We start from the raw sequence: 62700 nt of genomic DNA on the forward strand, positions 1-62700 counted from the left end.
TTGATATGTCAAAACTATTTCAGCATTTTAGCATTTTGACAGGTTTTAGTTTCAACATTTCAACAATAGCCTGTAGAGTTTCAGCAGATAACTTTACTGGTAACAAGGGAAAGACTGCACACTATATTCCTGTACCAACTAAAGCTCCCTCTTTTGCTATTAATGGAAACCTTTGTTTCTCTTCAGGTCCTCCACCTGGTCAAACTCCAGTTCGTCAAGATAACCATTCTTCTCCGCCTGCTACTATCAAGTGCGTTAGGACTATACATGATCTGGTAATTCCCCATTTTTGTATAAATAGGTAATTCGTAATCCTGGTAATTAATTACCAGATTTTTTGAAAAATACGTAAATACGTAATTATTTATATTATACGTAATTAGCATAAATATTATTGGCTGATCATGGATCATGTGCTTTTTTTATACAAAGTCATATCAGCATTTTATTGTTTTTGCATTTTTATATAGTATATAAATGCCAGAACTATTTGTTTCAGTGTTTTTTTTGCATTTCTACAAGTAAAAAATGCCAGAACTATCAGTTTCAGCATTTTTTTTGCATTTTTTTTTGCATTTCTACTAATAAAAACGTCAAAACTATCAATTTTGGCATTTTTTTGCATTTTTACTAGTAAAAACGTCAGAACTATCAGTTTCGGCATTTTTTTTTGCATTTTTACTAGTAAAAACGCCGAAACTATCAGTTTCAATGTTTTTTGCATTTTTACTAGTGAAAATGCCGGAACTATCAGTTTTGGCATTTTTTTCATTTCTACAAGTGAAAACGCTGGAACTATCATTTTTGGCATTTTTTTCATTTCTACAAGTGAAAATGCCGGAATTATCAGTTTTGGCATTTTTTTTTATTTCTATAAGAAAAAATGTGGAAACTATCAGTTTCAGCGATTTTTTTGCATTTTTACAAGTAAAAATGCCAGAACTATCAGTTTCAGTGATTTTTCTTTTTATTATTACATGTAAAATGCCAAAACTATCAGTTTCAGCGATTTCTTTTCATTTTTACATGTAAAACTGCAGTAACTATCAGTTTCAGCTATTTTCTTTTCATTTTTACATGTAAAACTGCTGAACTATCAGTTTTGGCATGTTTTTCTCGCATTTTCACATATTATGTGATCAATTACCAATAGTATTTATGGTAATTATATTAAACGTAATTATTTACATTATACATAATTAATTACGATTAACGTAATTATTTACGTTATACATAATTAATTACGAATTACGTAATTATTTACGTATTTCGAATTACGAATTACGTTTTTAGTTGATGATTTACCAGGCCATGTATAGTTAAGATTACTGATGATGCTATGGAAACTAACGAACCTGCACCTACTGGTACTTCTACTTTTTCTGCTAGTACTCTGAAAAAAATCAGATCAGATCAGATAAATTTAATCTTCAGATCAAAAAAAATTTAATCTGAGCAAATCAGATTAACTTCAGATCAAATCAAATCAGATCAGATCAGATTCAAATTTGCTTATTTAAAATCTGAATCTGATCAGATTGAATCTGACAGATTTGATTTTACTAATAATTTCAGCTAAATTTATAATGCCGGCTGGAATTAATTCATAATTTTAAACTCCAGCCAAAACAGATATGTCAATTATTTCCTTTTATGGGGTAGGCTAGAATGGAATGAAGTCTAGTGGCGCCGCTAAAAAATTTTTGGATTCGGGATTACTGCAGTGGGCTGCCCCGGAAAATCTATGAGCTGTGAGGCGAGTTTACGGAATCTTTCGTAGAAAGTGGTGAGTGGCTAACACGAGCCACTACGCCACGAAGGATCACGTGGCTCTACGCCATCGGCACTATAGATTTTCTACTTTGGCTTGGGAAATCTTAAGATCTCTGAAAATTTTTTGAGGCGCCACATCACACCCCCGCTATAGCCTACCCCTATTATGACAATAGCTGTTCCACAAAAATCGATTTTTATAGAAAATTGGAATTTTGTGTAACCCAAATTTCTTTTTTAGGAAATCCCATAATTCCTGCTGGAGTTAAGTGCATAATTCTGGCTGAATTACATATTTACAAATTATAGCTTTAGAATTTATAACATATTTATTCAGATTTAAATCAAATTCAAATCAGATCAGATCAGATTCAGATCAGATCAGATTTGAATCTGATTAAATCTGATCTGATTCAGATTAAAATTTAAACTGATCTGATTCAGATCAAATCAGATCAGATCAGATTTAATTAATTTCAGATCAGATTGAATCTAAGTAAAATCTGATCTGATCTGATCTGTTAGGAGCACTACTTTCTGCTGACAATACTTCTACTACTCCTCCTGTAAATTCTTCTTTAGATACTTTAATACATGCACCTTTTGGCTCTATTAGTACTGCCATACCTTCTGATACAGCCTCAAATCAGGCTTCTTCTTCTAATGCTTCTACAGTCGCAATTAATTATTGATTAAAAAAAAATCATCAAAATTGGATTACTAAATCATGAGATAATAATTTTTGAAGGTCAAATCAAGTCTGAATCAAATCTGAATCAAATCAAATTTCAGAAGAGAAATTTGATTTGTACAGAACACTATTTTTCAGCTTTCTTCTTATATAGATTTTACGCATGTTGTGAGAGGTAGAAATATACTCCAAAATTTATCAATCCAGATATCCGGTCATCTATCCAAAAATTGACCAGATTTGGATTGATCCAGTTGTTACTGGATTAACCAGATAAATCAATGGATATTTGTTCAATTCTTATATCACTAGTTTGATCAGATTGACCAGATAGTTCAATAGATATCTATTCAATCTGTTCAATCTGTTTAATTTTTTTTTCTTAAAAACATAATTCATATTTATTGTTTATAATTTTTATAGTTTATTATATAGTAATGTAAAATTTATTTATTAATTTGAACTAAATAAAATTATTACATTGCTTAAACTTTAAAGTAAACCCATCCTACACACTTACCCATATTCCAATAAAAAAGAAACGTTAGTACGTTTCTTCAAAGTAAATTCTAAAAGAACTAACCCACACACTTACTCAATATCCCAAAGAATTCAGAAAGCCAAAATCTACAAAAGAATAAAAAAAGAAATGTTAATACGTTTCTTCAAAGTAAATTCCAAAAAAACGCACTTCTACATACTTACTCAATATCCAAAAGAATCCAGGAAGTCAAAATCTACAAAAAAAAATAAAAAAGAAACATTAGTACATTTTATCAAAGAAAATTCTAAAAGAATCTGGAAAGCCAAAATCTACAAAAAAAATAAAAAAAGAAACATTAGTACATTTCTTCAAAGTAAATTTCAAGACCATGTGTTTCCACACACTTATTCAATATCCAAAAAAACCTAGGAAGCCAAAATCTACAAAAAAGAATAAAAAAAGAAATGTTAGTACGTTTTTTCAAAGTAAATTCTAAGATCACACGCTTTCACATATTTACCCAATATTTAAAAGAACCTGGAAAGTAAAGCTCTAATCAGGTCGGTCCTAATCTGACAACCCAGACTGAAAATTCAGATTGATCCAATCTGGGTTGATACTTCAACCCGGACTAAAATATTTGGTCCAGTCCAGTCCGATTTCGGATTATAAATCTAACCTGAACTGAAAAAACGGGTTGGAACTGGACCGGACTGATAAATATTTTCACAATGGTTTATATTAAAACCGTTGCGATTATTTAATTATTAAATAAAAAAATGTTGCGTAATGTTTTTTTTAACATATTATTATAAAAAAAATGTTTGTGCAATGTTTTTTTAATTAATTTAAAGAAAAAATGTTGCGCAATATTTTTTCTTATCATATTTAATTAGAAAAAACATTTGCGCAATATTTTTCTAATTAGTTTAAAGAAAAAACGTTGCGAAATATTTTTTCTTATCATATTTAATTAGAAAAAACGTTTGCGCAATGTTTTTCTAATTAATTTAATGAAAAATGTTACGAAACGTTTTTTCTAAGTATATTTAATTAGAAAAAATGTTTGCACAATATTTTTCTAATTAATTTAATGAAAAAACGTTGTGAAATGTTTTTTCTAAGTATATTTAGTTAGAAAAAATGTTTTCACAACGTTTTTTTATTATAGGACCGGACCAGACCAGACCAAAATAACTGGTCTGGTCTGATCTGGTTCCAGATTCTCCTTTTAATATAAATTGGACTGGACTGAAATGAACTAATTTTTCAGTCCAGTCCCAGGTTACTCTTCAATCCGAACTAATCTGGACCATTTAAAGCTTTACTGGGAAGCCAAAATCTACAAAAAAGAATAAAAAAGAAATGTTAGTACGTTTTTTTAAAGTAAATTCTAAGAGAACATGCTCCTACATACTTATCCAATATTCCAAAGAATCCAGGAAGTTGAAATCTACAAAAAAGAATAAAAAAAGAAATGTTAGTACATTTCTTTAAAGTAAATTCGTAAAGAACGTATTGCCGCACACTTACCCAATATTCCAAAGAACTCGGGAAGCTGAAATCTACAAAAAAGAATAAAGAGAAATATTAGAAAAATAAATAAATAAAAAACAAATAAAAAGACCTCTTCTAATTTAACTTCAAGTCAAAATCCAGTTCCAGAAAGGTATTCTCTAGAAAAATGAAGTAAAGGAAACGTGTTAAGCTGTTTAAGTCGAATTCTAAAGAAAAGACTGCTCTATATATTTATATTTATATATATTTTTTTTATAAAAAAAAAAGCAAAAAAAATATTGGATTTGACTAGATTATCTGATCAATCCAGTCAATCCAATCATCTGTGTAACATTTGATCAATCTGGTATTATCCAACAAATCCATCTGGATTTTCCAAAATCTGTTTATTCTTAATTCAGATCATTTGATCTGGTCAAAAAATGGATGACAGATTGAACAGATTCCACCAGAACATACCTCTATTGCAGAGTAATAAACTGACATCACTATGTGAGAAGCAAGAAGAAGAAGAGGCCTAATAAGACCTAAAATTATATTGGAAATGTTCATTTTTATATATAAATTTTGAAGCAAAAGGGGATAATCTAATATCATTAACTGAAAGCACTGAAAGAGGAAAATGAATAAAATAATTAAATAAATGAAATTGTTGCATGGGAGAAACCAAGCCATTAACATTTAACTGTCCAAAATTAAGAAGAGGAGAAGAGTGGGGAAAAATTATGTTTTTTGTTATCTATCATTGTACTACTATAATAGAAAAACGTAAATAGAGGTTAAGGAAATAAATTATTTATTTAGTGCTAGCGTTATTACGAGCAGCAAGATAAAGGGATTGTTGTTCTATTTCAAGTTTGACCATTTTAGGGACTTCAGAAAGCGAGGCAGTAAGAGTAGAAAGATGGTCTTCAACAGAAGAAGCCTGAGAATTTGATTGTGAACCGAAATTAGGAAGAGGGAATGTGCATGAGTTAAAGTGAGCTTTGGGAAAGAAGGGGAATTAATAAAATCCATTAAATTATCACTAAGCCTTTGTGAATCATCTTTAGTAGAGAATTGTTTCATCCAGATTTGAAGGGAAGAGATGCATGAATGGGGGCTGAAGGCAAAGAACGAGAAGGATGACCGTCTTCTAGATCTTTAACTTTTGATTGTAGATTTTGAAAGCCTTTAGTTAATTAATAGGTTCTTGTTGGATAGCGGTGAGAGTTTCCATATTTTGGTGGTAATCAATAATGAAAGGAAGTTGATCAAAATCCATACCATCGGTATAGTGACCAAAAGTAAAAGGAGGAGGAGGTTGTCTAGCATTATGACATCTTCGAGAGCATGAGCAAGAATATTGAAAACATGCTCTAGATTGGAAATAATGATTATTGGCTGCATTAGCATAAGATCATCTATTAGACTCTTAGGGATAATCAAATCAATTGTGAAGTTTAACAGAGTGGGAAGCAGGTAAATACTTCTTGTATAAGTCTCTTAATTTGTCATTCTGGGTCTATGAACAAGAAGGACAGTTAGCAAAGCGGAAGGAATCACATGCGTTTGAATCATAACCAGGGTGACTACATCTATGCCATAAAGAGAAGACTTTATCAGGTTCGTGCCAAGTGAGTCCAGTGAATTTAATGGCGCAAGAAATGGCTATGGGCCCATGGCAGATTCCTTGACCTGAGCAGAAGAGAAATGTAAATAAGCGTAAGGCTTAAGATTGTAAAAATTTATGGAGAAAGATATATTTGCAGTTTTTGCAAAGGTTACTTTGGAAATTTCAATGAGATCTGCAGCAACAGTGCCTTGAAAAAGCCTGGCAAGAAGTGCAACATGAGTACATCTAACGGCGTGTTGGTCAGAAAAATAAGAAATGGGATAAACACGTAAATAATATCTAACACAAAGAACACTCCATGTGTTTTTAAAATGATCAACGCTAGTTTTAGATTCAAAAACTATATATGCAGTTCAGTAGAGTTTGAAAAGACGCGTTCTGCAATGAAAATGAGAAAATGTATTCCTTAATTGTGCATCTGAAACAAAAAGGAGGATGTCAGTAATTACGATAGTACGCAGTTGTTCATCTGCCTTTTTAGCAGAAGGATCATATGTAGGGATGGTTAGGTCGATCCTGATCTGATCCTGGTCCTGAAACCTATAAGTCCTATTGAACGGACCTGCAGACCAGTTCCTGTTAGGACCAGTCCTGGACCTGATCCCAGGACCTGGTCATGATTAAGTTATTTATAGATTTTATGAATTTTAGTAATAATTAAATATAAAAAAAGTGAGTTGCGATATCAGGATTCACTTTTTTATATTGATTTTATATAAAAAAAGTGAGTTGCGGTATCGTGATTCACTTTTTTATATTGATTTTATATAAAAAAAAGTGAGTTGCAATATCACGATTCACTTTTTTATATTGATTTTATATAAAAAAAGTAAGTTGCGATATCACGATTCACTTTTTTATATTGATTTTAATATAAAAATATGAATCGCAATATCGCAACTCATTTTTTATATGATTTTAATAATATAAAAATTGTATTGCAATATTGCAGTGCACTTTTTTATAATTTATAATTACTTAAAATCAAATTTACAGCAAATTATACATATATAATTTAAACATATAGATCTCTTATAACCTTATTGGCTAGAACTTTTTAGGACTATTCTGGTCCGCTTCTGGTCCAAAATTTGGACCTAAAGATCTGCAGACCAGGTCCTAGGATCAGGTCTTTAGGTCCAGGACCTAGGACTTTACCATCCCTAATCATGTGTGTAGAACTAAAAATTATGCAGGAATAAAAGAAGCGCAGCGATGGCTTTAGCTAGATAAATGTCTTTGTAGAACGAGCTTGTGACAGCTTTCACCATAGAAAGGATATTCAGAAAAGATATGATCAACCACGTTGCAAGCTTCGTGATTGGTTTTATAATGAGTCTAAAAGTCTTTGATGGTATTAGGCGCAGCCACAGCATAGAAGCGAGTAAAAGAAGATTGGATGGCAACTTGTAATGTATCAGAAGAAGCAGTGCGTTCAGGTTCAGAAGGAGTAATATCCACAAACTTATTTTTATCAGCAGAGTTAGAAGAGGACCCCAAACAATATATATATAGGTAGGTTTTGAGTTTGCTTAACCAATATATAAAAATTTTTTCTATGTGAGATTTATTATTGCTTATTTGATAATATAATTTTTAAATAGTCAGATATAATTATGCATAGCAGAGTATTAAATTATTAATAGTCAGATATATATTTGCATAGCAGAATGGATTTTTTTAATAGAAAAAATATATACATCACTTATGTGAAATCCATCACGAGTTACATGTTATCACCTGATCATCTTGTGATTTATCACATTTATATGATTATCATATCGATTTATTACTAATCAAATAAACTTTTTCTCACGAAACTTTTTTTTAACTTTTCTCTTTCTCCTAAATTATAAATTATAATGGAACCCTCTTTTGAAAGTTTTAATACGACTACATCTGAAACACATTTGTTTAATAATATATCAAATTATCTATCGATTACAATGAGTTTACTATTAGATAATACACAGCCACCCTCTAATCAAGTGTCTTCTTTACGTAAGTATCTTACTTTTATTACTAAAATCTACATAACAAAGATTAATTACATTTTTTATATTTTTATATACAGCTCTACTTGACATTGAAGACACTAATTTAATTCAGTATGGTGAAACTATTCCACACCTTCAGTCATGTCCTACCTTAGCTAAAGGAATGAATTTTCCAAATTTTGAAATAGCTATTCATTATTGTATTGAATTTGGACGGTTTAATGGATTTTCTGTTAAGAAAAAAAGGGTTGAAAAAAACAATGATGCCAGTATTAAATCAAGATGTATTGATTGTGAATATTCAGGTAGAATTAGAGATAACAACAAAATTATGATTAGAAATAAAGGATCAAAGAAAACAAAATGCTCTTGGCATATTAACCTTTCTCAGCCTTTAAATGTTAACTATGTAAAGATTACAAAGTTTGTCAATACACATAATCATGAATTATTGCCTGATAATACTTTATTTGCTCCTCAATTTCGTGGTCTTTCAGAAGATATTAAGTCTGATATTGAACACTATGTTAAATGTGGTGTTATAGATTTACCTACTATTAGATCATTATTAAAACTAAAATTTCCTAATCAATTTATGTTGTCACAAGATTTATTAGCCTATATCTAAAAAATCAAGAGAGAATTTAGTAATTCAGGAAGTGATGGGGCTACACTTTTAAATGAATTATTTATAATGCAAAAAGATGATCCTTCATTTATAGTAATACCTCAAGTTGATCCTTTCACATCTCGTTTAAATGGAATTTTCTGGATGACTTCTGATCAACAAATGCTTTATAGTCGATATAATGATGTTATTTTACATGATAATACAGCACTTACAAATCACTATAAGTGGCCATTATCTTTATTTGTTATTGTAGACTGTAATAATAAAACACGACTGATTGCACAAGCATTTGTATAAGATGAAACCCTAGAGACATATCTTTGGATTTTACAATGCCTAAAATGAACTTCTATTGAACCAGGTGTAATAATTACAGACGCAAATCTAGCGATGATTGGTAAGAATTACCAAATACCCATCATATACATTGTATATTTCATATTCATCAAAATTTACCTTGTAAATTAAAAGATATATTGGAAAAGGATTATTTAAAGTTTGTTAGTGAATTTTATAAAGCACAAAATTCTTTATCTGAAGAAATGTTTGAAGTTAATTGAACTAATTTAAAGAATACTTACTGTCAAGCTGAAAATTATCTTCAAAATACTCTTTATGAATGTAAAGAATCTTGGGCATCTTGTTACACCCTTAAATTTTTTACAGCAGGTATGCAATCCACCCAGCATATAGAAGGTCTCAATGGAATATTACACAGAGAAATAGAAGCTAGCATGTCTCTTACAAATACATTTCATAAAATAATTGAAAGGCTTGAGACCGAAAATATGAATAAAAGGTAGGTAAAAGTGTATAGTTAGTTTGGTATATATTGTTTAATTTTAGTATAATAATTCTAACATTGCTTATTTAGATTTTTGACATTTAAGCATTCAAAAACACATTATTTTCAACCTCTCATGGTTACAAGTGTATTTTGGGAAGTTAATATACTATTAAACGAATGGTTATCCTCTTCCTTATGTGCAGAACATCAAAAATAAATTTGTGAAGCTTCAACTTATCATGCAAAACTAATTGGGGACAATGATATTTTTGAATTATTACATTATCAAGATGAATTGGATTTAGAGAATCAAATTAATTCAGAATTAATTAACAATGGAGATGAATCAACAATTGCCATATTTATTGAAGATAAGTATAAAGATAAAAAAATCTTTCTTAAAAATCTTTTACAAGAATTTAATATTGATGATATACGTGAAATTTGGAAAGTTGAATCATTATTAGCTTGTTCACCAACTTCTTGTCAATATGTAGTGATCTTAAAAAATGGCTGGCATGCATGTACCTGTTTATTATTAGCTAATAGTGGAGTAATTTGCCACCATTATTTTAAAGTAATGATGGAATCTAATTTTGCAAAATTTCATATTAATATGATTCCAAAAAGATGGTATAAAGAACATTTACAATCAGATTTGATGAAAATTAATAATTCACCAGTTGTTACACTTGGTAATGAACGTAATAATGTGCATAATGTTAATAAATCAGATAGAGATCAGCTAATTGATATTGACTTTACACAAACAAATATTTTTAATCAACGCTATTAATCACCTACTATTCAAAGACAAGCTTTTAAAAAAAATGAGTATGCTATTTTAACAGGACTTTCAAGAAAGGCTTCTCAATTAGCAATAGAAGATAGGAATGATGAATTAAAAGATTTTTTAAATAAATTTATTGAAAAAAGAAAAAAAAATCATGAGATGCAAGAATCAAATAGGAGATTGAGAACAATTGATAATGTAGTAAATAAAAATGTAAGAAGTGCAGAAATTAATGGTAAAATTGTTTTTGAAGCTAATGGAAGAGTATATGCAACAGATGAGATTAATGAACTATTAGAACATATTGCAAAAGGTCGTCCTGCTAACAAAAGATTAAAATCTAGTATAGAAATTTCTGGGAAAAGCAGTGGTAATATTTTAGGTAAAGAAAACGCCAATAAAAAGGAATATATATGTAGTAAATGTAAAGAAATAGGACATAATGTAAGAACATGTAAAAAGTAAATAGAAGATTTATATATTCTTACGTGCTAAAATTTAAAGTTGTTTAATAGTTGCGTTAAATAATAATTGCGTTGAATGCGAGACTTAGAGTTAGTTTAAGGTTAAGTGATTAGGATCTATAGTAATTTAATATATAATTTGTGTTGAGCGTGAGACTTAGGGTTAGTTTAGGGTTAGGAAGTTAGGATCTATGTAGTAATTTAATATATATTTGCAACAACAAAGCAACAAAGCAATAAAAAACCTATTAAAATTTTAAAGTTGTTTGATAATTGACATTTGGTACGAGACTTAGGGTTAGTTTAGAGTTAGGCGGGTATGATTTTATATACATTACGGACATAAAAATTAAAATATATTTTATCACATGATTATCATGTGATATAAACGAAGGCCATGAAATAATAGGGGGGGATAAATAAATTTTTCCTTTTTAATATATATATAATATAATATATATTTATATTTTTCACATTAATAAAAATTAATAAAATATGTAAACAAAGTTATAAACATATTTGTGTAAAAAAAAGTTACTATTTTTAATACAAAGAATAAGTTAATTGTATACGTAATACAGGAATCATTTTGAGACGTGATTGTGTAATGTGTTTTTGATAAAACAAATATGCGTCCACGTAATAGTAAAATTATAAATCATATACGTATTCATGTAATAGTAAAAAATATATATTGAAAATGAGAGCAACAGGTGGATACCTGGATGGGAAGGGAAAAATAAGTGTTTTTCTGTTTTTTTATAATTTTACACTATAATTTTTGTAATAATCAATAAAAGTTATTTCATTTTTACTTAGAAAATTTTTTAAAAATATTTTTTTTGACAAATTTTACAGTAAATTTTAAAAATAAAAATTCTGTGTATTGTTGGCGTTACAAAAAACATAAATAAATCTATAAATATCTATTCAATCATAATAAAAATTTATATGCAAGTAGATTCGAACCTGCTGAAAAACATTACTTAAGATGATTTCAGATGTTTCCTTTGACTAAAGTGCCTAAATTACACTCTGAATTTACAGAACAGATATACGAAATATTAATAAGAAACATTTATAAGTTGTAATATTACAAAAAAATAATACAGTCAACTCTCTTTATAGTCACACATTTGGGACAGTCCATATTTGGTGATTATAAAGAGATGTGACTATATAAAAAATTTCTTATATTAGTATATCATAATTCCAGCCAAAAATTAACATAATTTTGGCCAAAATTATACTTAAAACTTTATTGTATCGTAACTCCTCCAATATTAATCGTAGAGAGATGATCTTACCGCCATTCGATTCGTCTTGATGAGACGGTTCTAATGGTATAAAGTACATCGAAATCCAATCACTAGATTAATTTCCGAAATTAAAAAAATATTAGTGGTTTTTGTGTAATAACTCTGCCAATATTGATCCTAGAGAGACGATCTTACTACCATTCGATTCGTCTTGATGCGACGAATCTAATGGTATAAAATACATCGAAATCCAATCACTAGATCAATTTCCGAAATTAAAAAATTTTAAATAGTTTTTAAGTAGTAACTCCGTCAATATTGATCATAGAGAGATGAGCTTACTACCATTCGATTCGTCTTGATGAGGCGATTCCAACGAGCTATTAATCGTCTTTTTACAATCACTAGGTACCGAGATATTTAGCAAAATGTTAAATAGTGCAGTAAACGTAAATCAAGGAATATAATAATGCCGATGCTTAACATTTTGTTTAATAACTCATCAGCCAGTGATCGTAAAAGGATAAAACAAAACAAAAAAAACTCTCTCCCGTTCTGCTCACTTGACAATATTTACGAAAAAATAAAAAATTTTTTCAGAGTTTTTTATTACTTTTTCTTTATAATTTCTTTATTTTAGATAACTACTACGACACTTTACAAATGGGTAAAGATAACAAAAGAAAAATAACCAGTCTAACAAAGATACTACATCTAAACGTCCTGCCTCTAGCTCTCCAACTGGCAACGTTTCTGGTCAAGGTTCCTCTATGTCTGGCCCTTCGAACACTCCACCTTCGACCACCTCTACTAATAAACGTACCAGAGTCAGTGCTGAAGACTCTGTCATGGATGTTGATAAACCTCTCACGCCTCCTGGCCCTGTTGAGACAACTTCCGCTGAGATACCTTCTCAACCCGATACCTCCTCTCTCAATGCTTCGCAACACGCCCCTGCTAACAACAATGATAAAGGCAAAAGCCCTGAAATTACTCCCGCAGTCTCCTTCTCTGAACGTGCTGCCTCTCCGGACGCGTCCCAAGCTGCAGTACAATCTCAACCTACACTTTTCTACGCCTCGGCCGCTCCTAATGACGTCGATGGCTTTTGGAATCACTTCGCTTCGAACCGCGACGCGTGCGATGCGGTTGATCGACAACTTTCCTTGTACTCCTCTTATGGTAGTCGTACCACGTGTAGTGGATCCAACGATTTGAAGAGGATCATCGTCCACTTCCGAAAAAAGGAAGATCTTGACAACGCCACAGCCTCCCCTATGGATTCTTTGTTTGGCTTGCATTTCCATGCATATGACCCCCAGGCTATTAAGGCTGATGAACACGCGCGTACCCTGGTGGTTATTGATATCCCCTTTTTCTAACTGACGCTCTTTTGCGTGGTACCTTTTCTCGTTACGGCAATATTACTCGTTGCCATACCCGTTTATCTAAACTTTATCGTACTGCATACATTACCTTTGAATCTACTGGTGCTTTACAGAACCTCGACTCTACCTGGAGCGTCCTTTGTGGAGGACATTGTTTGCGTATCTGCCCCGCTACTTTCTCACCTGAACAACGCGCTGAAAGATGCGCTTATGTTGCTTTACTTGCCGGTCTCCCGCGTGGCACTATAGCGGTCGATCTTGCTGAAATTGCCGATGAAATTTCCGCTAAATCTATCAATGTTCCCTTCTCTATGAATTCTTACAATCCCAAACCTTACGCCTATTGCCATTTTGCCTCTGAAACGGCTATGGAAAATGCTAAATCTATTTCATGTGCCCTCAAGAAAGTTGGCCTTACCTGGCATTCTCCGGATGAAGTCACCTCTCTTTGTCATCGATGTGGTCACCCTAATTGTAACCCTGATCGATGTGGTTCTTCATCTAGACCTAATCGCCCTTCTCACCCTTGGCAATCTAATGATAAATTACGTGCTTTATATAATAAGCATCTACCTCCTTCTCATCCTGCTAAACGACATAACCGTTTTGCCCGCCCTGATAACAATAATGATGGACAAAGCCGTACCAATGCTTCTCGCCATCGTTCTAAATCCAGACCTAATAACTGACAACAATCTCGTTCTCGTTCTCAACATCGACCATGGAATCGCGACAATGTTAATAACAACAATAATAATCAACGTCGTCGTATTCCTGATGCAAATGAACTTGATTACTATATTGATGGCATGGATGTTACATACCCTGCTCCTCCTACTGTGCTTACTGATTGGAAATCTATTGGTGCTGCTCTTGAAAAAGTAGTTGAAGAATTAGCTCTTCTTACCACACAATTTGCTTCTATGAACAGCCGCATCACTAATTTGGAATCTGCTATGGCTGCTCGTACTCCTATTCCTGGACCTTTTGTCGCTAAACCTCCTTCCTACATCCCTTCCTCTATGCAAGGATGAGATGATACAGTGAATCGAACTGATAATAATATCCTCGTTGATGTTAATTCTCCCCCTTTGCAATCAACAAGTGGTTTTTCCCCGATTCCTCATTTTGCTCCCATTCCACCTTCCAACGTCGCTCCTTCCTTCCCTATTGATATGGAACAGCGTCTCTCCTCTCTTTCCGATACTGTTGCCTCTTTGGCTGGCTCGATTAAAGAAGGAATCCAACAAAACAACCTCATCTTAGCTCGGCAACAAGGCCAAGCTAATCAATAACTGTTCTCTTTTTCCCCCCTTCTTTATTATTACCGATTTATCAGTGTGTAATAATGATAGACAACAATAAACATAGTTTTTCCCCTCACCCCTCTCCCCTTATCAAATTTGGTCAATTAAATGTTAATGGTTTATGTTCCCCAGTTCGACAACAACATTTGCTTAATTTTTTTCTTCACTCCTCCTTTGGTGCTTTATCTATTAATGATACGCGTCTTTCCCCTTCAAATGCTAAATTTATTTTTAAAAATGAACACTCCCTACATCACTTTAAGTCCTATTGGGCTTGTTCATCTTCTTCTTCTCGCCCTCATGATGGTGTTGGTATTTTGTTACGTAATCCCCTTCATAAACATGTTCAAACAATTGATCCTTGGAACGGTCGACTTCTTAAATTAGATTTGTTCTTTCATCAAACTAAAATTTCTATTATTTCTATATATTATCCCCCTTCTGGTTCTGTTCATCAATCTATTTGCAATGATCTTATTGCCAAACTTCTTTCTTGGCTCGATTATGCCCGAGCTAATAATTATTTTGTAGTTATTCTTGGCGACTTTAATGCTGATGTAATCGCTCATTCTAATTATTCACCTAATCATTTTAAGCTTCTTCGCTTGCTTTCTTCTCGGTTTTTTACCGATCATCAAGCTCATTCCTCTACAAATGGTCCTGATCCCACCTTCTTTCATGATAATGGATCTTTGAGACTGGATTATATCTGGTCTTCACCTGGTTTTCCTGCTCCTGGTCTTTTTTCACAAGTGGTTACTTGCCCGGGTCTTCTTGATCGTCCTTTTACTGATCACAAAGTTCTTACAACTGTTTTTGACTTCAGTTCTTGCCTGGCTATCTTGGCTAAATCTCGTCTTAAACAAAAAAAAGAATTGCGTACTATTTTCTCTTACGCTTCCACTTCAGTTGAACAATGGAATAATTTTACCACTGAAGTAGATGATTCTCTTGGAGTTTATTTAGATAGACAATATCACCCTAATTTTGATTTCTCCTCTCTTTCTCTCGATCGTATGTGGCATGCATTGAAAGCTGCCATAATTAGTGCTGCAATTAAAACTTTACCCTTTCAAAAAGTCTCCAATACACACCGACATTCGTACTCTCCTGAATTAACTAAACTTATTGCTATTAATAAGTTTTTAGATCGATTTTTATATCGCCTTACTACTCGTCGTTCTAATCGGCCTACTCAGATTGCGCAAATGACTGCCGCTTTGCCCTCCCATCTTGAAAATCTTGCATCCTTACTCCCTGATTACTCAGTTCCTACCTATTCTACAACCCCTGCATCTGTATTTAAATCGTTTTTACGATCACAGAAGAATTTAGTTTCTGCCTTTTTATTTACTAAATTCGCCCAACACCTTACGGACTCAGTGGAATATTATACTGCACTACGTGACGAACACTTTTCGAACTCGCTCGGCACCTTTATAGATTCTGCCTTATCAGTAGAAAAACGTTCAATTGTTCTTGACCGTGTTTTGGTCGTTTTGGACTCAACTCCTACTTTATTAACGGATCCTTCGGATATTAAACATGCAGCTGTTTCTCATTTTCAATCAATTGTTTCTCCTCCGTTGACCCGTTACTCTTCCATCATTTCATTTCCCGCTCGATGGCAACAAGCTTACACTTCTCTTGCTAATGTGTCCGCTTCACTATATGATCCTGTTTTGGCGCCTATTTCGCTACAAGAATGGTCTACTGTGATTTCCTCCATGCCAAATAACAAAGCTTCCGGCCCTTCAAAAATTTCTTATGAGATGATTAAACATCTGTCCGGTGAAGCCTTGGATTTCTCTCTTTTACTGGCCAATACCTGCCTTTCTCGCGGTGATATTCCTGCTGACTGGCGTGAAGCTGTGGTTTATCCTATTCCTAAACCTCATGAATTCGATGCTCAACTTAAGAACACTCGACCTATTACTCTTCTGGAAACAGTTCGTAAATGTGTAGTTAAGGTCATCACGAATCGTCTCTCCAACATTCTTGCTGATAATAAAGTTCTCCAAGGTGGTAACTTTGCTGGCTTACCTGGTGGTTCTACTGATGTCCCTATCAAAATGCTTGATGCGATTATCCATCAACATAAACATGACTCTACTGATGATCAGGAACTATGGATCGTTTCTCAAGATATTTCTAAAGCTTTTGATTCTATGGATCTAAATATACTTAAATTTGCTTTAGATAGGCTACATATCCCTGCACTTTTAGTGCGATTTATTTTAAATCTTTTTACACGACGAAATAATAAGATAATTACTTGTCATGGCGATACAGCTGCTTATAGAGTACGTGTTGGTATCGATCAAGGAGAAATCATTTCCCCTCTTCTTTGGGTTATTTATTTGGATCCCTTACTTACTGTTTTGAATCAAGAAGCACGAGATCCTTTTATTTTAAAATCTTCAGCTCTTTTAAATTATTCTCCACTTGAATTTGAACAACATTCTTTACCAATTTCACATTTAACGTTTATGGATGATTCTACCCTTATTGCTTCTTCAAAATCTGGAATAGAAGACCGTCTTTCTATTACTACTGAATTTTATACTTTGAATAATGTTCAAGCTAATTCAGCTAAATATGTTCTTCTTTCATCTTCTTCCCCTTCTTTAAAGATTATTTTTGATCTTACACCTTCTCTTTTAGTCTCTGATTTGTCTCTTTCCCTTTCCTCTTTATCTTTGCATGCTTCCTTTCGCTTTTTAGGCATTTGGTTTTCTTTATCCGCCTCTTCTGATTTTGTTCTCAAACAAGCGCGCTCCATGGTTAAAGATATGGCAGCTCTCCTGGGACCGAAGAAATTATTAGCACAACATGTGGCCTATCTCTATAATGCTGTCCTTCTTTCGCGATTGGAATTTCGTCTTCAAACTACCCTTTTCTCTGAAAGTACTATTCAATCAATTGTCAAGCCTCTGTTTTCAGTACTTCGAAGAAAAGCTGGTCTTGCTACGACTACTCCGTTGCCCTTGTTATTTCTTAAACTTCCCTTTTCGATTCAAAATGCTTTTTATCGCTTTCTTTCTTTCCATATTGCATCTTGGCAAAAAATTTTCACTCATCCTGATTTCAAAGATTTTGCCCTTTATGCTATCTCCTATCTTCAAGGATATTTGGGTGCTGAAAGTTGCCCGACTATTATTAACTTAGAACCATGGTCACAGATCGTTTCTTTGCGAACGCACACTTTGTTTAATTCGTTATTGTTTTCTTCGCGTTTGAACATCATGTGGTCTCTTTCCTTCTGGCCTCCGAGGCATGATCTACAACCTGCTCTGCCACTCCGATCTATTCTACCTCATTCCATTTTTCAATCGAGTTGGAAACTTTGGAAACACTTGAATATATTTGTGCTTGCTCAGTTGGTTTCTCCTTGTGGACGTTATCTTATGAATTGGCCTGACCTTCGTTATCTTGGCATCGTTGGTCGTAAAGGACGGATCCCTAATTGGTTTACTTTTATTAATAATAATTTTCTCTCTTCTTCTTCTTCTACTTTACTTTTATCTTCATATTTTATTAATTCTTCTTTTACTTTAGCATCTTCTTGTTTATTAGATCATACTGTTAAAGATTATTCTTTTTATCCTCAATAGGCTATTAATTTTGACTCTGCTACTCAAACTTTATCTGTTGGTCGTGTGTGTATCACCTACAAGAAACAAAACTCGGCTATTATGTCTCATTGGCTTCCTGTATCTACCTCAGCTGATGAACGCGCCTATAACTCTTGTCCTGGTTGTGCTCTTAATATTCCCGCCTTATCCATGAAATCTGCCATCAGACAACGCTGTAATAGCGAGAAATGTTTTTTTAATGTAACTTTATCGGATACTGTGGGCTATCCTACCAGAAATGCCAAAGTTTTCGCGGCTTACCTTCCCATTGCTCTATCTACTTCGTGGAGTTATGCGACTTCCTTGGCTCTTGTTCATTTTTCGAACGCGTCTCCCGCTCTTTCTCCTCTCTTTAAGGATAGAATCGATAGAATTGAAGACACTATCTTACCACTTTCTGTGCAATCTTTGTACACAGATGGTTCGTTCTATCCTGCCAATGATTCTTCGCCTTCTTCCATGACTTCTGCTTGGATTGCTCTTGATGATGTTGGACTTGTTCTGGAATCTTCTTCCATGCATCTCCCTTCTTGCTTTCCTTCCGCTTTGCGTTCTGAAATTTCTGCTGTTCTATTAGGATTGAACGCCCTTTTCCGTGATTCGTCAATCTCTATTCATACTGATTGTAGTCAGTTAATTTCACTATGGACACGGTTTGTTGATGCTCCTTTCTCACCGAAGTTGCTCCGAGAACCTAATCATCTTCTTTGGCTTTCTATTCGACAACTTATCATGGATCGTAATCTTAATGTCAAATTGATTAAAGTCCCTGCTCATGGCGATGATATCTACAATATACAAGCGGATTCTTTGGCAAAAGATGCTCATTCGTCTTTACAACCCACTACTCTACTTTCAACATTTTGCTATGCTCCATGCTTGTTGACTTTTAACTCCTTGCCTATTGACGTGAATATTCGACATTTTCTCTGCTCTATTGCAGATGCTCGTGCTCTTTTATTTTTCTGTTCACTAGCGCGTTTTACTGCTCTTGGTTCTCCTTCACTTTTTGATTGGGCTGGTATATATTTTTGCCTTTCACAAATTAAAGGTTTCGCTTCACATAGGAATGGTCGTCCTGAATTTTGGACCTTCCGTATCAAACTCCTTTTGGATATGTTGCCTACCTTAACTACTCTTCAACAACGCAAACCTTATTTATATTCTCCTGACTGGCTCTGTCCGCAGTGTAATTCTGCTCCTGAAGATTTGAATCATCTTTGGACTTGTCCTTATATTTTACCGGATTTAAATCCCTGTTTAACACACCGGTCTGAAGTCATTAAATTTAGAGATTCTTGTTTATCTTCTTTCCTATTTTTGAAATCTTTGGATATTTCCTTTCATACCGAATTCTTTGCTTTGGATTGTTGGAACTATGAAGCTCCCTCTTCATCCTGTCTTTGGCTTACTCGAGAATTGTTGCCTGCGCATTTAACGGCATTTTTGAATCAACACTTTCCTCTTTCTGTTATATACAAGATTATTTCTCCCCTTCTTAATGACTTCCAAGTCGAATTATATGGTGAAATTTGGCTGTGTCGGAATGTTCTTTTCCATGCTTGGGAAGAGTCGCAGGGTATCTCGGCTGCTTCCAAATTACGTGGCCCGTCTACAAATTCTTCTCCTAAAACTACTTCTCCACAACAACACAACTCTTCTTTGGCGTCAGTCTCTCAGGATTCCTGGATTTCTTGGATATCCTCTTCTATAATTCAGGGTGGATCTTGGATCTCGCACTTGGATTTTCTGCGCCGCTTAACAGTTCAACCTCTTAGGATTTCTTTCTGGTAACGAACTGGATTTTTGGATGTTGGATAGTTGACTCACACTGGCCTTCGGGTAAAGTTGGGGTATGCGATTCTGTAATAGTTCAGTTTTTCTTTGCTTTAATTTTATTTTAGTTTAGATTTCTTTACTTGTATGAATCGTGAAGCTACTCTTTTTATTTTTTATTAGTTTATTTTCTTATTTTTGTAATATTGTTCGATTATATTTTCGAAGTTCAAAGTATAAATAAAAGATAAAGTCATAAGACTGTTTGTACGGTAAAAGGATAAAACTAGGGTTGATCACCCTATCTCAGTGGTTAGTCACTGAGACCCTCATTAAGCCTGAGTATGGTGAGGTCGCAGGTTCAATTCCGCCGATCACGGAAATTAAACGAATTTTACTGCGGACGCTACAACCAATAGCGTGAAGGTACAGGGATTAGTGTAGTTGGACTGCATCATGGTGAATTAGTGTGTACAGTTAGGCTGCACATTTCAACTAAGGGTCATGTTGTCCTTCTAACGTTCCTTATGAGGCCATTGGCATGTGCGCAGTCCTGTCCTTAAGGTCACTACTATACCTTGGGGGGGACTTCCTGTCCGGGTGGTCACTCTACGATACCACTTGGGGTCAGTAATGGCTAGATGGTCATCCTAAATGGTAAAGCTGAGGGTGCAATGTCTTAGTGGTAGTTTGACCTTCTGTTAGGTCTTAGACCAACCAAGGTGTTCGTGTACAGAACAGGTAGCATGGTTATGGGGTTCGATTCCCTACTCTTTGGGTCCTGGTTGGTGATCCCTGGTGGTTGATACCCACCATAAGGGGTGATCCTGGACAGATGCCTGCTACTTCCTGTCCGAGTGGTCACTACAAAGTATACCACTTGGGGTAAACAACTGTACTATCGGTGCTGGGTAATCGCGGGCTGTAGTGGCCTTTGAGTGAGACTTAGTATCTAATATGGTGGTATGGAAGGGTACTGGATGGTTGATGTTACCTGTCAAAAGTCCTCCATGAAAGTAGCTCTCTAAAGGTCGTAAAATAAATTGAGTACCAGTATCATGCAATGGATTAAGGATGAGTAGGCGGCGTGTACCTAGCTTCAGATCAGCCTAAAATGGCCCGATGGGGGATGTCTTCTAAGTGGTGTTGTTCCTGAGGAATTAAGTACTCGGTATTATGATGCCCATGAAGATGATAGGACACAAACCCGAGATTAGTCTCATAAGAGGCAATGGGTGGTCTGGCCGTAAACACTAGCAAAGTAAAAGGATAAAACTAGATGATAGGACACAGACCCGAGATTAGTCTCATAAGAGGCAATGGGTGGTCTGGCCGTAAACACTAGCAAAGTAAAAGGATAAAACTAGGGTTGATCACCCTATCTCAGTGGTTAGTCACTGAGACCCTCATTAAGCCTGAGTATGGTGAGGTCGCAGGTTCAATTCCGCCGATCACGGAAATTAAACGAATTTTACTGCGGACGCTACAACCAATAGCGTGAAGGTACAGGGATTAGTGTAGTTGGACTGCATCATGGTGAATTAGTGTGTACAGTTAGGCTGCACATTTCAACTAAGGGTCATGTTGTCCTTCTAACGTTCCCTATAAGGCCATTGGCATGTGCGCAGTCCTGTCCTTAAGGTCACTACTATACCTTGGGATTCTTCCTGGGTGGGTCACTCTACGATACCACTTGGGGTCAGTAATGGCTAGATGGTCATCCTAAATGGTAAAGCTGAGGTGCAATGTCTTAGTGGTAGTTTGACCTTCTGCTTAGTCTTAGACCAGCCAAGGTGTTCGTGTACAGAACAGGTAGCGTGGTTATGGGGTTCGATTCCCTACTCTTTGGGTCCTGGTTGGTGATCCCTGGTGGTTGATACCCACCATAAGGGGTGATCCTGGACAGATGCCTGCTACTTCCTGTCCGAGTGGTCACTACAAAGTATACCACTTGGGGTAAATAACTGTACTATCGGTGCTGGGTAATCGCGGGCTGTAGTGGCCTTTGAGTGAGACTTAGTATCTAATATGGTGGTATGGAAGGGTACTGGATGGTTGATGTTACCTGTCGAAAGTCCTCCATGAAAGTAGGTGCTCTCTAAAGGTCGTAAAATAAATTGAGTACCAGTATCATGCAATGGATTAAGGATGAGTAGGCGGCGTGTACCTAGCTTCAGATCAGCCTAAAATGGCCCGATGGGGGATGTCTTCTAAGTGGTGTTGTTCCTGAGGAATTAAGTACTCGGTATTATGATGCCCATGAAGATGATAGGATACAGACCCGAGATTAGTCTCAAAGAGGCAATGGGTGGTCTGGCCGTAAACACTAGCAAAGTAAAAGGATAAAACTAGGGTTGATCACCCTATCTCAGTGGTTAGTCACTGAGACCCTCATTAAGCCTCCCCGAGTGTATAGGCCGAGGTCGCAGGTTCAATTCCGCCGATCACGAAAATTAAACGAATTTTACTGCAAACGCTACAACCAATAGCGTGAAGGTACAGGGGATTAGTGTAGTTGGACTGCATCATGGTGAATTAGTGTGTACAGTTAGGCTGCACATTTCAACTAAGGGTCATGGTGTCCTTCTAACGTTCCCTATGAGGCCATTGGCATGTGCGCAGTACACAATGTGAAAGTGGGGGTTTAAGGACCGAAGGTCCGGCCCCGCCGACTATTTCTGTGTGTGTGGGATCACAGAACGTTAAAAACAATATCGATTTTTCTTATTATATTAGAAGAGCTTCTATCAGCTCTAGAATCTTAATTTGATATTATATTTCTTAATTCTGTATGCCTCCAACCTCAGGAAGCATATTGATTTTTCTTATTATATTAGAAGAGCTTCTTTCTGCTCTAGAATCTTAATTTCTATATCATTTTTTCGGTTATATTTATTAAGTCTAACAAAATAATGTATATCAGGAATTGATTCTGCGCGATTTTCCTCATTAAATTGCATATTAATTACTTAAGTCTAACCAAAATAACTCTAACGGTCCTTATTACCCCATAAATAAGTCTAACGAAAAAATAAGTCTAACGAAAAAAAGTCTAACGGTCCTTATTACTTCATAAATAAGTCTAACGTTTTTTCTTAAGTCTAACGAGATTTTTGTCCCAACTTTTCCTCAATCAAGAACGGGTTTAATGCAGGCTAGCGCATCAATTAGCATATTTATTAATAAGTCTGACGAAAAAAATAAGTCTAACGAGATTTTTGTCCAAACATTTTCTTAATTAAGAACGGGTTTAATGCAGGCTAGCGCATCAATTAGCATATTTAATAAATAAGTCTAACGAAAATAAGTCTAACGAAAAATCATGTGACTTTTTAAATCTAACGAACTTTTCTATATACAAGAATGCCTCCTATACAAGCTAGCTCATTAAATAGCATAATTGCTAAATAAATCTAACGAGATTTTTGTCCCAACTTTTCCAAAGCTGAGAACAGGTTCAGTGGAGTCTAGATAACCGAATAGCAAATCAGCTTCTGAAAAATAAGTCTGTCCGCCTTGCCGGGAATTTATTAATCTAACGAAAAAATATATATCAGGAATTGGCTTCGTACAGGCTAACTCCTTATCTAATACATTATTTATTTGTCTAATGTTTCCGCCCTGCTGGGGGAATTTATAAGTCTAACGAAAAAATCACATATCAGTAAATAATTCTGGCAAGCTAGAGCACATAAAAATCATGATCTAAATAAATCTAACGAGAATACATTACATTCCTATTATACCCTTAGTATATTTCAGGTTTAAAGCTTTAGTCCGCAATCTGTCATAGTACTGGGTAACATAATAGCCTCTGATATGTAACGGGCATCGGCCACAAGAAGAAGCGGTAGGCTTCCCGCAGTCAGAGCATGGTATCCGTTTTTTTGATTTTCTATGAAATCGGCAACCTTCTGGGCGAATGCAAGGGTTATTACAAGCCTTTCCAGTATTGCAGAGAAATGGGCAGGAATATTCAGCGATCATCCTATTTTTTATCACTAAATTTCGAAAGATTAATTAATAATTAGTTAATGCTTCAGTTTCCCTTGATCGATCTGCGGGTGAGAAAACATAACTCAAATCTGCATAAGCAGGCCGTGAGCGCGAAGTAAATGATATACGAAGAAAGAAGGGTAGCTAAAACCATTTTGGCAAGCCTGCAAATACCGCCTTAGGTGACAACTATATGATCGGAAATTGAAAAGAATAGGAAATAATTAATTAAAGAAAAAATTTTATAAGCAAGTAATAGCGCGACGGTTAGAGTAACACCATGGTCAGAAAAGCAAGAAGTGATAAGAAAGGTACAACCTGTAAACGTTGTGGACGAGAATGCTCAACTCAAAAACTTCGTGAGCATCTTAAGCGAAAAAATCCATGCAAACCATTACAAAAGCAGAAGGAAGTAGCTTCTATTCAAACTCCAATTCAGGTGCCTATTCAAGAAGCTAACCAACAGGCTTCCGAAATCAAAGCACAAGTAAAAAGCTCTAGTGTAAATATGAGCAACAAGAAGAAGCCACATGTGGTAATCCCAACTTCAGTTCCTAAACTAGAACCCAAAAAGGAAACTCCAGTACTTGGTGTCGACTACATCACAGAAGAGGAGGCAAAGAATTGGATCAGTCCAAATGCACGAAAGTCCAAAGAGCGAATTAAGACATGGGGAGTGAGATTGCAAAAACGTTGGAATGAATTAGATCTAGGTGTTGAGCCATATGAGGCAAATGATCTAGATGGTTGTAAGACCCTTTTCCATGATCTTGAACTAAATGATCCAGAGGCAGTTCGTCTACCAACATTAAAAGAGTTAGAGAAATATGAAAAGATATCAGAGCCTAAAGCTGGCCCTGGACCTAAAACACAAGCTCATAGGAATGATAAATCTAAGAATTTGATTAATAAAGAATTTGAGCGCTTAGGAGAAATTACTGATGAACAAGAAAGAGACCTAGAATTTAGGGAGCAAGAAGAATTAGGCACGGCACTCAAAAGAAGAGCTATAGCCGTACATCGTGCAAAAGTTCCTAGATCTCATCCAGATAATGGAAGTGATATACGAAAAATGTTAGAAAGCTGAAGAAAACAATTTAAGGAATTACTTGAAAAAGAATTTGACAAGCGTGGGCAATTCAAGTTCGCTCTATGTTCTCTTACCAAATTTCTTATAGATGATAAACCTGGAAATGAAAAACAAGGAAAAAAGAATTCACGAACTGACTGGCTTAGAAATAAGCAAATTATAGTCTACAATAGAGCTGAAATAGATGACTACTTAAGCGATGCCTTCGAACAAATCCTATACCAAGTGGAGGAGAGAGGAGGTAAGTCTAATGCTTGAGAATATATTTGGGCGGTAAGACTGAATCTGGCGGGACGATTTGTAGTTCTTCTCTTACAAATGAGCGTCTAGGACCATTGTAAAGCTTATATAGAATAGGTTGATTTTCTTTTATTAAATAAGAATCAATTGTAAAAACTTCGGGAGACCAATTGCAATCAGTTGCTCTTTTTCTACCACCTTCTAATTCGCCGGGTTCCAATAAATGCCGAACTTCAGTATAGCTAGGTAAAAGTGGTTCATTATAACCAACTGGTCTCCTATGTTTGACAGAAGGTCTAGCTATTATTTTTTTACCTTTTAATGCCTTTTTTACAGCCTCGTTAGGAGACATACCTATTAACTGAGTAGGAGTATCATTGTAAATATCATCATTTATACGAAGTTCCTTAAACCATGCTCTGGATCTATCAGTCAAAGGCAAATGAAAATCTTCAGCATCTTGCCGAAAATAAGCATGTTTCTCAAATTCTTGATGGTCACGTTCAGCAATAGCTACACCACGTTTAGAGTTAGCATACTGAATTCTTACATTATAACTAAGTAATAAATCTTTACATTCACCCATATATTCGGTACCTCTATCTACAATAAAATCTTCAGGCGGGTTAAGAGGATCATTAGGATTATTGTAAATTTTTTGAATTTCTTTAGCCATTTGTGCAGATGATTTGTCAGTCAAAGCAAAACTACGTCAGTACCTAGTTGCAACATCTTTTATCACTCCTCTATATTTGTAAATACGATTACCAACTTTATCATGAGGCATAGGTGTAGTATCAGATTGATGAGCTTTATTTAAAGTTTGAATGCTATTGAAAGAGGCATACTGAATGAATTTAGGCCGTGGCTTGTGTATCTGATATAAAGCTTGGCGGTTTAGCCATTTTTTTATTACAGCTAAAGTGAAATCATACCCAGCTTTCTTGCAAGCAACCAGCATCTTTTCAGCAGTCCGATAGTAACCTTCAGGTCTGTAATAAAGTTTCTGTAAAGCAAGATCCTGATCTAAGTCTCGAGCTTTTTGAGGATCGATATAAATAACTGGTTCCCCCATTCCAATTTTTTATAATTACGAAAAAAAGTTAGTATCTATGAAGTTAGATTCTACTCATTAGCTGAGGCGTTCTTTTTCTTGCGCTTCTGCCTAGCCTCTATCTCCTTTTGTAAGTTCAGTGGAGTGTCAAACCTTAGGCGGATTGCAAGAGGATCATCTTCTGGCCTAGTGAGATCAAATACAACAAACTCGCCTTTTCGAAGGTAACTATTAATAACCATAGATGCACCCTTTACATCATCAATATATCGTCCAACAATCTTAGACACGTCTTGGATACTGCTACCAGAGTTAAATAATACTAAATGAGTCGAGTTTTCACGTTTGAATGTATTGACTTTATGATACTTTTGCGTAATATATATACATGAAATATTTCGGTGACGCCCATTCCCAAAAAACTGACCAATACGATTTTGTATATGATCTGAAGCGAGGCACAGATCCTCAAAAATAAATAATTTACTTCTTTCGGGTGAGAATGTTCTTGTACTAGGAATTCTTTCGGGTGGAATATAACTGAAACTAATATTCTCATAGTAAGGTGCTCTTGGGTCTTTCGAAATCATATTATATATGTATCTCACATATGCCCACTTTGGTTCATCAGGATGATACCCACAAACAATTAGATCATCACATTTGATGTAGCGAGACCCACCTTTCTTCCCTCTTTGCACATATTCATCCTTATTACCAAGAACAAGATTCGCAAGTAAATTAGTCTTACCTGAACTACTTCTCCCAGTGACCAACATGCTGAAAGGCCATGTCATTGCTGGATGTCCAATATTTCGGGATGATTCATGTTTAGTGACCTCATCCATATCCAAAAGACGAAGTTTCATAGGAGGCAGTCCTGTCTTTTGGTTCTTCTGTGTATCGGATTGGGAAAGCATAACTCTGATTTCTATTTAAGGGTATTTTATAGTTCGAAATATTTTTTTCTTCATTGTAAGAAGAATTTCTACGAGAGAATACACACCATAAAATGCATATGATTAGTAATACTATTACGAAGATGATTGCATACTGAAAAAAGAAGGAATTAGTTTCACCTGCTTCTGGTCCAGTAATAGAGTGCAAGTGGGGTAATGCTAAAGTAGTATTGGAGATATCAGTTCCCCCAATTACCTGCAGGGTCTCAAAAGAATCAGGACTGGTTTTTTTTTCAAAACTGGCTAAGTGTTTTTTTATATGAGTATTGGCCTCATGAAGGAGGGAATCTTTCTTTGATAATGCCTTTTTTAGGCGAGCATTGGCATCTTGAAGGTGGTGGTCTTTTTCTAATATTACTTTTTGCAACACCTCCAATATATCTTCCTTAGCAAGTTTTTTATCAAGCTTCCATTACTTTATCTTTGTTCGACTTCACGACAATACTTCTTAAATTATCACGAAGCCAATCTGGTAACTTTGGCATTTCTACCGGCTTTTCTATCACTCCTCCCATTACATCCAAATCATAATATGTACGCTCTAGATCTATGTCCTCCAACTTACCTTCCAATTCACGTATTTTAACTTCAAGAGAAAGAATCTGGACCTTGTCAAGCGGACGAAGCTTTCTGGGCCAAAGTTGCCTCTCTCTCTAGTATTTTAATATTGGATTTGAGCGATTTGATTTCAGCAGAATATTTGGCTTTGAGCTCAGTATTAGCTGTATTCAGCCGACTAAACTTATTGTTAAAGCCCGAACAGATACGATTAAAATCCTTCACTCGCTCTAAATATATGTTCTGCAGGTCTTTATAATCATTAGCAATATCAGAAGCAGTTTTGATGTTACCGCGCAATGCTTTCTCAAGTTCTGATTCACGGATGCTACCAAGCCGATTACCCGAGGAGGTGTGTTTACTTAGTGGACCCTCAACCACCCCTCTATTTTCGATATCTCTTAAAGTATGTACATTGGGCATATTTTTTTTCGGCTTAATCATTAGTATACTAAAAAAAATATGAGCAAAATTTTGAGACTGCGCAGTAAGCACTTTATTTTTTATGGATACTAGCATATTACCAATATTAGCATAGTACTGATACTACCATATAACTGATACTAATACTACCGATACTATCGATACTACTATATTATCGACACTAGCATAGTACTAATACTACCATATAACTGATACTAATACTATCAATACTACCGATATTAGCATAGTACTGATATTATTGTATTACTGATATTACCGTAGTATCAATATTTTTTGTGGATTTTTTATTTATAGTGAAAAAAAAATCTTTAGAGATTAGTTACTAATATGATTACACCCCCGCTTAAAACACATATTAGTTCCAGGGCTAGATACTTATCCTCCGCAGATTACAAAGATATCATGCAATATCGCGATATGAAGTCTAAACCTTTAGCTCAGCTAAGTAAAAAATATAATATATCAAATAGTCGCTTATATCAAATTTGGAGAGGACAAGAGTTTAATAGGATTCAATGGAATGATTTAGCAGTCACATCAAGTATGAATGTTATAAATAAACAGAATGAAGAGCACCAAGCTGAAAGAGATTTTCAAAATAAATTTAATACTGCCTTTACAGTACTGGAAAACAAGATACATGATGCTGAAATTAGCAAATCTACTGATCCGGTTTCAGAAGAAAGTGCAGGTAGTAAGGCAAAAAAGACTGGAGGAAAGAAACGATCCCAAGGGGGTCAATCAATACCTGGAACAAAAAAAGAAATTATTTCGCCTACTGACTCCTCTGAAGATGTCTTGGATTTGTATAAGAGAACTGATAATACTTTAGAAAAAATTAAAGCATCAGGTCGTCCTCTTATTTCCAAATAATTATTCGTCCTATTCAATCTGACTGCGCGAACTATTATAGTATTCTATGATTTCCAAATTCGATTGAATGCTAGAAAATAATGCCTTTTCGAGCTCTTTCATACGAATTGCCATTAAGGTTGCTTGTCTAAACCTCTTCAAAATCCTACGATTAGTTTCGTCAAAATTTTACTATAGATTTATTATAGTTTCGGCAGAGTTTCGGCAGTTTCGGCATTTATAATAAGTTTCGGCAGTTTCGCCTTTCTCCAAAGTTTCGCCAGTTTTTTAATATAACTTTAATATAGTTTCGGCAGAATTTCGCTTTTCGGCGAAACGCCATCTTGCCTAAACCCCTAGGTTTCGGCAAGCAACCTTAATTGCCATATCTTCATAACTCATACAATTTATGCATTTTTTTTTAAGTTCTTCTCACCAGTTAGACTAGAAGAATCGGTAGATACTTGGTCCTGATCTTTTTTTGGCGGATCCTTGACTACCGGAGCCTTGCTAAAGGTTGGGATAATATATGCCTTTCCATGTAACTTTATGCGAAACTGATTTTTATTCGGCTCGGGGATGCCTTGAACCTTCCGAATGTTTGACATACCAAAAAATAGCATTGGTTCTGTTTCACCATTATCAATACGAATAAAATTTCCAATAATGGTGACCGTCTTATCTTCTTTATCCTTCAAAGTAACTGGCACGTCTGTATACCATCCTAATGAATCGGTGATATGCTTAGAATTGCCCTTTATGGCAAAATTAGATGGTTTATCAGCCTTCCATCCAAGCACCTTAATTGCTGGGTCATTTATACCACCGAACTCACTGCCGGGATCTAAAAAAGATTCAGAAATAGTTAAGTCATTTATATTAGCATTCAGATATTGTAAAGATGACAACCACTCATCTGATTCTTTCGATTCCTCCTCCTGAGCCTTTCGAGACAAGCACATTTTTCGTATCAGTGGTGAGAGCTTAGACAATAGCTGATCGTACGTTTCAGGTTGGCTAGATTCTAGGGGTGAGATTGCATTAGTATCACTGGCCAACTTATCATTTACCTGTTTTTTTTTTCCAGTGCATAATACCACCCATTTTCTACTTTGTCATAACCATCTTCATCATTATCTGAATCTGGAGGCGTATATTGGGGCTGTGTAGATGGAAGTTGAGGATAGTAACATTGAGTAAAATTGGATTTAGCTACAGGATTTAACCTTGGGCAATTGTTTTTCTTATGCCCTTCCTGTCTGCAATTACTGCAATAAAAAGGCTTTCGAGATTGATCATTAAGTGATATCCTACCAAACTTAGATGTCATTTGACCAATTTCATCTATTTTTGACTCTAATCTATCGATTCTAGATGATTGCAACTTTTCTGGCTTTTGCGGTTTAGGAGGTGGCCCATAAGCTTTTGCGACCACTCTCATTATTTCTTCCCTAGTAAGTGTATCGGGGAAAGGATTAGCGCTTTCATATGTATCAAGAAGCTGTTCCATATTTTTAGGAGGAACTGGTGGAGGTATCTTTTTAGTTTGCTGGGCCATTTGTGATTGGAAATCGGCTTTTTGTTTTTCTAATAAAGACTGGTATTCAGTTTTTTGCTGTGCTAATGCATTCTGGATTGCTTTTTGCATATCTTCTAAAGATATTCCATGCTGTTGTGAGGCTGAAACAGGTGAAAGTTCATATATTTGCCGAGATGTTCGATTAGATACTAGCGGATCAGATATTCTATCTCTTTTATGTCTAGCTATTCGGCGCAATTCTATCTCATAAAGCTTTTTAGCTAATTCATCTAATGGCAAATGTTCACCAATATCTTCAGCTTTTTCAAGCCATAAAAGTGGTAAAGCATCTAAGAACTTTCTACGTAATTCTTCAGGTCTATAGTTGGCTTGTCTACCTATTCGTAATATTTTTCTATATAATTCATCTATAGTCATGTCTCCCTTTCTGATTGTTCCATACATCAAATCCCGAAGTTCCTCTTCTACTGTAGGAAAATGAGTTTTTAGCCACCATACGGCTTGACCAAATCGAATACCAGCTACAACTACTGTAGTTCCATTACCAGCATTCGGTAAATTAACAGGAAGATTAGTAGGACGACCTCCTACTATGCGCCAGTCCTCGTCCCATGGACCTTCTACAGCTCTTAATTTTACTATTGCATTTCCAGGTTGTCCGAGTGCCTCATTTAATCCATCAGCACCGATCTGAATAGCTGTACGCCCGTTAGCTACCAAATTGGCTTGTCCTGTACCATCAGTCAGATTAGTTAATTCCCAATTTGTCTTTGTAGTAATCTCTTCATCAAACCATTCTAAGGTTCTTCCTCTCATACATGCTCTTAAATGTCCTAGTGCCTGAGCTCTTCCATTGCCCCCTGCACCTGCTGGGATCTATTCCCCGATTTTGCAAGTCTAGTCTAAGTTGCGCAAGAAAGTCTGGGATACTATCATCCCAGTCAAAATATGGATGAGGTATTCCTGCCATGTTTACTTGATTAGGTGGATTATTCTGAAGCGCCAAAATTTGTCCTTGCAAATTTAAATTATTCTGTCGCTCTGCTTGGGTCTTATTTTTCCATTTCTCGTATCGCTCATAGAGCCTGTCACGATTAAATTCTAACAGACCTATATTCCCTCTACTTTGCTGTAAGTGATGGGCATTTCGCTGATACAGCAATTGTAAGGCAAATTTTTCCTGTAGCAATATACCAATACGGGTTCGCTTTCCTGTTATATTGTCTAACATTCTATTTACTTGATTTTGAGCATTGGTCCGCAACTGATAAAGGTCAGCAATAACCATTTGTTCCACTCCTTCAGCATTTTGCCTTCGTATAATTTCATTATCACGCTCAGCCTTTGCATCATATCGCCTTCGTTGCTCACGGACTAAATCCTGATGCCAATTATTCTCTTTTCGGCGAATCTGCCTTGTCGCCCTTTTTATTTGATCAGCTAAGATTTCTCTACCTATTGTTGTATTATTCAGATAACCATCTATAGCATTTGCTAGCTCCGTGATGGTAGCCATTTCTAAGTTAATATTAGGATTATACAAGTCTGGAAAATTCCCTCGTTCTGGCAAATTTTTTTGTGATGAGATGGTTCTGATCCGGCATCGCAATTTCTCTACCTGCTCCTCGGAATCTACTAACAGACTCTCTATACTAGAAATATGTTTTTCATTATCACGAATATCCTTCTTAGCTTGATATAGTTGCTTTTTTAGGCTGGAAATTTCGGATTTTAGCTCTACTATCTCCTCTTTCGAAGCATTCTCAAGACGTTCTATCTCACCATTAAGAGTTTGGATTTCTTGTTCACAACGGACACATTCACGTACCAGCTCCCTGATCTGCTTTTCATTTTGGCAGTTACTATCAACTTCTGCTTGCAATTCACTACAAAGATGGTAGTTCTCCTCCTCCAGTTCAGCTTTATATTCTTCACATGTTCTTCGTTTGGATGGGACCTCCGAAATGCCATTCTTTTTTGTGATTATAAAAGAGAATGGGAGAACCTTTGATTTATATTGATCCTCAGAAAGCGCATAATCTTAACCGGGATGCTGGGTTAAGGACTAATCTGAAAAATTTGGCAGGTGATACATTTTCATGTATAGCGCCTTTGACCAATTTTACTAGGCGATCATGTATACAGATTATTTAGCGTAAAAAATAAAGAATAAGTTATACATTGCACCTTTGGCTAAATAATATTAATTTTCAGTTAATAGCAATAGTCTATAATTAAGATATTTCCCAGAATCAGTCAGTTAAGCCAGTTAAACAATCATGATTTTTGTTCCATCTTTCAATCTTAATATGGGCTGATTAAAATGGTTTATAGATGGTAGTAAGTTATTTTGTTTTACATACCAAGATGAGATAAAAATTTCGCCTGTATCACTTTTGCAATTCGATAACTGATAAGAAGTTAGTGGAATCATTTCTTGCTTGGCAGGTGAAATATAAGCTGGCTCAAAATTTGGAGCACTAGGCGTGATATAGTTGCATTGTATTTTATTTCTTGCTATGGCCAATCTATCAGATAATTGGCGCCTCTTATGCTTTGAATAGCTTATATAATCATAAAGTTGATCTTGCGGAACATGATAAGGTCTATACAATCCAGCAATAGAATACCATATATCCAAGTTTACAGTGCAACGAATTCCTCTACTAGGCATATTAAGAAACTTCTTTTCCTTAAGAGTATTATCATTTCTAACCGCCTCCCAAACTCGTTTTGCAAAAGTTTCAGGTTGCTTCTTATAGTTCCTATAAGCTCTTTGGATAATCCGAGCACTTCCATCTGGGGTTTTAGCTTTGGAGCATTCATTATCCCAATGGTATTTCATCAAGTTCTCGGATTTAATCTCATATCCATATCTGCACCATTCACTGAAATATGTTTTTTTTGGTTTTATATCGGTAATCTTTACCAATTTCCAGCAATCAAAACAAATAGCCATATTACTCTTATTGATTCTGGGCCGATGATAGTCAGAATCAACCATCTTACCATTCCCAAATCCTGCAAACAAGCAATGTAGGTGATATACACTAAATCTCTGATTGGCTAATAATTCTTGTAATCGAATTCTGACACTTACGGCCCATGCAATTAGAGACTGACCTGGTTTCACAACTGATAATGTATCATACTCCCACTCTATTCCGATTATTTTTTTGAGGTCAGTACTACAACAGTATTTTACAATATATGCGCTAACATATTTCATATCATATCCAGGACGATTATTAATAGGTTTAGGCACAATCTTATTAAACCACTCATCTAAAATAATATTAGAAGATAATCTGGACATATTTCTTGTTCGAACGAATTATAATGATTTATAGCAATTTATTGATTTATAGCGTTTTTAGCAACTTTTTAGTATCTTATACTAATAGATAATATGTTTCAAATTTGCCGGTTAAGCAGTTTTAATGATTTATAGCAGTTTTATTGATCTGTAGCCGATTTAGTGAGACTACACACTAGTAAACCCAAATTCATTTCCCCCTTGCCTAAAGACTGCGGGGTGAAGTTAATAGTTCAAAAATCTTGGCAAATTTCAGCCGGGGCCCCGGCCAAAAACATATTTTTTCGAATCTAGAGAGAAAAAAGGGCTATTTTTATATTTACATGCATATGCACAGCGCTTTCGGCTAAATCAGTTTGTGGCATGATGTACTGTATATCGTATCACATGTGATCTCCACCAGTTCCCTACCAGTTCCTCGATAGTTCTTGGAGAGTTCCAGGAGCTGGCGAGTTTCCATAAATCATGAGATGATCGGCCAATCAGATTTCGGACTTTTTCTTTAGCCGGATAGCCTTTGATTCGGGAAAATCATTACAACTGTTTTTTCTGATGGTAGAGTCTGGACACCGTGTCCTGGCTTGACTTAATTGCGCAGAAGCGAGATCAACATCCGGCTAAATTTGTCTCCCTTGATCTGCGATAGATAACCTATCCAGTTAGCTTGCCCTGATATCTTGGTTAAATTTATCGTGGTAGAGTCTGGACACGGTGTCCGGGCTCGACTTAATTGCGCAGAAAAAAAAGAATTAATCACATGGCGCAGTAGTCAGCAAATTAGCCATGTTTTTTTATTCGAAATACTATTCTCTATGACGTTCGGCAAAAAAGACTTGGCAGTAAAATATTAATGTATTTTAAAATAAAAGTGTTACGCTAACTGCAAATGCTTTATTAATATATGTTTGAAAATACATGTGTAAGAAATACTATTTTTCTAATGGTAGAGTCTGGACACCGTGTCCGGGCTCGGCAAAAATGCGCAGGACATTAACGAAGTTTCTGTTTTAAGACTTCGGCCATTACATAATCCTTTTCATCCTTAGTTAGATTTAAGATAAAACCTGGAGGGGTGGTTTTAATCTGCGCTATTTTTTCTTTGCCTATACTATTAAAAAGCTTATAAACCTTTTCGGATCTCTCCATCCTTTTTCGCAAAGCTTCGTCAGAACATTTTGCTTCAGGAATCGCTTTTCTGACCTCACTTTTAACCAATGCTTGAGATCCATCCTTACCATGCTCGAGTTTTAATTCCTTGTATCGTTTAAATACAGCTTCCCCAAAATCAAAATAGCTGTAAATAAGACCTTGAGATGCATCTTCATTTTTAGATTCAGCGCTATCAATCTTATCGTATAGTTGCAAAAAATTGCTGGTTTCGTTTTCACTTGCTTCTTCCAAGTTCTCTCCAGCTACATCTGATATCACATCAGTTAATAATTCTTCGATAAGTTTTTTTAGCATGCTCGATACTTTCTTCCCACCAGTCTTTTTCGCTTTCTTGCTAGACGATTTTTCGGTAGATGCGGACGATTCTCTAGTACGTTTTTTCTGTGCATCACTCGGATCCTGTTCTATTAGAGTTGATACCTCTGACATCGTTTCAGACGAAGGGCAGGTAGGAGTGTAGGACACATCTTGCGTGGATTGTCAATGCAATCACAGTGCACAGCATGCTTACAGGATAATCTTTCAAAAATTCTAGAGAAATTTCTTCGAAGCATTTCTCACATATGGGCGTTGGATTTGTCCGCTAGAGTCCTTTGAAATCGAGTCACCCACATTTTCGGAATTGCCAGGCGTAGTACTAACAACCTCAATAGGGCTGGTTGCCTGGTCAGAAGTTTCCTTAGCAATCTCAGTAGTCTTGGACGAACTTTCTTCCTCTCCGCCTAATAATCCCAGTCTGCTCAGATAAATTGCATCAGCATCCTCACCTATGTGAGTTGGATTTTCAGAGTCTACTTGTTTAGTGGCAGTGTCTTCCGCAGTCGAGGTTGTAGGTTTGTCCATTTCTTTAAAGAGATCTTGAGTTATTAGAGTTTCGATCTCTCTGCCTTTACAAACCCAATTTGGACATATTAGCTTGGCTCTTGTTTTCGCTATATTCAAGAGACATAATTTCAAAAACATATCAGTTTATACTAGGTGTAATGAATATGATGACATTTTTCGTGTTGATGATAAAGTACTTTTTTGTAATTACTGCAATGTTTCTGTAGAATAAAAAAAATGCAATAATATCACATTATAGAAAAAAATCACATCACATATTTTATTTTATCACATCATAAAATCATTTCGGGTGATTATTCTCACATGATTATTTTATCCCGGTGCAGTACAACCTTTATTTTTTTCGTTAGCGACGATCAGAAAAAATATTATTTATTCTTATGAATAAAAATCTCTCACATATTTAAAAATTTTCACTCATTTCAGGAAAACATTAACTATTAAATGCAGTTAGTAAGTCAGTTTAACTACAAGTATTCGAAAATGCAGTAAGTCTAGGTTCATCTCCAATATCCAAGAATTTAAGGGGAGCGTGTAGTCACGTGATTTTTATTATGATCAACATGGCACAAAATTTAGGAATCCGAATCGGAAATTTTTAAGGGCGTCTCATAAATCCAGCCAGAATAGGATCACAGAATCCTACCAAAATTATAAAAAATATTTTATTTTTTTTTTTGTAATACAATATAAATTTTTTGTAACTCTCATTTCAATAAAAAACTCCAACACCGATTTTGTGCTATTTCTATGGCATTTTCGGTAATTCCTTCTATTATTACTTTACCGGACAATTGTGTAGAACTTGTACTTGTATTTACTTTTTTTAAATCAATACGAACTTTTACCAAATTTTTTATAATTAAATTGTCAAGTAAACGAGAAATATCTTCAAATCGCCGAAGAGTTTTGTTGTAATCTTGTTTGTAAATCGGTAAAGAACTGAGTTGCTTTTCTTTGATATTATTGTTATTTGCTTTAGCAAAAACATGAATAATATCGATAGGTAAAGTAAGTTGATTTCTCATTCCCAAAAATTCTGTCACAGCGATAATAACTTTCAGTAAATGAATTACATCATTTTTAATATTTTCAGATTTTGGAAGATCTTTAAAATAGTTTATGCAACAATCACATTTTGTACACCGCGGAATTTTGGAATCGGATTGCCATGAATGGTAAGCTGCAAGTTGTTGGGCACGACATTCATAAATACTCTCACAATAAGTAACCATTTCAAATATCTTCCTTTGCCCCTTGTTTAGATATTGTGTGCGTTCAAGAGATGTAGATTCATTATTATCGAAATCACTATAAAGAAAACTATTTATTAAATAAGTTTTTTATTTGTAATGAAAGAAATTCACAGTACCTTTCGCGGCCTCCTGTAATTATGGTATATACAGTTTTAATATCATTTCGGGAATAAAACAAAATGCTTTGTGCTGGATTTCCATCACGACCTGCACGTCCGGATTCTTGTATAAAATTACCTATGTAATAAAAAGAAAAAGGTAAATTTTCTTATAACTGATATTTTAACAAATAATATACAGTAAATCCTAACTTATACTAGACGGAAATGTATAATGTACAACAGTGCGAATATTAGGTGAATTTACGCCCAACCCAAAAGCATTTGTTGCTATCATGACTTTTAGTAGTCGAGATTTCCATTGAAGCATAACTTGATCTCTTTCAAAACTTTCAAGCACCTCCGTGATAAGTGCCAATTGCTGTGCCTTTTAGTTTGTCTTGCAATAAAGGTAATATTTCATTGCATATACCTGGAGAAGAACAATAAATTATGCATTGACCATCACTAATTTCATTAACAATTTTAGCTATTTCCACTAAATTTCTTTCACAGGTACTCTTTTTTTTCACTATATATTCAATTTCAGGACGGGAAAAGCATGAACTGCGAATCACATTAAAGTTTACAGAATTAATATTGAGGTTTTGACGAATTACTTCTGCATCATCTTGGGAACAAGTGGCAGTAAGAAGTAAAATGGAAGTGGATGGAAAAAACTCTTTTAAGCAGCCTAGCTTCCTCCATTCAGGCCTAATAAAATAATGTAAGAAGTTTAGATTAATATATATATATATATATATATAAAAGAAATTGTAATTCTTACCTGTAATGGTTATATTCCAGTATACAATGGGCTTCATCTATTACAAATCTAACGCCTATTTCTCCATGAACTTTTCTTAACATATTACGAAAACCTTGATTGAGCATTAGTTTTTCTGGTGTTATCAATAATATTTTGAGCATTTTACTCGCGATTTCTTGAAAAACTTTCTCTTGGTATTCCAATGATTGTCCTGTTGTTGCGTAAAGCCCTGCACATGGTATTCCAACTTTGATTAATTCGTTCTGAAGTAAAGATAAAGGCAAGTTAATATTTTTAAAATATAATCACTAAATCTTACACAATTACCACTTGATCTAAAATTAATGCTTTCAAAGGTGAAATCACTACTGTCAATCCAGAAAAAATCAAACTGGATGCTGCGTAACAAAAGGTTTTGCCACCTCCTGTTTGAATTAATGCAAAAACATCCTGACCTTGGGTATATGATTGAATAACTTCTCGTTGATATAAGCGGAATGAAGAAAATTGAAATATATGTTGAAGAATAAATTGATCTGGAGGAATTATTTGAACAGGTAATTTTGAAGTTGGTTGATATGATTCATTAATAATTCTATCATGGTATCCCATTTGAATATAATAATTACATAATTTACATAAGCCACTAGATGTGTATTTGGGAAAAGAGCGGCAACATATACATTTGACTGTAGTGGAAAAGTTTTTGATATAACAAGCAAATGAGGGTGTAAATTCTTCATATTGTTGTATTCTTTTTTGAAACTGGCGACCATAAGGTACTAATTCTTGACTAAAGTCAAAAGATTCTAATTCATTTCGTTGATTTAATATTTTTTCACCTTTTTCTTTTGTCTTTTGTGCTAACTTTTCATTATTACGTTCTCTATTTGCCTGTCTTTCTTCTTGTATCTTCCTAATATTTATTATATCATTCTCAGAATAACTCCCCACTCCTACGGTGTAAATAAATTCCAAAAGATTTGCAATTCCCTCATTGTTTTGGATTACAGCCAGAGAATAGCGAGCTGCAAATGACTTCCAATAATCAATTAATTTAGAAAGATAAACTAATTTAGTTCTATTGAATGATTCATTAGATGAAGTGCGAATTTCTGTTACTAAACCTTGGCCTTTTGGTAATTGAAAGATTGTAAGTAAAAATTGGCGGAATGCATATCGTTGATTTTCAGTATATGTAATTAGATTAGGTTCTTTCAATTCAATATCAGGATTTTCTTTGATCCAGCAAACCTCTGGCCAGCATAAAGAATGATTGCCACAAAGATGTCTAACTAATCCCTCTACTTGAACATACTTCAATTCATCTTCGCTAGGAGTATCTATTTCTTTATCAGCTTTTCTTGCACCAGCAGCATAAATGCATCCATTAAAATACTGCATTATCACTTGCTCAAAAGAACGCCACTGTACATTCTTTACTATAATAAAAATAAGGTGAATTTAGTTAATAATTAAATTCCATTTATTGAATTTATATTTTTAAACATACTGACCAATTTTGCTACGTATTAATTTTGCAACATGTTTTAAGTCAGCAAATATTTGGTTAACTATTGCTACTGTGCCGAGTGTTTTATTACTTTCCAAATCTCCATCTATTCCGATATCAAGTAGCAGATCAAATTCTTCCAAAATTGGTGTAACTTTTTGAAGAATAGCAATTAATATCGCGTGTTCCATTTGTCTGGAGCTTTTGTCATGATTGCCCTTATGTACAATAACACTCTCACCATTTTTCTTGCATTTACGCGATTTTTCAACAAAATAAAATCCAAGAATGGGTCTGTGAGGATATCCATCTAATTTTTTTGAAAAGATAAATTCTCCGCTGGCCTGATTTGCATTTCTTACATGTGACCATGACACATCAAAACTTACTGGCAGAATTTTTTCATTTATTTGCTTTATATATTCACATGTCAATCGAAGAGCTTTGTTTGCACTTTCTTCTGCCTTTTTACAAATCGGATGGAAGATTTTTTTTTGATTTTCATGGTGAGATTTTTTGGTAAGTTGCTGGGTTATTCCAAGTGTTGCTAATATCATTTCAAGTGATTGACGATTGATTCCTCCTACTAATCCACTACTTGCCACTGCTAAAGAAAAGTTTGAAGAAGTTTCATTGGAATATTCTGTATATTTCCCACAATCACATGTAATTGAAACTTTGAAAGTGAATCCTATAGAACAAACACTATATTGACGTTTAGAATCAAGCATTGTAAAGCATTGCGAACATGGTTGAGACAATACTAGTCGGAGGAATTGGTCTGTATTAATGAGCATAGTGGTACCTATATTTGATTCTTGTATTAAATTTGAAACCTTACTCTCGATATTTTCTTTATTTTCTTGTAGGTTAACAATAAAAGGATTCATTGCCTGTTCATGTTCAACTAATTTATTTTCTGTACGCTTTAATTTTTTTTTCAGATTTCTTTTTTCGTTAAGTTCTGAAGCATATTCACATACAAGTGCTTGGGTCGATTTAGGAGTCATGGGAAGACCATTAGAACTGATTAAAATACCCGAATTGATTTTTACTGTATTAGAAGTTGTTGAAGTAGATATATTATTTTCTAAATTTTCACATAAACTACTTGCTTTTCGTTTCATTTTATTTTTTATTCTATTTGTAGTTACAATCGCATTATGAGCCTGTTTAACTTGAGTGAATAAATTTGGAAACGTCATATTAATTACATTCCTGAGTTGAATCACAATTTCCAAAATATTGAGTCCTATTAAAGCAGGAATTGAAACGCGACCATCTATATTGAGATAATGAATCAATCCATGAAAAAAATTACGATGGGAGGATCTGTGTACACAATCAGTAAGAGAAATATCATCTTCATAATCTTCATACATATAAATTAAATTATTGTTGCTGTCTTTAGTAATTGCAAGTCGTAAGAGTTTTTTTTTCCAAAGAATTATTACTGTATAACCAACTAATAAAGGAACCCAAGTACTTGTAGAGTTATCTTTTGGATAATTATGTACTGTTAAAGCAAGGTATGGAGTAGTTGTTGAAGAACTAGAAGTAACAAGTTCGTTGTGTATATCCAAAGCTTCCAAAGGTACGGATTTGTCAAATACAAGCCAACTATTATTATATGGTCGCTGGTAACTTTCGAAATGCGGATTCCTTTGGCATAAAATTTGATACCATTTCCGTAAAGGCATGTCTAAATAGTAGAATAACAATAAAGTTAAAATTTGGAAAGTGTAAATAATAAATAAAAGCATAATATCGTTTTTGAAATAAAATTTGGGTAACTAAAAAATCCCGGCAAATAGGATTCTGAACTTTTATATAGCGATTCTGAACTTTTTTTGAACTTCTTTTGATATTTTCTTCTAAAATATAATATGTAAGTCTATATAAAAACTGTACCTGACGAAACTTTAGGTTCTAAAAAATGAGAAAAAGTGGTTTTTATTTTTATATTGTTTATTTGATTATCACGTTGACTTTGACGCGAAAATCTAAAACCGCAGAAAAATTTTTGACGCCGATCAATCTTATATTAAAAATCACGTGACTACACACTCCCCTTAAGTGGATTTCTCGGCTCATGTATATAAGCTAGTTGATCCGTGACATCATTACCTACAAGAGCATATTCGACCTGATCACCGGGTTCATTTTCCCAGACCGTGATTTTAGCCTGAACCCACTTGGTCCAATTATTATTGTCGCCAATAGAAACATCAAACATTCTACATGCAGAATATTGTACTGCAGGTGCTCCATAACCTTCGGCTATTTTATAATGTGTACTCCATCCCCATTTTCCACCAAGTGTCCTTCTAATATAATATGGCAAGATTGTTTGTGGTGCTCCTGTATCCACCACACATGAATACAATTTGTTGTTATATTGCACATCATAAAAATCATAAGGAAGTAAAACAATTGATCCATCACTCGGTCTTCTGACACGAACCCTGACCTTTATTTGAAAATTTTATTTAAGTTAACTTGAAACTACAGTACATGGATATATCTTTAAAAGTACTAAATTTCATAATGAAATATCCTAAATATATAATTAAGTGCATATTCAAACCTTGTAGTCGTTGCCATTGTTTACACGCTGAACTGTCACCATCTTCGCCGGTGGATTACGTGGCAGTTTTGTCTGGTCGACCGGAAGTTGGACAGCGCCAGGCATAACTTCAAGAATGTAGCTCAGACTATCATCGTCATACATCTGCCCATACTGTACTGCTCTCTGTTTGTGTACTGTCACCCACTCATTTTTATGTTCAGCAAATTCACCGTTGTCAAGTGCGTTGTAGAAAAATAAGTAATTAAGCCCAACTTCTAACCCAAACTCTTCATCGTCATTGTCGGTGATATCCATAAACGTACCCCTTCTAATGTATTCCGGCATTGAAGTGGGCCACCTGAAGTTCTTGTTCACGCGAGCTATAAATAATTACATCAAGGGCCACATATATTACTACTGTGCTATGAAAAAAAAATATAAAAAAACTATTTATTACCGAGAAACCTTTGTGCTTGACCGGGCCTTTTCTCATACACAGATAGAGTTTCAAGTGTTTCATGCTCTTTTTGAAAAGTTTTCATTACTTTAACTAAAATAAAAAGTCTAGCAAGAAATAATCGACATTAGTATAATGATTTTTGCAGAATACGTAACTATTATATTTATTCGTAAAGAAATATACCCAACAGATGGGATCAAAATGGGTGAGAGCGCGCAAATTGTCGTCACTAAGTAAGAGTTTTTAATAACGTTGGTGACGTTAAGCATGACTTTTGATTTGGAAAGAGTGTCGTTCAGTTTCTAGTATATAACGTGTGTGGGCATCAACGATCCGCTTAATAATTCAAATAGATCGACTTTTTTCGGACATCAACTGCGCATCGATCTCACATGACGAAGTTTCCGCCTATTGGCTACCAGAAGACTTCGTATTTTTCACAATGAATTACGTCGTGAATTACGTGGGGATCGATGCTACTCCTTAATTTTTAGGAATAACTATTTCCGGTTTTTCGTCATACCATACTTCAAGAAGAAAATTTTCTTCGAGTTTTTTGGCATCTTTATACCAGCTGGTGCTATGAAACCGATGCTGAGCCCCTTGCACCTCCAACCCGATTCGATATTTTTGGAAGAAGGCATCAAGCTCTAATCCATTCAAGAAAGGAGGACGATATTCGATAATAGGTTCCTCATTAAGGATTTCCTTAGCTATCTGGATACATCTAGTCTGGAATTTGCGATTTTTCTTAGCCTCTCTTTCTACCGGACCCTGCTCTAGTTTTAAAATTCTAGCATCTCTTTCTGCCTGATCCTGCTCTAGTTTTAAAATTCTAGCCTCAAGTGCTTCAAGCTTAGCTTTCTCATCAGTTTTCTTAGCCTCAAGCTCAGCGATCAACACCTCAAGATCAGATGTCATGATAGATGATATTTTCATACACGAAAGAATTATTTAATGTTACGTGGCAAATGTTCGGGACTCTCTTTTGGATAAGATTCGAAAAAAAAGAAATAACTTATACGATAATTCAGTCTATGCTTTTACCGATACTATTGGAATTCCAGGTTTAAAAGACTCCCTGCATTTGAGACGATAAGTTCGTTCTCCGTAATACTCACCATCACCCCATTCACCTTTTATTTCATCAAATATACTTCGATTCACTTTATGGTCTCCATTACATAAAGGGCAGAGTGCTGAACTATCAAGATTAAATGTATCACGGCGTTCATCACTATCGTCTAAAGATAGATAAGGAAACTTCTCTAGCACCAACCCAATGATATGTTTTCGCTTCTCTTCGGGATTTTCAGGCAAGATAGAAACCGGAAGTCCGGGTCTGTTAGATACATTTATCTGAGGCACAGGTGATGTACTCACAGCTACTGGACCGATTCTAGAGGAATTATCTGAAGAATTGACGTTAAGGCGGAGATGGGTCAATGGAATAGGTGATGTTGGAATGCTTACCTCAGCTCGCGTTGCTGAAACCGCCTCCGATGCATCGGTCTGGTCACACGAAATCTCCTCTTCAGAATCGATAATAGAGCCTTCTTGATCATCTGGTAATTCAGTGTTGGGATTATTGGAGAAATAATCAACAATAGTTTGAATCTGACTGTCAGATAGTTCTGCAATAGAATTCGCACTATATGTTTTAATATATTTAATTTTATCAATTCCTATTTTTTCGGTAAACTCATAAACCTTCCTAGCTCTACTGATGCGCTGATATAAAGTCTTTCGTTTGGTGTCAGGATTGTGTGCAAGAATAAAATCATAAATCAGTCCTTTGGCCTTTTTCGTTCCCACCTTTTCTTTGATCATGATTTCATCTATACTATTATCCAGTCCTATAATAAAATTTCTCCAGCACAAAATTTCCGCCTGATTAGCCTTTACCCTTTCATTTTCTGCAGTACATGCATTCTCATATAAGCGGTTTATATTTTGCAATACGTCTGAACTTGATAACTCTGCTAAGCAATTATTTTCCTCACGGCCCGTCAGCGAAATTTCTGTCATGTGCAAAGCACCTTCCGGCTGTTTTTTCTCGGACCTATCCATGGTAAAATCAAATACATCCTGCACGATATTTTCCACTTCTTTCTTCTTATGTGATCGAGATTCTTTGTCTACAGAAGAGGCGGAGTTTACTTTAATGAACACATCCCCAGATAAGCCCTTGGTAGATGATTCACGCAATAATTTCTTTTCCCTGTTCCTCTGCCTAATCTCATCGCTAACCTTTTTCTTGTATTCTTCATCCAAGAAAACAACTGTCTCCTTATCTTCCAAGGATTTCTGATCACATTGGTCTATAACAGATATATTAACAGCTGATACGGTTACCTCTGCTAACTCCTCTGGTATCGGTTCTTCAGGTAATGAAGTATCCATTTCCACATCCACTAACGGTTTCTCATGTTGCGTTACCGTTGGCTCTGCAACTGAATTGAAGTTAGGTGTACTGATGTTAGAAGAATTATGCGAAGTGCCTCTCGGCTCATTATGTAACTGATTCTGTTCCACTTTCGTGAGTCTATCTCTAACTTCAATATTCTCAGATTTCAACTCCTCGATTGTGGCCCTGAGTTTGGCATTTTCAGCATCACGCCTCTCGTTATATTCCTTATTCGCTCTTAGAAATTCGTTATTACTGCGCTTAAGTTCAGCTATTTCAGCATCAGACACTGACAGCTTTCTTCTAAGATTTACGTTCTCAGCCTCAAGTTCAGCGATACGCTGTTTCGATAGTTCAAGCTCAGATGGGTTAGCTTCGTTAACCGACATGATCAATAATAACTAATACATTGTATATAACTATTCAAAATAAAAAAAATATATCATGTGATTTTCCCTCACGGCCCGTAAGCGAAATTTGCCAAGAAAATTTTTTTATTAATACATGTAAAAATAAATACAAATGTTCGGGACTGTACCCATGATACATGACTATTTTTTTTGATCTAATGTCTATCCTACGGACTAACTAACCACCTGACATTTACGTGACTTGGAAATTCGCCCCTCCTTCTTTACGAAATGTCTGTAAAATACATGATTATTAATTATAATAAACTAGGATTACAAGTAATCGTAGTACAGGAATTTGTAAAATAATAAATTCTTACACAATATATCCATCTAGCAATTGAGATAATTTGAGCTGTTCCTCGTCGAAAAGCTTTCTCTTCTTTTTTGTGTCCTCCCGGCTTGCCATCCCGAAGTCAATCAGGTATAGGGCACCTTTATCGTTAATTAAGATATTTTCCTCCCGAATATCATTGTGGAGGATACCATGCTTGTGGATTGCTTCTAATCCCTTAATAGCCCTTGACTTTTGCTGTTCCGTAATTTTTTGGTCGCTCAACATAGTGCCAACAATGGTTAAGCCGATAACGAAGCTCATGCCTCCTCCATAATATCCATAACAGACCAGCTTTGGGATATACTTGCCTTGAATATCAGCTAGATCTTTGTACATCTCTACTTCCTTCTGCATTTCTTTCAGAACATACGATGGAGCCTTCGACAAGTCTACGCTCTTCAGAGCAATTGTATCACCACGAAACTCGCATAGGAGCGTTTTACCACTTCGTCCTTCACCTAGTATGCCCTTAAACTTGAAGTCCGTGAAGCTATAATCTTGTTGGTCTACAGGAGTGATAGAAAAAGATTGTTGATTCGCAGATGTGCTGGAAGCCTGATTATTTAATGAGGAGCTGGATGATGATTTTGAGTTTGATCGAAGAGTTCGTGAATTATTATCCCCTTGAGCCGGCACTAGTACTTGAGGTTTAGGAGAGTTGGGATTCTCTTTCGCCTGTCGAATTAGATAAGCATATGCCTTGAGAACTGGTGGAGATTCGGATTGTAGTGGAAGGGTTTTTGAGATCCAGAGCTTCGTGTGTTCTCGGCATAGAAACCAGTGATTATCATAGGTGGTAAGAATACCGTATCTAAGTTCGTTTCCTCCCATATAATTATAGATTTGCTGAATCACATCCTTGCCCTTACTTGTATTATAAAACTCGGGAAATGTCTGTTCCCCCATATCTTCTAAAACATGTTTTCTTTTAGCCTCCATCACCAAGATCAATGAACCTATGAGATGACAGTTGAAGTCTGGTATGCCGGGAGTGTCAGTAGGTCGCCTTGAATATACGTAGTCTGGTCCTGTAAGATCATTCAATATCATACAAATATTAACATTTATGGCATTACGAACATCCTCTTCATCGACCACAGCAAATTTATCATTAAATCTCGGCCTCTCGAATATCGGCTGTTGGTCGAAGCGGAATTGATTCACTTTATCGAAAAAGTCCCCCCAAAGCTGTACACTTGCCGGCGGGTCACCTACAGCCTTAGTAGTGGTATTCGAGGTAACGCAGTCCGTAGAATATGTTATGGGTGGCGGAATACACGACAACGCCTCTTCCAAGCTGAGAACTGGAAACGAATGCGTGTTAATATTATGAGGGCAAATGACGAAAATTACAGACCTTACCAGACCTCCAGACACTTACGGGGTAATTTTACAATAACATGGATATGTTCTTCGAGAGGTGAGTCTGGGAAATATTTCGAAATCTTTCTTATTGCCAACAGCTCGTCACTGTCCTGGAGTATTAGATTTCTTAATTGATCGTCCTGATCGCCAGGGATCGACACCTTCCATAGCTTGAGCCTGTCTGCAGGAAAATTGTCGAACTCTGGTGCTTTTTCCGCCTTAATAGCTTTCTTGAGTTCGCTAATAGGTTCGTCTCTACTTATTTTAACAGAGAAAGCGTTCGCGGTTGTATTTCCTTTAACAAGACAGAATAAAGTGATAGACATATTTCCGACTTATATAGTATTTTTTGCGAAATGTTATTGGCTCAAAGTGCGGTATATGAGGACAAGAGTAAAAAGAATTTATTTGCGAAAAAAATACTGAGGCCTAGTATATGTGAGAAATTATTCTGTTTCACAGACCTGCCGTATGATCAGCAATTGCATGGTGCAACGAACGCCTAATCACTGCGCCTCCCTAACCGTGAAGACTCTTCTCGCTTATCACCTGATATAGTGCTACTTTTTATATAGGCTAGATTGGTTCGGATAAAAATGTAGTCCTGGACCGCATCATTACACGTGACCCATTTCTCATGTACAGTACAATAATAATACTTTATTTATGGAATAAAAGAAATAAAAAAAACGTTGCCGGAAGGGTCCTAGAGGGACCAAGCCGACCTACAATACATAAAATTGCGAATATACCGCTACATGATGCTCTATAATATTTAAATTTCTACAATAATATGAATTTTATCGTTAGGAGGTTGCTGGGGAAAATGCCTAGAAATTAATTGATATGGGAACATTTCTTCTCCACGTTGGCCTTGCCTATTATTATATTGGCTAATTTGATCACTAATAGTTATAATCACTCCTGAATCGATCTTGCGAAGAATAAAGTTGGTAGGAAGAATATTTTCAAATAATGATGGCCACCTTTCCTTAATCATAGGTCTTAACTGATCGACCGTCTCGTTGGTAGAGATCTTAAGCGTAGTAATACTATGTCTTGTTACACTTTCGGGCTCGGCGCTGGGGATAACAAGGCAATTAAGAGTTAAAGTATTGGCCATTGTCTGGTTCCTATTTCCAAGGACTCATGGTTAGAAAAACTCGCTCCCATACATACATAACTTCTAGCATAAACATACCTTATTTTGCGTTAGCTACGCTAGTGAAACTATTTTCTCTGGGAAAGTTTTTTGCGGAAAGTTGGCTGAACTTCCACATACCTCTACATGCTTTATATATGCCTGGGAAAAAGTTAAGGAGGCATGAGGCGTAATTAGTATTGTCGTATGATGCCAAGAGCTCTATGAAAGCACATGTAAACGGAATCCTCTTACCTTTTCACATGGAGATCTACCGGAGAGACATAGTTGGCTTTACGCCTGCTGATCTCGGAATTGCGACTCCACTAGCCTTTCATAACATATGCTTTTGTCAGCACTATTTACTTTTAGAGTTGGTCCTGTGTTGCATGTAGACCTCCTTTCACATTTTTCTCATGATTGTTCGGGAAAAAATAAAGGTTAATATGTTTTTTTGATATATATGCGAAAATTAATATGTCGCACAGGCCCTGTCTGGTGATCGGCTATTACATCATTGCGCAGAAATCTGTGCTAAGTCTTCCGAGCTAATGATCAGCACATAGATCTTCAAATATAACTACTGTATCATTGCTCCGGACTGGCTGGCTTTGAAGAACAATCATCTTTTTGCGCAAACTCTAGCTCCTGTGCCAATCTATCCAATGTTAATTTAAGACCAATTATATATGCTTCTTGTCGAAATTCAGGTGCAACCCCTGCTAGAAACACCTTTTTAATATTTTTATTCGCATCTTCTATAATATCATCTAAACTTTCCATATTGTGTAATTTGATAGTAAACCCCTACTTTGTTATAGGAGCCTATATCCTTAATTGAAAAAATAATATTAATGTATGCAAGTGGCTTCCCTACCCGCTTGCTCATATACCCAGAAAAAAATATATAATATTCATGTTAATGCTGTAACTTGTCTTCCCTGTATATATTCACCATTCACTAGTCTAGCTTATAAAAAGCTTTGCCAGAAGACAGTTAGATTGACATTGCTCTGAGCATTTGTTCTATTTCTTCATCTGATCTTTCACGATTCTCCTCTTTAGCTATATGATAATAAAGCTCATATAATTCCTCTAGGCTGGCACACAAATCTTTGTCTGCATACCTACTTCGATAATTTTCTAGCCTTAAATTGTATGCCTCTTCGCTAGGGAACATCTTGATTGCAACTGTCTTAATATAGTCATTCGGATTCTTTTCAGCTCGTAATTTCTTTAGATATTCTCCATAATTTTTTGCAAGATTATCATATCTTTTCCCCTTTCGCAATGCAGTTTTTATGACTTTGATTTGCGCAAGTTCTATATCCTTATGATCAACCATGTCTGTATTGTTTCTACTATAACGATAGAAAAACTTTAATTAATAAAATTATATTCTTTGATAATTTTTTACCCGGAAAAAATATTTGTTATAAAGCATCTATTCCTTGACACGAAGTCTAACTTTCATAGCCCTTTCTTCTGCTTCCTCAGGAGCTATTTCGGATGCCACCAGGCGTTTATATAGTCCAATTCGCCAATGACCATATGGGAGAGTTCGAATTCCATCAAGTAAGATCCAGCGCTTGTTATCATATGGATTTAACCCTATCTTATTTACCCTCTCCAGATATATTTGATGATCATAACTGCGGAGACCATACATATCATGTCGGGTTAACTTCTTAGTCCTGAGACATTCTAGAAATTTGTCATGTCGAAGCTCCTTTTTAACCACGCATTTCTTAACACCCTTAGCCTTCTGGATGCCATGCTTTTTCTCCCAATACTTTACACCTTGAGATTTTCTAAATTCTTCCTCTTCTAACTCTTTCTCAAAATCTGCATCTGTTTCAGGAGTTTTAGGATCATGGCCTGCTGGAAGGACTGAATACATCTTTGGCTTTAAACATACTGATTCACCTATTGGATTCCCTTTTGTCTCATCCTTCATTAGAAATAAGTCTCCTGAATAGTTAAGATCGAAAATGTCTGGTCTTTCTGCTCGATCTTTATAGATATCCTCAGTTTCTATCCACATGATGAGCGAGTCTGTATCTGTATAAAGTAGACGGGCTTTATCTTCATAGCGAGGCTTTATGTAACCATACCAAAAGTTATACATCATGGCCTTGCTAATGTCGAGAATTGCCTGCCCCACATAAATTGGTTTATTTAGAGTTACTGTTCCTTTTAACATGTGGACTGCTGTGATGCCCCCTTCGAATGCTTTAAAGCCTACAAATAATGGTGAACTTGCTAGGCGCCTGATTTTTTTATCCTCTTCTGTTCGGAGTAGCTCTACTCTCATATGTTTACAGACATTCTCCATCTGTTTACCGAATACTGCATTATTTTTTAGCTTATAATACATTACCCCGAACTCATCTCCATTGGCTTTTGCTATTTTGCGTTTACGAATATTTTCCTCAATATATTCTTTCATCCATGGAGACTGCTGGAATTTGAGAGCGCCGTGGATCTTTGTAACCTTTACCCCAAATTTCATATATAGCTGGAGTGCACGATAATGGACCACGTAGTTCTTTTTGGGATAAAGGGTTTGGATGAGCTTTTCACCTGTTGTATATTTTCCACCCCCAACTGCTTTATCATGTACTAATCTTTCATTATATGGACTTAACCAGTTTTCAGGTACTATTTGCTTTTCTGGTGCCAGAGAGTAGTCTGCAAAGAAGTTATGTAAGTGCGCCGGAACTTCTAAGTCTACTTCAGGCATATAGCCTATTTCTGCATCAGGCGCAATAGTTTGAATATCTGGTACCTCTTCTGGACCTACCTTGCCTATGATCTCTGTTGGCATATATTGTGTCATTGCACCTGAATATAAAGCATTCATATCCTCATATAATATCCAAGTTGTAGGTTTACTAGAATCGTAATCTGGACATTTCAGATTATTAGCTTTGGCATATCGGTGACTTGCCATTGTCATACCGCCTCGAATACCTTTCTCAACCATCAGATACTCATCTATATCCGTCATAAGCTTGAGTTCAGCTCCACTACTCTTGTATAAAGAATCATTGAACATTCCAGGTGCTGAGACGTAATGAGAGGGGTCTAAACTATCATCTTGCAAACACATAATAGTATAATTCATGAACACATCGGCAAGTAACAGTACATCTGTCTCAAGATAAAGATCATGGTATTCTCTGAAACTTTTCATCTCAAATGTCTGCCATACTTTTTGAGCGTGTTCATAGTCCTCCTTACTGATATTTTGCTGACTGAGAAGCGAATAGAAATCCTTTCTAGGCGGGAGGCTTGTTCTGTCGAATTTTTCCCATGCATTTGTCCAGTCATATGGGAATACTCCTTTTCGGAAAAGAAGCTTGATCTTATCCATTGAGTAGCCTTTCTCTGTGAAATGCTTAACAGTTAGGGGAAACTTTTCTGGGTTTTCTCCTAGACATGCTACTAACTTATCTAAACCCATTGCCATATGCTGAAAACTATCAAGAAATCGGAGCTGTCCTACGTCCATTGCTTTATATTTGCCGATATTTTCAGGGATACAATTTAGCTTATCGGCCGTAAACTTGCTCACAACTTTCATAAGTGGATGAGAGTCATACCCCCAGAAATTATGACAGATTAGGGGCACTTTAGTTTCGAAAGAACCTATGCGCAACTTTTTATTACAAGAGTCATGAGCTGGGCCTCGGTAGTTTCCATTTATATGATCATGATCTTTTACTTTTCGATTAAGTGCACTTAAAGCTTCTTTGTATTCTTTCTGTATCTTTTTCTTTTCTGGATGATCTTCCTCCATGCTTGCTTCCCATTCATTAGCTTCTAATAATTTCTGCTTTGCTTCTTCGAATTTTTGCAATACTTCTTGTGATGGCTTGATAAAAGGTTTCTTGCAAATCCAGCATTCGGTTGCTTCTTTATATGCCTCCAGGTCACCTGGTGCCATGATCATTTCTGCAGGCGCTGATAAGTCCTCCTGTATATTTGCCAGCTCCTCCTCGATTTTTGTAACGAATCCTTCAAGTGCATCTGGGCCTCTGTATAAATCATGACTCATAACCTCATAATTAAGCGAACTGTCCATACGAACAACCACATAGCAATAGCCACATGGCCTATGCTTCTGTATTCTTTCAGTATGGGTTAGTTTTGTTTTTTCTTCTGGGGTTAGCTTTTCGGTTAACATTTCTAGATCCCAGAAAATACGATATGGATTTGGTTGCATGCATTTATGATTATAGAAAGCTTTGGACACTCCTATTCTTCACCGGCATTTGCGGGCGCTGAGGGCATTATTTAAACCCTTGCATTTTGGCAAATGTTCATTGTATCTTATCTCTGAAGAGTATACATGAAGACAATAACGGCAGAGGTATTTTCGCCCTTTATGTTTGCTATGATTGTATACTAGCTTATGTAAATCTTTGATAATACAGTAATGGCTTCTATCATCTTCTGTAATTACTAGAAGATTTATTTGCTTGTATTTATCTCCTCTTCTTTCTGTAACATAGCGAAAGTTAAGACATTTGTTTTGGTTGTGCCATTTATAGACACATAGACTGATTTCAGGGTTATTTCCTTCAAACTTTTCATAAACTGGTGTTGAGACTGGTACTGGAATTGGGATGTCTTCCATATTAAGTTCCTCCACGAAATTTCCATATAGCCGATTCGGATTTCTTTCTGGATGAACTTTAACTGGATGCAAAGCTCCTAGAACACTCCACCCAAAACACCAGTCATCATTATTTTGAATATTTATAATTCCATTATTATGTTTTGGCAAAGTTTCTGGCAAAGGTATATAGGCAGTAAGACCAATCGGATCGAAATCAGCTATCTCTATACTAAATTCTTCTATATATTCTGGGTAAGCATCAGACATTTGGTATATTAGTTAGCTCTAACCGTCGCGCTATTACTTGCTTATAAAATTTTTTCTTTAATTAATTATTTCCTATTCTTTTCAATTTCCGATCATATAGTTGTCACCTAAGGCGGTATTTGCAGGCTTGCCAAAATGGTTTTAGCTACCCTTCTTTCTTCGTATATCATTTACTTCGCGCTCACGGCCTGCTTATGCAGATTTGAGTTATGTTTTCTCACCCGCAGATCGATCAAGGAAACTGAAGCATTAACTAATTATTAATTAATCTTTCGAAATTTAGTGATAAAAAATAGGATGATCGCTGAATATTCTGCCCATTTCTCTGCAATACTGGAAAGGCTTGTAATAACCCTTGCATTCGCCCAGAAGGTTGCCGATTTCATAGAAAATCAAAAAAACGGATACCATGCTCTGACTGCGGGAAGCCTACCACTTCTTCTTGTGGCCGATGCCCGTTACATATCAGAGGTTATTATGTTACCCAGTACTATGACAGATTGCGGACTAAAGCTTTAAACCTGGAATATACTAAGGGTATAATAGGAATGTAATGTATTCTCGTTAGATTTATTTAGATCATGATTTTTATGTGCTCTAGCTTGCCAGAATTATTTACTGATATGTGATTTTTTCGTTAGACTTATAAATTCCCCCAGCAGGGCGGAAACATTAGACAAATAAATAATGTATTAGATAAGGAGTTAGCCTGTACGAAGCCAATTCCTGATATATATTTTTTCGTTAGATTAATAAATTCCTGGCAAGGCGGACAGACTTATTTTTCAGAAGCTGATTTGCTATTCGGTTATCTAGACTCCACTGAACCTGTTCTCAGCTTTGGAAAAGTTGGGACAAAAATCTCGTTAGATTTATTTAGCAATTATGCTATTTAATGAGCTAGCTTGTATAGGAGGTATTCTTGTATATAGAAAAGTTCGTTAGATTTAAAAAGTCACATGATTTTTCGTTAGACTTATTTTCGTTAGACTTATTTATTAAATATGCTAATTGATGCGCTAGCCTGCATTAAACCCGTTCTTAATTAAGTAAAAGTTTGGACAAAAATCTCGTTAGACTTATTTTTTTCGTCAGACTTATTAATAAATATGCTAATTGATGTGCTAGCCTGCATTAAACCCGTTCTTGATTGAGGAAAAGTTGGAACAAAAATCTCGTTAGACTTAAGAAAAAATGTTAGACTTATTTATGAGGTAATAAGGACCGTTAGACTTTTTTTCGTTAGACTTATTTTTTCGTTAGACTTATTTATGGGGTAATAAGGACCGTTAGAGTTATTTTGGTTAGACTTAAGTAATTAATATGCAATTTAATGAGGAAAATCGCGCAGAATCAATTCCTGATATACATTATTTTGTTAGACTTAATAAATATAACCGAAAAAATGATATAGAAATTAAGATTCTAGAGCAGAAAGAAGCTCTTCTAATATAATAAGAAAAATCAATATGCTTCCTGAGGTTGGAGAAGCCACACAGAATTAAGAAATATAATATCAAATTAAGATTCTAGAGCTGATAGAAGCTCTTCTAATATAATAAGAAAAATCAATATTGTTTTTAACGTTCTGTGACCCACACACGATGTTTCAGGTGGGGGCCGGACGCCTTGGATCCTTGTTGCCCCCACTTTCGCATTGTGTGCAGTCATGTCCTTAAGGTCACTACTATACCTTGGGGGGACTTCCTGTTCAGATGGTCACTCTACGATACCACTTGGGGTCAGTAATGGCTAGATGGTCGTCCTAGATGGTAAAGCTGAGGGTGCAATGTCTTAGTGGTAGTTTGACCTTCTGTTAGGTCTTAGACCAACCAAGGTGTTCGTGTACAGAACAGGTAGCATGGTTATGGGGTTCGATTCCTACTCTTTGGGTCCTGGTTGGTGATCCCTGGTGGTTGATACCCACCATAAGGGGGTGATCCTGGACAGATGCCTGCTACTTCCCTGTCCGAGTGGTCACTACAAAGTATACCACTTGGGGTAAACAACTGTACTATTGGTGCTGGGTAATCGCGGGCTGTAGTGGCCTTTGTGAGACTTAGTATCTAATATGGTGGTATGGAAGGGTACTGGATGGTTGATGTTACCTGTCGAAAGTCCTCCATGAAAGTAGGTCTTCTCTAAAGGTCGTAAAATAAATTGAGTACCAGTATCATGCAATGGATTAAGGATGAGTAGGCGACGTGTACCTAGCTTCAAATCAGCCTAAAAATGGCCCGATGGGGGATGTCTTCTAAGTGGTGTTGTTCCTGAGGAATTAAGTACTCGGTATTATGATGCCCATGAAGATGATAGGACACAGACCCGAGATTAGTCTCATAAGAGGCAATGGGTGGTCTGGCCGTAAACATTAGCAAAGTAAAAGGATAAAACTAGGGTTGATCACCCTATCTCAGTGGTTAGTCACTGAGACCCTCATTAAGCCTGAGTATGGTGAGGTCGCAGGTTTAATTCTGCCGATCACGGAAATTAAACGAATTTTACTGTGAACGCTACAACCAATAGCGTGAAGATACAGGGATTAGTGTAGTTGGACTGCATCATGGTGAATTAGTGTGTACAGTTAGGCTGCACATTTCAACTAAGGGTCATGGTGTCCTTCTAACGTTCCCTATGGGGCCATTGGCATGTGCGCAGTTTTGTCCTGAGGTCACTACTATACCGTGGGGGACTTTTTGTCTGGGTGGTCAGCTCTGATACCACTTGGGGTCAGGTAATGGCTAAATGGTCATCCTAGATGGTAAAGCTGAGGGTGCAATGTCTTAGTGGTAGTTTGACCTTCTGTTAGGTCTTAGACCAACCAAGGTGTTCGTGCGCACAGAACAGGTAGCATGGTTATGGAGGTTCGATTCCCTACTCTTTGGGTCCCTTGGTTGGTGATCTGGTGGTTGATACCCACCATAAGGGGTGATCTTGGACAGATGCCTGCTACTTCCTGCCTGAGTGGTCACTACAAAGTATACCACTTGGAGTAAACAACTGTACTGTCGGTGCTGGGTAATCGCGGGCTGTAGTGGCCTTTGAGTGAGACTTAGTACCTAATATGGTGGTATGGAAGGGTACTGGATGGTTGATATTACCTGTCGAAAGTCCTCCATGAAAGTAGATGCTCTCTAAAGGTCGTAAAATAAATTGAGTACCAGTATCATGCAATGGATTTAGGATGAGTAGGCGGCGTGTACCTAGCTTCAGATCAGCCTAAAATGGCCCGATAGGGAATGTCTTCTTAAGTGGTATTGTTCCTCGAGGAATTAATGCTACGGTATTATGCCTACGAAGATGATAGGGACACGACCCGAGATTAGTCATAAGAGGCAATGGGTGGTCTGGCCGTAAACACTAGCAAAGTAAAAGGATAAAACTACCACCATTCGATTCGTCTTAGTGAGACGATTCTAACAAGCTATGGTACATATTTGTACGATTATTAGATGCCAAGTTATTTAATATATTCTTTATATAACTGTGATTATAAACGGTTCTTTTTAATATAAGATTTTTGAGGATAGGTGTGATAGTGACTATAGATAGATTGTGATTATATAGGATAGTTTTTAATAATAAAGTGTTTTGAACATTCAACTGGTGTGACTATATAGTAGAATGTGATTATAACGGGAGTGACTATAGAGGGAGTTGACTGTATATTGTTTGGGTCCTGTTAGAAGGGGAATGCTGGGAATCATCAAGTAAAGTGCCAGTAATAGGAGCAGCAGAGAATGCGAGATGAAGTTGAAGCAGTATCCTGAGGAGTAGGAGGAGGAGAGATGATGATACTATGATGATATCTTGATTCATAATATTCTCAGAGCCAGAGACTTTTGTGCATTTTGCTAAGTTGTCAGTCAAAGATTGCAAAGTATTAGCAGAAACAGAAGTAGAGAAGCAGAACCCTGAACAATATATATATAGGTCAGATGAAAATTTCAAAATTTACTAAGATCAATAAGCAAATTATTTTCATTCTGCTAAGCAAACTCAAATTGTAACATTAAAATTTTTTGCACTACTAAGCAATTTATTTTATGACCTCGTAAAATTAAAAAAAATTTCTTGCTAATTTTAATTATTTATATTATTACTTTATTGACAAATTGACATTATTGTATCATATTAATAATGCTATTTTTAATAGTATTACAGTTAAAATAATTAAGAATACTACATGCTACTCCTATTAAAGTTAGTGAACTATCACTAATTATTACTCCATTTGAATTAATATGATATATAATATTTTAAGGACACTGATGAGTAAATAGTGTACAGTCAACTCCCTCTATAGTCACTCCCGTTATAGTCACATTCTACTATATAGTCACACCAGTTGAATGTTCAAAACACTTTATTATTAAAATCTATCCTATATAGTCACAATCTATCTATAGTCACTATCACACCTATCCTCAAAAATCTTATATTAAAAAAAACCGTTTATAATCACAGTTATATAAAGAATATATTAAATAACTTGGCATCTAATAATCGTACAAAGATGTATTATAGCTTGTTAGATTTGTCTCACTAAGACGAATCGAATGGTGGTAGTTTTATCCTTTTCCTTTGCAAGTGTTTACGGCCAGACCACCCATTGCCTCTTATGAGACTAATCTCGGTCGTATGCATCATCTTGAATGGGCAACCATTAAACTGAAAGCTTAAATCCTCGGTAACAGCACCACTATGAAGACATCCCCCATCGGGCCATTTTTAGGCCGATCCGAAGCGGTGCAGGACACGCCGCCTACTCATCCTATACCCATTGCATGATACGATACTCAATTTATTTTACGACCTTTGAGAGAAACATCTACTTTCATGGAGAACTTTCGACAGGTAACATCAACCATCTAAGCATTCCTTCCATACTACCATTTTAGTACTAAGCCTCACTCAAAGGCGCCACTACAGCCCGCGATTACCCAAAGACCAATAGTACAGTTGTTTACCCCAAGTGGTATACTTTGCAGCCGACCACTCGTAAGTGGCAGAGCATCTGTCCAGGATCACCCCTTATGGTGGGTATCAACCACCAGGATCACCAACTGAGACTGACAGGGAATCGAACCCTATAGCCATGCTACCTGTTCTGCGCACGAACACTTTGGTTGGTCTAAGCACTAACCAGAAGGTCAAACTACCACTAAGACATTGCACCCTCAGCTTTACCATCAGGACGACCATCTAGCCATTACTGACCCCTAAGTGTATCGTGAGTGACCTGCTTTTATCCTTTTCCTTTGCATTGCATACGGCCAGACCACCCATTGCCTCTTATGGACTAATCTCGGGCTCGCGTCCTATCATCTTCAATGGGCAACCATTAAACCGAGTACTTAATTCCTCAGGTAACAGCACCACTATAGAAGACATCCCCCATCGGGCCATTTAGGCTGATCTGATGCAGACACGCCGCCTACTCATCCTATACCCATTGCATGATACTGATACTCAATTTATTTAACGACCTTTAGAGAGCATCTACTTTCATGGAGGACTTTCGACAGGTAACATCAACCATCTAGTACCCTTCCATACCACCATTTTAGGTACTAAGTCTCACTCAAAGGCCACTACAGCCCACCATTACCTAGCACTGATAGTACAGTTGTTTACCCCAAGTGGTATACTTTGTAGTGACCACTCGGACAGGAAGTAGCAGGCTTCTGTCCAGGATCACCCCTTATGGTAGGTATCAACCACCAGGGATCACCAACCAGGACCCAAGGAGTAGGAAATCGAACCCCATAGCCATGCTACCTGTTCTGCGCACGAACACCTTAGTTGGTCTAAGACCTAACAGAAGGTCTAACTACCACTAAGACATTGCACCCTCAGCTTTACCATCTAGGACGACCATCTAGCCATTACTGACCCCAAGCGGTATCGTAGAGTGACCACCTGGACAGGAAGTCCCCCCCCCAAAAAGTATAGTAGTGACCTCAAGGATAGGACTGCGCACATGCCAATGGCCTTATAGGGAACGTTAGAAGGACACCATGACCCTTAGTTGAAATGTGCGGCCTAACCGTACACACTAATTCACCATGATGCAGTCCAACTACACTAATCCCTGTACCTTCACGCTATTGGTTGTAGCGTCTGCAGTAAAATTCTTTTTATTTCCGTGGTCATGGGAATCGAACCTGCGACCTCACCATACTCAGGCTTAATGAGGGTCTCGGTGACTAACCACTGAGATAGGGTGACCAACCCAGTTTTATCCTTTTCCTTTGCAAGTGTTTACGGCCAGACCACCCATTGCCTCTTATGAGACTAATCTCGGGTCTGTGTCCTATCATCTTCAATGGGCAACCATTATACCGAGTACTTAATTCCTCAGGTAACAGCACCACTATAGAAGACATCCCCTATCAGGCCATTTTAGGCTGATCTGAAGCTAGGTACACGCCGCCTACTCATCCTATATCCATTGTATGATACTGATACTCAATTTATTTTAACGACCTTTAGAAAGCATCTACTTTCATAGAGGACTTTCGACAGGTAACATCAACCATCTAAGCACCCTTTCCATACCACCATTTTAGGTACTAAGTCTCACTCAAAGCGCCACTACAGCCTGCGATTACCTAGCACCGATAGTACAGTTGTTTACCCCAGTGGTATACTTTGTAGTGACCACTCAGACGGGAAGTAGCAGGCATCTGTCCAGGGATCACCCCTTGCCCCTTATGGTGGGTATCAACCACCAGGGATCACCAACCAGGACCCAAGGAGTAGGGAATCGAACCCTATAGCCGTGCTACCTGTTACTGTGCACGAACACTTTGGTTGGTCTAAGGACCTAACAGAAGGTCAAAGCTACCGCTAAGGACATTGCACCCTCAGCTTTACCATCTAGGACGACCATCTAGCCATTACTGACCCCAAGTGGTATCGTAGAGTGACCACCCGGACAGGAAGTCCCCCTCCAAGGTATAGTAGTGACCTCGAGGACGGCAGCGCGCATACCGAATGGCCTTATAGGGAACGTTAGAAGGACGACTAGCGTGACCGCTGTTGAAATGTGCGGCCTAACCGTACACACTAATTCACCATGATGCAGTCCAACTACACTAATCCCCGTACCTTCACGCTATTGGTTGTAGCGTCCGCAGTAAAATTCTTTTTATTTCCGTGGTCATGGGAATCGAACCTGCGACCTCACTATACTCAGGCTTAATGAGGGTCTCATGTGACTAACCACCGAGATAGGGTGACCAACCCTAGTTTTATCCTTTTCCTTTGCAAGTGTTTACGGCCAGACCACCCATTGCCTCTTATGAGACTAATCTCGGGTCTGTGTCCCTATCATCTTCAATGAGCGAACCATTAAACCAAGTACTTAAGTTGCTCGGTAACGACCACTATAGAAGACATCCCCTATCGGGCCATTTTAGGCTGATCTGAAGCTAGGTACACGCCGCCTACTCATCCTATACCCATTGCATGATACCTGATACTCAATTTATTTTACGACCTTTAGAGAGCATCTACTTTCATGGAGGACTTTCGACAGGTAACATCAACCATCTAGTACCCTTCCATACCACCATTTTAGGTACTAAGTCCTCACTCAAAGGCCACTACAGCCCGCGATTACCTTGCACCGATAGTACAGTTGTTTTAAAGTGGTATACTTTGTAGTGACCACTCCGGACAGGAAGTAGCAGGCATCTGTCCAGGATCACCCCTTATGGTGGGCATCAACCACCAGGATCACCAACCTATGGACCTAGGGCTGAGAGTGAACGAACCCCATATTACGCCTTTTTACCTCGTTCGCGCACGAACACCTTGTTGGTCTAAGACCTAACAGAAGGTCTAACTACCACTAAGACATTGCACCCTCAGCTTTACCATCTAGAACGACCATCTAGCCATTACTGACCCCAAGCGGTATCGTAGAGTGACCACCTGGACAGGAAGTCCCCCCAAGGTATAGTAGTGACCTCGAGGACAGGACTGCGCGCATGCCAATGGCCTCATAGGGAACGTTAGAAGGACACGTGACCGCCCCTTAGTTGAAATGTGCGGCCTAACCGTACACACTAATTCACCATGATGCAGTCCAACTACACTAATCCCTGTACCTTCACGCTATTGGTTGTAGCGTCCGCAGTAAAATTCTTTTTATTTCCGTGGTCATGGGAATCGAACCTGCGACCTTACCATACTCAGGCTTAATGAGGGTCTCAGTGACTAACCACTGAGATAGGGTGACCAACCCCTAGTTTTATCCTTTTCCTGTGCAAACAGTCTTATGACTTTATCTTTTATTTATACTTTGGACATCAAAAAATAATCGAACAATATTACAAAAATAAGAAAATAAACTAATAAAAAATAAAAAGAGTAGCTTCACGACTCATACAAGTAAAGAAATCTAAACTAAAATAAAATTAAAGCAAAGAAAAACTGAACTATTACAGAATCGCATACCCCCAACTTTACCCGAAGGCCAGTGTGAGTCAACTATCCAACATCCAAAAATCTAATCCGTTACCAGAAAGAAATCCTAAGAGGTTGAACTGTTAAGCGGCGCAGAAAATCCAAGTGCGAGATCCAAGATCCACCCCGAATTATAGAAGAGGATATCCAAGAAATCCAGGAATCCTGAGAGACTGACGCCAAAGAAGAGTTGTGTTGTTGTGGAGAAGTAGTATTAGGAGAAGAAATTGTAGATGGGCCACGTAATTTGGAAGCAGCCGAGATACCCTGCGACTCCTCCCAAGCATGGAAAAGAACATTCCGACACAGCCAAATTTCACCATATAATTCGACTTGGAAGTCATTAAGAAGGGGAGAAATAATCTTGTATATAATAGAAAGAGGAAAGTGTTGATTCAAAAATGCCGTTAAATGCGCAGGCAACAATCCTCGAGTAAGCCAAAGACAGGATGAAGAAGGAGCTTCATAATTCCAACAATCCAAAGCAGAAAATTCAGTTTGAAAGGAAATATCCAAAGATTTCAAGGATAGGAAAGAAGATAAACAAGAATCTCTAAATTTAATGACTTCAGACCGGTGTGTTAAACAAGGATTTAAATCCGGTAAAATATAAGGACAAGTCCAAAGATGGTTCAAATCTTCAGGAGCAGAATTACACTGCGGACAGAGCCAGTCAGGGAGAATATAAGTAAGGTTTGCGTTGTTGAAGAGTAGTTAAGGTAGGCAACATATCCAAAAGAAGTTTAATGCGGAAGATCCAAAATTCAGGACGACCATTCCTATGTGAAGCAAAACCTTTAATTTGTGAAAGGCAAAAATATATACC

General features: G+C 36.3%; 18 protein-coding genes across 21 annotated transcripts; 4 read left to right on the forward strand and 14 right to left on the reverse strand.

Annotated features, from left to right (window-relative positions):
- Window positions 1–9443: 9443 nt before the first annotated feature.
- On the forward strand, window positions 9444–10842 carry OCT59_014383 (uncharacterized protein; the record flags this gene model as incomplete). Its single annotated transcript, XM_066149976.1, has 4 exons — window positions 9444–9508; window positions 9584–9639; window positions 10138–10191; window positions 10805–10842. 4 exons carry the CDS (start codon window positions 9444–9446, stop codon window positions 10840–10842), a joined length of 213 nt encoding a protein of 70 aa, XP_066002195.1.
- Window positions 10843–24394: 13552 nt separating this feature from the next.
- Window positions 24395–25201, forward strand: OCT59_014384 (uncharacterized protein; the record flags this gene model as incomplete). Its single annotated transcript, XM_025326653.2, has 1 exon — window positions 24395–25201. One exon carries the CDS (start codon window positions 24395–24397, stop codon window positions 25199–25201), a length of 807 nt encoding a protein of 268 aa, XP_025174998.2.
- Window positions 25202–28786: 3585 nt separating this feature from the next.
- Window positions 28787–29332, forward strand: OCT59_014385 (uncharacterized protein; the record flags this gene model as incomplete). The annotated part of the gene is made up of 1 exon (XM_066149977.1): window positions 28787–29332. One exon carries the CDS (start codon window positions 28787–28789, stop codon window positions 29330–29332), a length of 546 nt encoding a protein of 181 aa, XP_066002196.1.
- Window positions 29333–29718: 386 nt separating this feature from the next.
- On the reverse strand, window positions 29719–30273 carry OCT59_014386 (uncharacterized protein; the record flags this gene model as incomplete). The annotated part of the gene is made up of 1 exon (XM_066149978.1): window positions 29719–30273. The coding sequence occupies one exon, from the start codon at window positions 30271–30273 to the stop codon at window positions 29719–29721; it is 555 nt and encodes a 184-aa protein (XP_066002197.1).
- Window positions 30274–30377: 104 nt separating this feature from the next.
- On the reverse strand, window positions 30378–31821 carry OCT59_014387 (uncharacterized protein; the record flags this gene model as incomplete). The annotated part of the gene is made up of 2 exons (XM_066149979.1): window positions 30378–31711; window positions 31782–31821. 2 exons carry the CDS (start codon window positions 31819–31821, stop codon window positions 30378–30380), a joined length of 1374 nt encoding a protein of 457 aa, XP_066002198.1.
- Window positions 31822–33120: 1299 nt separating this feature from the next.
- On the reverse strand, window positions 33121–34167 carry OCT59_014388 (uncharacterized protein; the record flags this gene model as incomplete). Its single annotated transcript, XM_066149981.1, has 1 exon — window positions 33121–34167. The coding sequence occupies one exon, from the start codon at window positions 34165–34167 to the stop codon at window positions 33121–33123; it is 1047 nt and encodes a 348-aa protein (XP_066002199.1).
- An 859-nt stretch (window positions 34168–35026) lies between these two features.
- Window positions 35027–35766, reverse strand: OCT59_014389 (uncharacterized protein; the record flags this gene model as incomplete). The annotated part of the gene is made up of 1 exon (XM_025317072.2): window positions 35027–35766. One exon carries the CDS (start codon window positions 35764–35766, stop codon window positions 35158–35160), a length of 609 nt encoding a protein of 202 aa, XP_025178984.1. The 3' UTR covers window positions 35027–35157.
- A 102-nt stretch (window positions 35767–35868) lies between these two features.
- Window positions 35869–36180, reverse strand: OCT59_014390 (uncharacterized protein; the record flags this gene model as incomplete). Its single annotated transcript, XM_025325873.2, has 1 exon — window positions 35869–36180. One exon carries the CDS (start codon window positions 36178–36180, stop codon window positions 35869–35871), a length of 312 nt encoding a protein of 103 aa, XP_025178983.2.
- Window positions 36181–36890: 710 nt separating this feature from the next.
- OCT59_014391 (uncharacterized protein) lies at window positions 36891–37835 on the reverse strand (the record flags this gene model as incomplete). The annotated part of the gene is made up of 3 exons (XM_066149982.1): window positions 36891–37494; window positions 37556–37676; window positions 37751–37835. 3 exons carry the CDS (start codon window positions 37833–37835, stop codon window positions 36891–36893), a joined length of 810 nt encoding a protein of 269 aa, XP_066002200.1.
- A 55-nt stretch (window positions 37836–37890) lies between these two features.
- On the reverse strand, window positions 37891–43175 carry OCT59_014392 (uncharacterized protein; the record flags this gene model as incomplete). Its single annotated transcript, XM_066149983.1, has 8 exons — window positions 43032–43175; window positions 42846–42952; window positions 41947–42768; window positions 41731–41748; window positions 39824–41521; window positions 38634–39748; window positions 38325–38569; window positions 37891–38251 (listed from the first exon to the last, which is right to left on the reverse strand). Exons 3-8 carry the CDS (start codon window positions 42053–42055, stop codon window positions 37891–37893), a joined length of 3546 nt encoding a protein of 1181 aa, XP_066002201.1. The 5' UTR covers window positions 42056–42768; window positions 42846–42952; window positions 43032–43175.
- A 156-nt stretch (window positions 43176–43331) lies between these two features.
- On the reverse strand, window positions 43332–43769 carry OCT59_014393 (uncharacterized protein; the record flags this gene model as incomplete). The annotated part of the gene is made up of 1 exon (XM_025325872.1): window positions 43332–43769. The coding sequence occupies one exon, from the start codon at window positions 43767–43769 to the stop codon at window positions 43332–43334; it is 438 nt and encodes a 145-aa protein (XP_025178979.1).
- Window positions 43770–43883: 114 nt separating this feature from the next.
- Window positions 43884–44678, reverse strand: OCT59_014394 (uncharacterized protein; the record flags this gene model as incomplete). The annotated part of the gene is made up of 1 exon (XM_025317070.2): window positions 43884–44678. One exon carries the CDS (start codon window positions 44676–44678, stop codon window positions 43884–43886), a length of 795 nt encoding a protein of 264 aa, XP_025178978.2.
- A 95-nt stretch (window positions 44679–44773) lies between these two features.
- Window positions 44774–45445, forward strand: OCT59_014395 (uncharacterized protein; the record flags this gene model as incomplete). Its single annotated transcript, XM_066149984.1, has 6 exons — window positions 44774–44792; window positions 44836–44919; window positions 44993–45039; window positions 45124–45132; window positions 45191–45235; window positions 45419–45445. The coding sequence occupies 6 exons, from the start codon at window positions 44774–44776 to the stop codon at window positions 45443–45445; spliced, it is 231 nt and encodes a 76-aa protein (XP_066002202.1).
- Window positions 45446–45731: 286 nt separating this feature from the next.
- On the reverse strand, window positions 45732–47756 carry OCT59_014396 (uncharacterized protein). Of its 3 annotated transcripts, none has more exons than XM_066149985.1 (3): window positions 47365–47674; window positions 45986–47306; window positions 45732–45900 (listed from the first exon to the last, which is right to left on the reverse strand). In XM_066149985.1, the coding sequence occupies exons 2-3, from the start codon at window positions 47050–47052 to the stop codon at window positions 45840–45842; spliced, it is 1128 nt and encodes a 375-aa protein (XP_066002203.1). In that variant the 5' UTR covers window positions 47053–47306; window positions 47365–47674; the 3' UTR covers window positions 45732–45839. The 3 variants fall into 3 exon arrangements, with proteins under 3 accessions (XP_066002203.1, XP_025178976.2, XP_066002204.1); XM_025317068.2 differs by having other exon boundaries at window positions 45733–45900; window positions 47384–47756; XM_066149986.1 differs by having other exon boundaries at window positions 45733–45900; window positions 45988–47306.
- A 386-nt stretch (window positions 47757–48142) lies between these two features.
- OCT59_014397 (uncharacterized protein) lies at window positions 48143–48367 on the reverse strand (the record flags this gene model as incomplete). The annotated part of the gene is made up of 1 exon (XM_025310762.2): window positions 48143–48367. One exon carries the CDS (start codon window positions 48365–48367, stop codon window positions 48143–48145), a length of 225 nt encoding a protein of 74 aa, XP_025178975.2.
- A 100-nt stretch (window positions 48368–48467) lies between these two features.
- OCT59_014398 (uncharacterized protein) lies at window positions 48468–49291 on the reverse strand (the record flags this gene model as incomplete). Its single annotated transcript, XM_066149987.1, has 5 exons — window positions 48468–48500; window positions 48569–48583; window positions 48650–48670; window positions 48764–48779; window positions 49149–49291. The coding sequence occupies 5 exons, from the start codon at window positions 49289–49291 to the stop codon at window positions 48468–48470; spliced, it is 228 nt and encodes a 75-aa protein (XP_066002205.1).
- Window positions 49292–49505: 214 nt separating this feature from the next.
- OCT59_014399 (uncharacterized protein) lies at window positions 49506–49853 on the reverse strand (the record flags this gene model as incomplete). The annotated part of the gene is made up of 1 exon (XM_025331989.2): window positions 49506–49853. One exon carries the CDS (start codon window positions 49851–49853, stop codon window positions 49506–49508), a length of 348 nt encoding a protein of 115 aa, XP_025178973.2.
- Window positions 49854–49952: 99 nt separating this feature from the next.
- Window positions 49953–52736, reverse strand: OCT59_014400 (uncharacterized protein; the record flags this gene model as incomplete). 2 transcript variants are annotated; one of them, XM_066149989.1, is made up of 3 exons in its annotated part: window positions 49953–50479; window positions 51092–51542; window positions 51915–52736. In XM_066149989.1, the coding sequence occupies 3 exons, from the start codon at window positions 52734–52736 to the stop codon at window positions 49953–49955; spliced, it is 1800 nt and encodes a 599-aa protein (XP_066002207.1). The 2 variants fall into 2 exon arrangements, with proteins under 2 accessions (XP_066002207.1, XP_066002206.1); XM_066149988.1 differs by lacking the exons at window positions 51092–51542; window positions 51915–52736 and having other exon boundaries at window positions 49953–50408.
- Between the last annotated feature and the right edge of the window lie 9964 nt (window positions 52737–62700).

This window comes from Rhizophagus irregularis, chromosome 22 (assembly GCF_026210795.1).
Source record: "Rhizophagus irregularis chromosome 22, complete sequence".
NCBI lineage: Eukaryota > Fungi > Glomeromycota > Glomeromycetes > Glomerales > Glomeraceae > Rhizophagus > Rhizophagus irregularis.

What these genes read in the sequence shown, in the direction of transcription:
- OCT59_014396 (XM_025317068.2), bottom strand. Translation starts at nt 47,693, where the DNA reads ATGTCTATCACTTTATTCTGTCTTGTTAAAGGAAATACAACCGCGAAC. An exon ending in TGTTATTGTAAAATTACCCC is followed by an intron (nt 47,307 to 47,383) that starts GTAAGTGTCTGG and finishes ATTCGTTTCCAG; the next exon opens with TTCTCAGCTTGGAAGAGGCG. An exon ending in TTGCTAGATGGATATATTGT is followed by an intron (nt 45,901 to 45,985) that starts GTAAGAATTTAT and finishes TGTATTTTACAG; the next exon opens with ACATTTCGTAAAGAAGGAGG.